The sequence below is a fragment of the Oryza glaberrima genome, chromosome 3 (assembly GCF_000147395.1).
Source record: "Oryza glaberrima chromosome 3, OglaRS2, whole genome shotgun sequence".
Taxonomy (NCBI): Eukaryota; Viridiplantae; Streptophyta; class Magnoliopsida; order Poales; family Poaceae; genus Oryza; species Oryza glaberrima.
In genome coordinates, this window is record NC_068328.1 from 29,620,751 (window position 1) to 29,673,715 (window position 52,965).

The 52,965-nt window shown below is 48.5% G+C and overlaps 9 protein-coding genes and 1 non-coding gene across 16 annotated transcripts; 5 read left to right on the forward strand and 5 right to left on the reverse strand.

Annotated features, from left to right (window-relative positions):
• Positions 1-3,052: 3,052 nt before the first annotated feature.
• On the forward strand, positions 3,053-6,024 carry LOC127766632 (beta-fructofuranosidase, insoluble isoenzyme 3-like). The gene is made up of 3 exons (XM_052291739.1): positions 3,053-3,283; positions 3,690-5,086; positions 5,555-6,024. Exons 1-3 carry the CDS (start codon positions 3,100-3,102, stop codon positions 5,741-5,743), a joined length of 1,770 nt encoding a protein of 589 aa, XP_052147699.1. The 5' UTR covers positions 3,053-3,099; the 3' UTR covers positions 5,744-6,024.
• A 229-nt stretch (positions 6,025-6,253) lies between these two features.
• Positions 6,254-8,202, reverse strand: LOC127766633 (glycerol-3-phosphate acyltransferase RAM2-like). The gene is made up of 2 exons (XM_052291741.1): positions 7,195-8,202; positions 6,254-6,781 (listed from the first exon to the last, which is right to left on the reverse strand). The coding sequence occupies exons 1-2, from the start codon at positions 8,200-8,202 to the stop codon at positions 6,254-6,256; spliced, it is 1,536 nt and encodes a 511-aa protein (XP_052147701.1).
• Positions 8,203-11,983: 3,781 nt separating this feature from the next.
• On the reverse strand, positions 11,984-28,927 carry LOC127766629 (probable NOT transcription complex subunit VIP2). Of its 5 annotated transcripts, none has more exons than XM_052291735.1 (16): positions 28,717-28,927; positions 27,805-27,878; positions 27,127-27,235; positions 26,880-27,043; positions 26,397-26,754; positions 25,088-25,294; positions 24,921-25,025; positions 23,000-23,085; positions 22,848-22,925; positions 22,285-22,710; positions 22,045-22,097; positions 21,900-21,941; positions 13,045-13,189; positions 12,879-12,964; positions 12,703-12,789; positions 11,984-12,171 (listed from the first exon to the last, which is right to left on the reverse strand). In XM_052291735.1, coding segments are annotated over exons 2-15 (1,878 nt in total). In that variant the 5' UTR covers positions 27,823-27,878; positions 28,717-28,927; the 3' UTR covers positions 11,984-12,171; positions 12,703-12,788. The 5 variants fall into 5 exon arrangements, with proteins under 5 accessions (XP_052147695.1, XP_052147693.1, XP_052147694.1 ...); XM_052291733.1 differs by having other exon boundaries at positions 11,984-12,176; XM_052291734.1 differs by having other exon boundaries at positions 11,984-12,176; positions 28,713-28,927.
• On the forward strand, positions 27,127-27,207 carry LOC127769116 (small nucleolar RNA snoR35). The gene has a single exon (XR_008016685.1). It is a non-coding gene; the product is annotated as a small nucleolar RNA snoR35 (small nucleolar RNA).
• A 2,452-nt stretch (positions 28,928-31,379) lies between the features above and the next one.
• LOC127766634 (pentatricopeptide repeat-containing protein At1g77405-like) lies at positions 31,380-35,042 on the forward strand. 2 transcript variants are annotated; one of them, XR_008016254.1, is made up of 2 exons: positions 31,380-32,882; positions 34,958-35,042. XR_008016254.1 is itself a non-coding variant. In XM_052291742.1 (1 exon), the coding sequence occupies exon 1, from the start codon at positions 31,388-31,390 to the stop codon at positions 32,606-32,608; it is 1,221 nt and encodes a 406-aa protein (XP_052147702.1). In that variant the 5' UTR covers positions 31,380-31,387; the 3' UTR covers positions 32,609-33,071. The 2 variants fall into 2 exon arrangements, 1 of the variants encoding a protein (XP_052147702.1); XM_052291742.1 differs by lacking the exon at positions 34,958-35,042 and having other exon boundaries at positions 31,380-33,071.
• LOC127766631 (endoglucanase 10-like) lies at positions 33,553-36,902 on the reverse strand. Its single transcript, XM_052291738.1, is given in 7 exon segments — positions 33,553-34,282; positions 34,373-34,545; positions 34,623-34,758; positions 34,999-35,463; positions 35,608-35,915; positions 36,336-36,408; positions 36,410-36,902. Coding segments are annotated over 7 exon segments (1,863 nt in total). The 5' UTR covers positions 36,713-36,902; the 3' UTR covers positions 33,553-33,877.
• A 3,131-nt stretch (positions 36,903-40,033) lies between these two features.
• LOC127765365 (uncharacterized) lies at positions 40,034-43,441 on the reverse strand. 2 transcript variants are annotated; one of them, XM_052290248.1, is made up of 9 exons: positions 43,156-43,441; positions 42,956-43,063; positions 42,398-42,502; positions 42,192-42,296; positions 41,638-41,776; positions 40,967-41,082; positions 40,834-40,890; positions 40,638-40,723; positions 40,034-40,542 (listed from the first exon to the last, which is right to left on the reverse strand). In XM_052290248.1, the coding sequence occupies exons 1-8, from the start codon at positions 43,381-43,383 to the stop codon at positions 40,646-40,648; spliced, it is 936 nt and encodes a 311-aa protein (XP_052146208.1). In that variant the 5' UTR covers positions 43,384-43,441; the 3' UTR covers positions 40,034-40,542; positions 40,638-40,645. The 2 variants fall into 2 exon arrangements, with proteins under 2 accessions (XP_052146208.1, XP_052146207.1); XM_052290247.1 differs by having other exon boundaries at positions 40,625-40,723.
• Positions 43,442-44,746: 1,305 nt separating this feature from the next.
• On the forward strand, positions 44,747-45,972 carry LOC127766843 (syntaxin-related protein KNOLLE). The gene has a single exon (XM_052292005.1). It carries the CDS (start codon positions 44,842-44,844, stop codon positions 45,775-45,777), a length of 936 nt encoding a protein of 311 aa, XP_052147965.1. The 5' UTR covers positions 44,747-44,841; the 3' UTR covers positions 45,778-45,972.
• Positions 45,973-49,032: 3,060 nt separating this feature from the next.
• LOC127766845 (uncharacterized) lies at positions 49,033-50,641 on the forward strand. Its single transcript, XM_052292007.1, has 2 exons — positions 49,033-49,304; positions 49,553-50,641. The coding sequence occupies exon 2, from the start codon at positions 49,557-49,559 to the stop codon at positions 50,187-50,189; it is 633 nt and encodes a 210-aa protein (XP_052147967.1). The 5' UTR covers positions 49,033-49,304; positions 49,553-49,556; the 3' UTR covers positions 50,190-50,641.
• A 124-nt stretch (positions 50,642-50,765) lies between these two features.
• Positions 50,766-52,378, reverse strand: LOC127766844 (GEM-like protein 1). Its single transcript, XM_052292006.1, has 4 exons — positions 51,833-52,378; positions 51,630-51,719; positions 51,254-51,555; positions 50,766-51,154 (listed from the first exon to the last, which is right to left on the reverse strand). Exons 1-4 carry the CDS (start codon positions 52,008-52,010, stop codon positions 50,978-50,980), a joined length of 747 nt encoding a protein of 248 aa, XP_052147966.1. The 5' UTR covers positions 52,011-52,378; the 3' UTR covers positions 50,766-50,977.
• Positions 52,379-52,965: the final 587 nt, after the last annotated feature.

A 52,965-nucleotide genomic window follows, 5' to 3' on the forward strand; every position in this document is an offset into this window, starting at 1 on the left:
GGAGGCGTCCTCGACCAGTACGCCCAGCACCCGCTCTTCGCGATCGTCGTGATCGTGGCGGTTATCATGGTCTCGGTCTTCGCTCGAACGGCCTCCTCGTTCTTCGTTATCGTGATGTCGTGAAGGGACGCGTTGTCGGGAACGGTTCTCGTTATCTCGTGCACGTCGCGCCTCTCGGCGGCCATTCAGGTGATCGTGAAGATCGCCGGTGCCACGAGGTGGAGGGGTAGCTCGATGAGGCGATTCCCGCTGTTCAAGGTTTTCGCCATTAGCACTGCCAGTTGGTGGCTGTTCCGGGTGCGCTGCAGCAGCGGCCTCTTCGAACGCGTTGCTGAGATTGGTCACTGATTCCCGTAGCCGTTCTGTCCACCGTGCGAGATCGTCGTTCAGAACGGGATCGTAGGGGGTTTCCCTCAGTATTGCGTTGACGGCCCTGATGTGCTGGGCCGGTGTAGTCACTTGATTTTCCGCTTCCGCATTGGCGCGCGCTGATGTGCTGGTACCGTCGATAGCCAATACCTCGCGTGGCGTACTTGTTGATGATGAGCCATAGTCTTCGAGCAGGTGCAGGACTGACGGTTCGTGGGGATCGATGTCGATTACCCCAATGAATCGATCTGAGATCAGCGTCGCTCCTTGTTCCTTGTCCTCATCCCTGAGGGGGATACGTGACTGCTGGACCTTAGGAGGTGACGTCTTCATGGCGCTGAGAAAGACCTTGCAGCTTGAGAGGTCGTGATTCTTTGTCTTGTGAATAGGACAATAGACATCACGAGTTGGAGAAGTACGCTGAATTCCACGCTCTTTGCAGGCACGAATTTCAGCGTTGATAGGACACCAGGAAGCTTGCAAGGTGTGTTTTCTGGTTTTGTGGATAGGACACCAGGACCTTGTCACCTCGGAAGTCATCCTCGTCGGCTCGTGATTCTTGTCGGAAAGACAAGGTTTGGCCGTACTAGGATCCTTCTCGGGCTCGGATGTCGTCGACGTTCCGTTCTCCGCTTCGGTTGGAGGATCCTTCGACATGGAGTCGTCCTGGGTTGTAGCCACTGCGTTCTCGCTTCCGGTCATTGATGGACCAGCCGAGATCGGCACCGTGGTGTAAACCGGAAAGACGATTTCGCCGACTTGAGTCCACACCAGCATTGTTGAAGCAGGGACTCCTTGGTTGAGGTTGGTGTTGACGCTGTTGTCGACGAAGCTGGATGACATAGAAGTAGAACCTTGAGCACCAAGTTCCCCTACCTGGCGCGCCACTGTCGACGGGGGATACCCGTAGACCGGATATAAAGGGTACTGGGGTACGCTGGTACGAGGATCTACGTAATACGACATCAAGCAGACAGAAAACAAAGATTATACTGGTTCAGACCCCTTGATAGGTAATAGCCCTAATCCAGTTGATATGTGATTATATGATGGAAACCACGGATTATAAAAGGAATAGCGGAACTCGATGATACCGACGAGATCGTAATCGAACAGGTTCGATTAGATCTCCCGGCGACTTGGCTCCTGTAGGCTTCAACTCCGTAGGCTGTGGTGGATGTGTTGGCTATGAGATTCGATGCCTTAGGTCCTCCCGGGGGGTCCCTTTTATATCGCAGGTCAACTGGTCTCCAGTAGGACTCGGAGACATCGGACCAGGCACGATACAATGATGACCCAGTTCTGTCCGAGTAGGACTCCTTCCATTTGTGAACTCCGTGATGAATTTCCTTAACGTATGCCGAAAACGTCCGTATACGCACAAGTGTACCATATCGATATGTGACGTATATCGAAGGGTAGAGGGTATACCTTACCCATAACCCTGACACGTTGGTACTAGGATATATGCGAGATTGTAGTAAAAAAGATGGAGACGAGTATTTTTATACAAGTTCGGGCCCCTGAATTGTCATGTAATAACCATACTTCTTTTGGCCGAAGCCGGTCGTTGCTTTTATTCACCATGATCACATCAGTACAATATTTGGGGTAGCATATCTAACTGTTGTCGACTTGGCGGTCTAAAGTGTTGACTCGTAGTCGACAACAGGCTAGCCTTCCTCCTCGAATCCGCATCCGGCGAGATAAAAAACAACGCTATGTCTCTCCTGACAGTATCCGTAGACACCGCAAGAGACTAGCCATACTTATCTCTGAAATTGATATCCGATGTCTTGTCTTGGCACATGTTGGCTCGTATGTTGATCTTATGTCTTGATCTATTGTTCTGTGTCCCCTCTCCTCCTAGGGGACCTTGTATTTATACTCATAGGTGTCCCCTTGTCCAAATAGAACTAGGAAAACCAATGTGGATACAATCCGAGTAGTCTTTGTCGTTTCCATGTAGAACTCTAGTTGTCTTTTCTTATCCGGAACTCCTCCTATATCCGAAGGTTGTTTCCGTATAAGACATAGTATGTGGTGGGTCCTGCCGAGATTTAGTCAACTACTATCAGGTATGTGGTATCCATAACCTTGACACATATGTTGTAGGATTTGGTTGTGTTTCAGCTTTTTTAAAAAATTGAAACATTTTCGATCTACTTAGTTAAACAATTCCGATCTACTTGGTGGAACATTGTACAACATTAAAAATAATTTAATAATAAGCTAAATATTTTTTTTCATCAGATTATATCCATGTGTGGTCTTGTTTTAAATATTTAATTGTAACGGATTTAATGGTGCCATCAGATCATGATTTGGATAAATAATTTAAGAGAAAAATAGTTTTAAAGTTCGCTTAGAAAGTTTTGCATGTACGTATGCATGATGACGTATGATGACGTGGGCATTCGATCCATAGGTGCCTCGTGATTAGTTGGTTGCTGAATTAATCACTTCCCTGGTAGTCTTAGTTAGTTAGCTGCTAAATTAATTACTTTGGTAGGTCTAGTACATGCAGCGTGTCCCGTGATTTGCTGCAAAAAATTGTACAACGCAAAGAGAGTTGGAGGATTTCCTCCAAGTCCAACGGCACACTCATCCGTTACTGTTCCGATCACGACCACTGTATAAAATGGATGATGGCCAGTGTGTAGCTAGTGTAGAAGCGAGATACTACTAGCTAGTGTATAAAGATTTGGAAAAAACTTCTCGTCAGTTGTCATGTGGGTTCGGACGTGCGCCTTGCTCTACTCGCTGCTGGTACTGGTTTCATCGCTGCCCGCGACGGAAGCTTCTCATCGCATCATCTTCCCCAACCTCCAGTCCGTCGAGGTTGAGCCCGAGAACGTCGACGACACGCTGCGCTCCGGATTCCACTTCCAGCCTCCCAAACACTGGATAAACGGTACAAATATAGTATGGAGATGGATTCTAATAGCTCGAGTGGATGTCCACCTGTTTATTGCATATCAATAATGGTTATGAAAAATTATCAAAAAAATTAACAAGATAGATCAATATGTAATATATCACTTCACAAACATGCAAGTTCAAATTCAACTTCTACAAGTTGTAACAAAACAACAAATTTAATTGCAAATATACATGTAATAATTTGAGTTTTATTTGTTATTTTTGTTACAATTTGTGGATTGATATATTACATATTGATTTATCTTGTTCAAATTTTTTTATTACTATTTAGATAACATGCAATAAACGGGGGGACGTCCACTCGAGCTATTAACAGTTTCACGTTTGATGGGAGGAACTGAACTGACTTTGCTGTAATTGACTTTGGGTAAATACAGATCCCAATGGCGTAATGTATTATAAGGGCGTGTATCACCTCTTCTACCAGTACAACCCCGAGGCGGCGGTGTGGGGCAACATCGTGTGGGCGCACGCCGTGTCGAGGGACCTTGTCAACTGGGTAATGCTCGATCCGGCGATCTACCCGACGGCGCCGTTCGACGAGAACGGCTGCTGGTCGGGCTCCGCCACCGTGCTGCCGGACGGCACGCCGGCGATCATGTACACGGGGATCGACGCCGACGGCCAGCAGGTGCAGAACGTGGCCTACCCCAGGGACGCCTCCGACCCTTACCTCCGGGAGTGGGTCAAGCCAAGCTACAACCCCGTCATCGCGCCCGACGCCGGCGTCAACGCCACCGCGTTCCGCGACCCGACGACGGCGTGGCGGGGGCCCGACGGCGTGTGGCGGCTGGTGGTCGGCACCAAGGACAACCACCGCGGCATCGCCGCGCTGTACCGCAGCCGCGACTTCCAGCGCTGGGCGCCCGCGCCACGCCGCGCGCTGCACTCCGGCGACACCGGCATGTGGGAGTGCCCGGACTTCTACCCCGTCGTCACCTCCCACGGCGTCGGCGGCGGCGGCGGCGTGAAGGTGAAGCACGTGCTCAAGGTCAGCCTCGACCTGAAGAGGTACGAGTACTACACGTTCGGGGAGTATGACCACGCCGCTGACGCGTACGTGCCGGACGCGGCGCTCGCCGACGGCGACGACGGGCTCCGCTACGACTACGGCAACTTCTACGCGTCCAAGACGTTCCTCGACACGGCGAGGCACCGCCGCGTGCTGTGGGGCTGGACCAACGAGTCGGACTCCGCTGCCGACGACGTCCGCAAGGGCTGGGTCGGCGTGCAGGCGATCCCGAGGAAGGTCTGGCTGGCGCCCGACGGCAAGCAGCTGATGCAGTGGCCGGTCGCCGAGATCGAGTCCCTCCGCGGCAACCACGTCAACGTCACGGACAAGCTCGTCAGGGGCGGCGGCGGCGGGAACTACTTCGAGGTGTCCGGGCTCGCCACGCCGGCGCAGGTGGACGTGGAGGCGACGTTCCAGGTGATGGACCTCGACAAGGCTGAGCCGTTCGACCCGGCGTGGCGCGGCGCCGACGCGCAGGCGGTGTGCGCGGCGCGCGGCGCGGACGCCAGGGGCGGCGTCGGCCCGTTCGGCCTGTGGGTGCTCGCCTCCGACGAGCTCAAGGAGAGGACGGCCGTGTTCTTCAGCGTGTTCAAGCGCGACGACGCCGACGTTGCCCGCGTCGGCGGCGGCAAGAAGCACGTCGTCCTCATGTGCAACGACCCGTCCAGGTCGTCGTACGCCGAGCAACTCTACAAGCCAACGTACGCCGGCTTCGTCGACGTCGACATCGCCCCCACCGGCAAGATTTCCCTACGAACTCTGGTAATTAATCTTTTTCTTTCGTTGATTCATCAATGTAATTGGAAAAGTGATTTTATCCTAAGGGGCCCTCGTTTCGTGCATACCACCTAAATAGTCATAAAATTTTTTTAAAAAAATTGGTAACATAAATTAATATAAAATATATCACTACACAAACATGCAAGTTTAAATTTAACTTCTACAAGTTGTAACAAAAATAATAAATATAGATGTGAATGTACAATAACTATTTTCGGTTTAATTTATTCTTTTTTTGCAACTTGTAGAAGTTAAATTTAGTCTTGCATGTTTGTGGAGTGATATATTTCATATTAATCTATATTGTCAATTTTTTTTAAAAAAAATTAATAACCATTTAGATGACATACAAATAACGAGGGATGTCTCATCGAGGGATGAAAATCCCCGTCCAATGTAATTTGCTTGTAATTGCTAATGATGTTTAACGCTGTTTGGTTTGATATGCAGATTGATCACTCGGTGGTGGAGAGCTTCGGAGGGCACGGGAAGACGGCGATCCTGGCAAGGGTGTACCCGACCAAGGCCGTCGGCGACAAGGCGCGCCTCTTCGTGTTCAACAACGGCGAGTCGGACGTCAAGGTCACCAACCTGAACGCGTACGACATGGGCTCGGCCAAGATCACAACAGATGCATGATCGGGTGATCCGGTTCAATCTGACACGAAATCTGCACGTAGTAAAAGAAGATATATATATTTAGGTTTAGCGTCAACTAGTCCATTGTCCATATACAAATATCAGTCAATTATAGTTAATGATTATACCAGTAACTAGATTTGTATAATTTTTTTCTCTCTTATGCATAGGCCCTGGTTCTGGTTGCTTGCTAATGTGTGCATTTAGTCCATGCAAACATCAGTTATACTTAATACTTATATTAGTAACTAGATTTGTAATTTTTTTTCTTATACATAGACCTGGTTGCTTACTTTTTTGCATCCAGACAAAATTAAGCCGTTTACCCTCCACAAAAGTAAAATTCAAGTCGTTAACAAGACCAATTCACAAGCACAACAAGTGATTACACGTGCACGCGCCAAATCAACACCCCGGAGTCAAGAACAGAGGCGCGCGCGCGTAGCCTGTATTATTGGCATTTCTTAAACAAAGATGATTAATTAATCACGTAATTAAGCTCCAGTGAGATTAACATCCCATGGCCTTCTTCTCGTCGATGTTGGGCTTGGACACGACGGTGCCGTCGTTGCCGGCGAGCGCCCTGTACTTGTCCTTCCTGGTGAAGCTGGTGCACTCGTAGGAGAGCGTGGAGGCGATGAGCCTCTGGATGTAGTTGGCCACCTCGTGGCTGCTCCGGCCGCCGCCGCCGCCGTTGCAGGTGAGCTCGCCGGGGAGCTTGCTGAGGAAGGTGACCACGTATCCGGGGCTAGGGTTCATGAAGAAGTAGAAGGGGTCCAGCGCCTTCCACCCCCTCGCCGTCGTGCCGTGGAACATGCTCATCTGGTTCTCCATCGCCACCGGCACGATCTCGTCAGTGAGCTCCGCAAACAGCGCCGAGAACCGGAGGAGGAACGGCTCCCGGCACGTCGTCCCCTCCGGGCAGATCACCAGGTCGCCCTCCGCCAGCAGCCGCCGGATCATCGCCGCGTCCGCCGCCCTGTCCCGCGTCAGCCGCACCGTCCTGATCGGCGACAATATCTCCGACAACCGCGACACCTGTTCAGACACGCACCAAGATTTTTATTTTTAAAATTTTGAACAACTTAAATTTTAAAATTTAAAAATAAACCTTTCTAAGATTTATTATCAATGTCTAAATTTTTTGACCATGTTAGCCGAGTTGGCATCATACAGGTCTGGCTAGCCTAACAGCGTTTGTCCTGCCACACCACCCTAGGTAACGTGGCAGAACAAAACTGTCACGCTTGACACGACAGTGTCATTTTGCCATGTTAGACACAGGCTGGCGTGATTAAAATGTTCAACTTTCTAAAATAAGCTATAGAATAGTTTGTTTTTAATATAAAAAAAGAAAAATTCCAAAGTTAATATAAATTCCATGCACCGGCGAGTTAGCTGGTGAGCTAGTTGCTCGCCGGAGTTGGTGGTGGTGTGATCATGTGTACTACCGAGTAGGTGACGGCGGTGATGGGGCGGCCGAGGGCGGTGGAGAGGAAGATGGGGTCGAGGAGGGTGCGGTGGGAGCAGATGAAGAGCACGCCGGACTGGCCGGTCTCGCGGCTGGCCGGTGGCGGCGGGGTGCCCTTGACGGTGACGCGCACGCCGAGGGCGCGGAAGGCGTGGTACACCACGCTCATCGGGAGGAGCGCGCCGGCGGCGATGCGGAGGCAGGCGAGCACGAAGCCGATGGGGATCCAGAGCACGGTGAGCAGCGCGAGCGCCGGCGACGGCTTCTGGACCAGGCGGCCGTCGTGGAACACCACCGGCTTCGGGAGCTCCTCCCGCGGCACGGGCCTCGGTGTCGGCGACACCGGCACCACGTACCCCTCCTTGCATAGCCTCATGAACGGGTAGTCCGTCCTCCGGTCGCCGATGCCGATCTCCGGCGAGGCGTCGCCGAACGCCTCCCGGAGCGCGGCCGCCTTGTTCTCGCCGACGAGCACGCCGGGGCTCCGGACGAGCCCCGTGGCGCGGCCACGCCAGACCACGAGCTCCGTGCCCACGACGATGTCGGCGCCGAGGTACTCCTTCAAGAACGCCTCCACCATCATCCTCGGGTTCGCGGTGAGCACGCACCGGCGCCCGCACGCCGAGAACACGCGCCACGACTCCGGGTGGATGTCGGAGCAGTAGAACTTGGGCAGCACGGCGCGCGCCACCGCCTCAACGTCGGCGACCCTCGCGCCGGCCATGGACGCGAAGATGAGCACCTGGATGCCGGCCGACTCGGACACCAGGTAGTAGAGCACGCCGGCGAGCGGCGCCAGCAGGATCAGCGCCAGCAGCCGGAGGACGCCCCCCGTCTCGAACGCCATGTGCGCGAAGTACGGGAACGAGCTCCGGCCGCACAGCAGCGTGCCGTCGAGGTCGGCGACGATCGTGTCGCCGCCGCGGTCCTTGGACGAACACTTCTCCACCGCCGGGAACGGCGACGCGATCATCGTGGCGTCCCCCATTAATTTCGAGTGTGTTTTACTATGCTTTTCTCTTGTTTTTTTTTTTTTGCATGCAAGTTTTGGACTGTACAATGGCTGCTTATATAGGCGACATTAACCCCCCCCCCCCCCCCCCCTTTTTTAACAACAACAAATAAAACAGTGAACAAAAAAAATATTTCCGACGTTTTGCATAGAAGAAACCGAGGGAAGAAGCCTACAAAGAGCACAAGTATATTACGTTGAATTTTGTTTTTCCAAGGAGGGTGTCATAGGATGCACCGGTGAAGTGTTGTTTTACATGGCGTGAGCTACTTTGTCATGGTCGTCATCGCCACAAAAGCTAGGTTGGAGACAACGAACTAGAATGATGTTGAATTATTACATGCAGTTAAGTTCTGTTATCTTGGGTTGAAGGTGATGGCCGAGTAATTATTTAAGAAGCTTGATTTGGTGCACCGTGGTTAAGAAATTATAATTGGCAACCACTCTCCCCCGGTAATAAACGATCCCACAAGCTTCAATTTATTTGAGGAGCTAAAAAAAACCTAAAAAAGAGAGAATCTGTACGGTTTTCAGTTGTTATTGGTTTTTTTGATGTACTAGCTAAATGTCAGTGTGTTGCAACCGAATATTGTTAAATGTCATGTGAAGAACTTAAGATTGCATAGAAGATACTCCCTCCGTTTTAGGTTATAAGATGTTTTTGACTTTAGTCAAAATCAAAATATTCTAAGTTTGACTAATTTTATAGAAAAAAATAGTAATATTTTTAACCTAAGACTAATATATTATGAAAATTTATTCCACTATAGATTTAATGAAACTATACTGGTGTTGTAAATATTACTTTTTTTTCTATAGAATCAGTTAAATTTAAAGTAGTTTGACTGCGTTTTCACCCCTAGTTGAGTGGACGGCCAAACTGCGTGCTGTTACGAGCATTAGTACACTCTGTTTATATGGTCTAAGCCATTTTCACCCCTAGTTGAGTGGGCGGCTAAGCTACGTGCTGTTACGAGCATTAGTACACCATGTTTATATGGTCTACATCAGTAATCGACGTACGTGCATGAAAGCCGCCCGTATAATAAGATCAAGGTGGTAGCAGCCCTTTTATACGTGGTTTGATCTTTATACCAGGTTATACAAGTGCCCACCTGCCCATCTAGCTGGGCTATTGTAGCAGCATGCATTTGATTGTTGCATCGGTCACAGTTGCTACCGAGAGGAAAAGAGTAGATTGGGAAGATAGATAAAACAAGCAGGCCGTCCCGTGGAATTAGGGAGCCCTGTGCGAAATCTAAAAGTTGTCTAGATTTAAGTGGTGAAATAAAACAATAGCAAATTATACTCCACGATATGTTTTGTAGCAACATAACATAGAACAAAAAAATATGTCTTTTATATATCTTCGCTTGAAAAGCGTCATTCTTTTAGTGTTGATTGGAAACATTAACATCAGTTGTTCGGTTATCGGATAATCCTTTCTGAGATTGAATTGGACCTTCTATTTGTTTTTCCTTTTCCGCTGTTCACAGCCGGAGTCATATTTTTAAATATGATTTGAAAGCTAATTAAAATACTACATAAACATGCACGTATTCCATAAAACATGAAAACAATAAAATAAAATTTAATTTAGTGTACATACTATAATATCTACTAGATAAACCTATACACTAAAATTGGAAAATATTTAAATATTAATTGATTCCCTCACCAGATGAGGCGTGCAGCTGTATTGTGCAGCTTGTGCTTGCTGGAATGCTGGATCGCTGCTATGTTGGTGGCCGGCTTGGTGCCGTGGTGCAGAGATGCAGCAGGTGCAGCACACCGGCAGGGCCTTTCGGGCAGCCAACAACAACGAAATGAGTCGTCGAGCGGGTAATGTTGCGCCTGGGCGAGAGCAGCGAGTGAGCAACCAGCGACGAGGCAGCCGCCGACGGCAGACGAGACGACGAGTAGACGGGCGATCGATATGAAAAAAGGGAAAACAAACCGTCGCGCGTGCGGCGGCGTCTCTTGTTGATTGAGCGAACGCTCCCACAGTCCCACCAGCCACCAGGCCTTCTGCTCCTGTGCATTGGGCCAATGAGCATGAAGGCGGGCCTAGGGTGCCCCCGAAAAATGGGGGCCCTGCGCGAGCAGACAGGTTGCACGCCCTTAAGGACGGGCCGACCTTAAGTTTCAATCTGCAGTGAGTTTTGTTATGTGTTTTCCCTTCACATTTTCTTAGCAAGTGCTATATCTTCTCTTGGAACTGAATTTCGGAATTGGAAGCTAACTGCTTCGGATGCAGACTCATCAGGAGCACTAGTGATTTTATCCATGGGAGTTACATGATGAGCCTGATCTGCTGAGATAGTGCTATTAGATTTTGGTGCATTGGACCTACGGCTAAACGAAAAGCTCGTGACTTATTAGCTCACTTGACTCGTGTCTAGCTCGGCTCGGCTCGGCTCGTTTGGATTTGTTAACGAGCTGAACCAGAGTTTTAGCTCGTTTCATATAACGAGCCAGCTCAAGCTAGCTTGCAAGCCAAATGAGCCAAACCCCATAGCCCAAAGTGGCATTGTGAAGCGGCCTAGCTGGCCCATCAAAGAAAAAAAGCCCATGAAAAAAAAAGAATGGCACTAATCCTGGATGGACAGATGAACACACGTGACTTCTCTCTTGTTTTCTCGCGGAAAAAGTGCACCGAAGGTCCCTCAACTTGTCAGCGAGATAAAAAACGTCATCGAACCGCAAAACCAGATATACGGGGTCTCTTAATTATACAAAACCGGTCACCTGAGATCCTTCGGCTGTTTTGATCCTGGTTTTGGTCTACGTGGCAGCTGAGTCAGCGTGGAACCTACGTGGGCCCCACATGTCAGTATGACACGTCATCTTCCTCTCTATTTCCCCTTTTCTCTCCCTTCTTTCTTCTCTCTCTCTCGCAAGCTCCGCCCACATGTCAATATGACATGCTGTAAGCCCCATGTCATACTGACGCCCCTCTCGTTGTCATCCATGTCCACGCCGACGCCCCTCTCTGCCCGCGCCGCTCCCCCACATGTCAGTATGACACATCATCTTCCTCTCTGTTTCCCTTTCTCTCCCTTCTTTCTTTTGTCTCTCTCTGGCGAGCTCCGCCCCTCTCGCTGTCAGCCATGTCCACGCCGACGCCCCTCTGCTCACGCCGCTCTTCCTCCCCTTCTGTCAGCGCCCCTCCCTCTCCCGCCTTCACCCTGGTGCCTCTCCCTCTCCCCTCTCCAGCGCTCTTCTCTCCGATGGACGAGGACGACGACGACGGCGCCTCTCCCTTCACCCCGTGGCAGTATTCCCCTCTTCCCTCTCCCCACCGGCATCCGGCGCAGATCTAGGAGACAGACCTCGATACCAGCGATGCTCTCCTTTCTCGAGCGGAGGGGATCGAACTAGCTGTGGCGAGGTCAAGACCCCCACAATTCGTCTGCTCCTCTCGCTACGCACGCCACTCGCCCTGGATTGGATTGAGGAACGCATGACCATGTTTGGTCACGCAGACTTCAGGAGGGCACGATGCATGCGGACATGGCACCGAATATTCGCTGGGGAGCCGAATGCCACGGAGGAGCATTGTGAGCGCCCTTAGTATTCAAAACCACTCCTACCAAAAACTAGTTGTTAGGGCAAATTGGCCTGGTAGTAGGACCGAAATCTTGGTGGTGCATCAAACCAAACTGGCGCCTAGTATTGTCTGCAAATTAACTCTTTAAAAAGAAGGAAACACTAACGTCGATATGTGCAAAGCCAACCAAGTTTCGTCACCAGAAGCTTTAACGGTAAAGAAAGCTTTTATTCCTAAAAGTTGGGAAGTTCTAAAGGAACTTTTGCACAAAGGGTATGAAACAGAAAATGAAACCTTCACCATTTTACTCTAATTACAAGGGCTAAGCAGGCATTCCCGCTTTTGTTCTGCAGCCTCCCCTCTGCAGATCGGCATGGTCTAGCTATGAGTTTTCTCTGTCCTATCAAAAGCAAAACAAAGGCAGCCATGTTATTTTCAAACTACACAATACGCCTCATTAAAGAGATTAGACAAGCAGCGATGAACCATAATATTGTATCACAGATTAAATGCAGGACGTGGAAATTCTCACTAATGAGCAAAGTTTTCCCGAGGCCTTATTTTGTTATGCTAGATATCAGCAATAATTATTCAAGTACGTCAGTAGTAAACCCTAAATTAATTTATCTAGAACAAATAAACTTAATTCAAACACAGGCAGATGTCTTCTTTCAAACAATATTAATTAGGCAGCAAAGTTCCGTAGGTGTGATTATTACTTAATACTTCCTCCGTTTCACAATGTAAGTATTTCCCACATTCATATTGATGTTAATGAATCTAAATAGATATATATGTCTAGATTCATTAACACCAATATGAATGTGGAAAATGTTAGAATGACTTACATTGTAAAACGGAGGGAGTAACATCTAGCATCTAGCATTAGCTTCCGTAGGTGTGAAAACAAGACAAAATATACTTACCCTATGAGTTAGGCAATGGTATTGTGCCCTCAGCATAAACAAAAGTTTCTTCCTCCCGATGAAAGAAGGTTCTTGAGCAGGAGGTATCTGAACAAAAATTATGGGCACATAACAATATAAAGTGATTGCCTTTGTACAGACACTGGAAGAATATCTGGGTTTCTAGATGTACTTACCAAGAAATGTTTCCCCTAACAGTTTGGGACGAAGATGGGATAGCTGGCTTCTTCTCTATTTGGTCATAATGAAGAACAAAATTGTCCTGCAGAGAGAGAAACCCAATTATAATTCACAATTTTGCACAAAAGTAAATCTCATGATATAACTTTACATTGACCAAACCTTGCGGATTGTCTCCCAGTTGTTTGGATCAAAGCAACCGTAAGACCCTCGTTCATAATGAGGAGTTTTGACCAGAGGCTCAACGTTTGGAATTCTTGTGAGCCACACTCGCACTTCTTTATGATAAAACCATCCTCGGTTGTAACTGCAGAAAAGATGGACAGAAGATTTACTCAATTTGGTATTTGGTTGTGCTGTGCTGCACTTCATGGTGGGTAAGGTTACTCATATTTGTCATATGCAGTAATATTAATAAAACTCTAAGGAAGTAAATGCATAGCAAATATCCTAAAATGGCTAACTCAAGCATTAAGGCACACAAAGCAGAGATAAATATCAACGAAATGAATAATGGGAAAGATAGCTTTTATCAATTGAAAGGTTAAATGAACAAAATAGACATAGAAAACCAAACAGCTTGAGACTGCGATACAATCAACGGCTTAAAACTCCAGAACAATTCAGGATATGAAACACTTTTTAGTGTAGTGAGGTTAGTAGTAGTATTCCATGCGGATTACAAACAAGTCAGTCCTATGTGTACCCTTTCAAGAAAATAAATAAATATATATGCAATATTACTAAAGATAATTGGTGTTGAGGGGTGTAGTATGGAGTTAATCCTAAAAACAATGGATAGTCGACTAATTTAAACCTAAACCCAGCCTGCCCACTCCAACACAAGCCCAACAAGATGCAGGTCTTGCCCATCTAATACAGGTCAGCGTTTTTTAGGGTAATCACTGTAGTGGAAGCCCACACAGTTAGAATATATTAATTAGAAAAAATATTTACAAAAGGTTTACCCAATGTGATGTTAGGGGCTATGGGTGGTAGCCCCCGATTGCGCAGCAAGAACGAATGCTCGACGGGAGGGCGAGGTCTGTAGCCTCGCCGCCCCGGAGCCGTGACGAAGAACAGAGAAAGACAGAGGAGAAGGTAGATTGGATTAGATTAATTCTTGCTTGCATTAACCATAAACAAACCGGCTCTAAATAGCCTTACAATCCAGCTAATGATGCTAAAAGAAAGGGATAGCCGTGCCACCTGGTCCTGTAGCTCGTCTGGCATCGAGTTCATCCCACCGATTGCGCCGACGGAAGGGAATTCCCCACATAACATCTCCCCCCCCCCCCCCCCCTCGACGAGCAGCTCGTCCGAGAGCTGGAACGAAGGATAGCGGCTGCGAAAATCATCCAAATCCTCCCAAGACGCCGGTAGCCCTTCCCATTGAACAAATAGCTGACAAACCCCATGCACCAACCGCACACAAACCACCTGGCGTGGAACCGGCTGCACCGCCCCATGCTTTATTGGCGGCAACGCTGGCGGCGAGGACGGCGGCACACCCACAAACGGTTTAAGCAGTCCGACGTGGATCACATCATGCAGGCGAGTCCCGGGTGGTAGAGCAAGCCGATAGGCAACCTCGTTGATGACGGCGACGACTTGATACGGCCCATAGAAGCGCGGCCGCAACTTGTCCTTGACAGTCTCCGGCAAGGAGGCAGGAACGCGGTGACGAACACGGAGCCACACCCATAGGGGTGGGCATTCAGTCTAACCGAAAAATTCGGTTCGGTTACTCGGTCTTTTGGAAAATTCGGTCTTTAGAATCACGATCGGTCTTCAAGAAAAATCAAGACAGAGCAAGTCGGTCTTCGGTTAGTTCGGTTCGGTCTGGGTCATAGACCGAACTAACCATAACACAACAGCTTGACAGCAAAAAATTAATCACAAAGAAATAAGTACTCCATAGAAGATCAATTGATCGAAGCAAACTCAGATGAAGAACTACAATATGATGCCACTAGAAAATAGAGCATATGATTCAGAAAAAGAAGAAGCAAACCAAAACAAATCGATCTTGCCATGACTTGGATCCCGTCGATCTCCACCATTCCACCTGAAGCTCCAGATCCCATCCATCTCGTCGTCCCACCGTCGCTGTTCTCGCGGCTCCCGTCGCTTTCATCCCCAACTGACCTCCTCCGCCATCGATGTCTCCGACGCACAGCCTCTTTCGCCAACGGGGTGCGGCTAGCCATCAAATGCCAGAGAGCATCGGGTTGCAGCAGGGTCACAGGAGGGAGCACAATCTCTTTCGCCACGACAGGCGAAAGGGCGGCTCCGACACAATGAAGGTCGTCGCTGTCGCTGGCGGCGCCGCACAGTGGGGAGTCGCGGATTCCCTTTTTTTTTTCGAAACTCGATTGTGGGATTGGGGAGGTCGGGAGGATAAGGTTGGTTGTGCGGCCGTGTGGAGTTTTGCTTGTACCTGGTCGTTCGTGAGGAGATATTGGGCCTAATGGGCTGACATGTCATACGTATCATTTGGGCCAGTGATATATTCGGTTTTTTCGGTCAATTCGGTTAACCGAGGCCCAAAACCAAATTGACCGAACTAAATTCGGTTAGTGTTGACGAAAAAATCGAACACACCGGCCTGGGAGATCTGCTTAGCTCCTGTGCAGGTCCAAATATTGATGAGATGCGGGCGTGCCAGTCAGTTTGATCCTGCAACTGACAAGATATGCAAATAGTAGATCTAAACAGCCGATCGGCTGACAAGCCGATGGAGTAGTTCCAGCCGGTAGCCAATAATAGCCGATGCCGATACCAGCCGATAGCGATAGGGTTTAAGCAATCGGCTATATGTCCAATGTAGATAATGATATAAAGGCAATCGGCTGATGATGATGTAATAAAATGATAATATAATCCAGTATAAACCAATCGGCTAGCAATGATATGATAAATAAGCATCGATCCGGAGGTTAAAGCACACATCGGCTGGAGGTCCGATGTCATGAAATCCACAAGATTAGATTAAACAGTGAAACCTTTGTTGTCATCGGCGAAATCCAACTTATATGTATGTGCAATCCTTATGAGCCGATGCAACGTCCAGATAACTCACCGGCTGAAACCACGATGAAACCCTTATTGGCAATCAAGAAGCAGGCTAGAGATTATGGTTCTAAGCACGACTTAGTAGATCAAACTTAACTGATGCAGCACTAAGTATGAAAAGAAACATAATATCTAGACAATCAAGCCGTTGACTGATTTTTAGGGTGGTAGATGCCTAGGCTAATCTAATCTAACAACGCGATTTAGCCGATATCGGCAGAAACCCTAAAACGAGAAGCAGCCGATAGAGCTAAATTGATATGCTAAGACTAGATTAATAGAGACATATGATAAATAGGTAGGCAAATATATCATCCAAACCAGAGCAATCCAAGAGGTCAAATGTACTGATGCAGCCTTGAACGACGCCGACGTAGACGATACAATTGCCTGGACCGACGGAACATTGGACTTACCCCTTCGCCGGAGATCGAACACCGATGCAGCCCCGCGTTAGGTGCCAAGTCCCGCCGGACGATAAAATAAAAGTAGATGTAAAAAGGGTGGCGATGCGTCGAATTGTATTGATCATGAGGATAGATTACATAGACCCCGGGTGTACATATTTATACCCATGATAAAAGGAAACTAACCTAAAGATAAAAGGAAAATATAAAGTCCTTATCGGACACTAAACACACTTTCCTAAAGATAAAAGGAAACTAACAAACTATTCCTAATTAATAGAGAAACTGCCATGCCGCATCCTCTTTAAACTCGGTCACTTAGGGATAAGCTTCCTTTAGTAGATTGATATCCTTAACTATAGCAGGAACCCGACTATTGGCGACTTGATAACTCCCATCGGCTGATTCCGAGATGCTGCAGCCGATAATGATTCTAAGCCGATGACGTCTTTGCCGATTACCAAATTTCACTGTTAACAGTTAGTTGAAAGTGCAGACCGAATTTCTCGGTCTCAGTTAGTTCGGTCTCGATCATTTCGGTTCGGTTTTTCGGTTCGGTCTTTTTCTGCCCACCCCTACACACCCACGCGTTCACGTCAAACTACACCTCCATGTGCTTGCGATCATAATAGCGCTTGGCGTGCTGCTGAGCCTGCTCCAGGCGCACGCGGACGTTGGCAAGGAACGCGTCGCGCTCCTCGATGGACTGCGCCACGGCCGCCACCCACACTTCACTGGCGTCGTACGTCCGGATGGACCCGGGTCCCGGCCGTACACCAGCTTGAATGGTGTCTCGCGTAGGGCGGCGTGGAACGAGGTGTTGTAGACGTACTCGGCCCACGGCAACCAGCGCACCCATTGACGGGGCCGGTCGCCAGTCAAGCAACGGAGATACATCGCGATCGCCTTGTTCACCGCCTCAGACGGCCCGTCGGATGAAACGCCGAGCTACGGTGGAGCTTGGTGCCGATGGTGGTGAAGAGGGCCGTCTAGAACGCCGACGTGAAGACGGGATCTCGATCGGAGACGAAGGATTCCGGCACGCCGTGGAGGCAGACAATGTCGGTGAAAAACGCACGGGCAACCGTCTCCGCCGTGTATGGGTAAGCGAGGGCGATGAAGTGGGCATACTTCGAGAAACGATCGACGACCGTGAGAATGACGGACTTGCCGCTGACACGTGGTAGGCCCTCGACGAAGTCCATCGCGACGTCGGCTCAAACCGCCGACGGTACTGGCAGCGGGAGCGAGAGGTCTGCCGGATGTAGGTGATCCGTCTTGTTGCGTTGGCACGTGAGGCAGCCTTGGATATGATCGTGGACGAGGCGCCGGTCGCGCCTCGTCGGGCGTGTGGAAGTCACGGCGGAGCCGATGGAGTGTCTTCTGGATGCCCTCGTGGCCATCGTCATGCGCTGCGGCGAGGACGATCGGCACCCACAGCGAGGCCGGCGGAATATAGATGCGGCGCTTGTAGGTGATGAAGCCGTCAGTCACCGCCCAAGGCGTCGTGCGTGCACCGGAGGCATTCTCGTCGCGGAGGGCCGTCAACGCTGGATCGATGGTGGCGGTCTTGCGGATGTCGTGGAGCAAGTCAAATGTCGGCGCGGAGAGGACAAAGGCATAGCCATCTAGCGCCACGCGTCGAGACAGAGCGTCGACCGTCGCGTTCTGTTTACCAGGCTTATACTCAACCACAAAATCAAAGCCCAATAATTTGCTTACCCAATGGTGTTGTGGGATGGTGGACAGGCGTTGATCAAGGAGGAACTTGGGACTATAGTGGTCCGTCTTGACGATGAATTGACGGCCCTAGAGATATGGGCACCAATGTCTCACAGCTTGCACCAATCCAATGAGCTCGCGCTGGTATGCCGCGAGTGCGTGATGTCGAATAGCCACCGGGCGGCTGAAGTAGGCAATGGGCCCTTCGCCCTGGTGGATTACGGCGCCGAAGCCACTGTCGGACGCGTCGCACTCAACCACAAACGGTTCGGAGAAGTCGGGAAGGCTCAGGACCGGCGCCGTGGTGAGCGCGAGCTTGAGTCGCTGGAGTGCCGCGGCGGCGGCCGGCGCCCACGCTAAGCTCTCCTTGCGGAGGAGCTGGGTGAGCTGCGCCGCCACCGAGCCGAAGTCCTGGATGAACTTGCGGTAGAAGCCCGCCAGGCCAAGGAACCCGCGAAGCTTCTTGGGCGACCGTGGACGTCGCTAGTCCACCACGGGTTGAATCTTGGTGGCGTCCATGGCAACCCCTTGCTAAGAGACGATGTGGCCGAGGTACGGGACGCTTGGGTCCCCGAACGAACACTTGGAGCGCTTGATGAAGAGCTTGGCCGCCCGTAGCACAGTGAAGACCGAACGCAGGTGCTGCAGATGGGCCGTCACGACGGGTTGTAGACGAGGATGTCATCGAAGAAGAAAAGGACGAAGCGGCGGAGGAACGGCCGGAGTACGCCGTTCATGAGCAATTGGAACGTGACTGGCGCGTTCGTCAGGCTGAATGGCATGACGAGGAACTCGTACAGACCATCGTGAGTGCGGAATGCCGTCTTGTCGATTCGTCGTGGTGCATCCCGACCTGGTGGTAGCCGGATCGTAAATCGAGCTTCGAGAAGATGGCGGCGCCGTGCAGTTCGTCCAAGAGTTCGTCGACGACGGGGATGGGATATTTGCCCTTGACCGAGCGCTCAGATAAATCGACGCAAAAGCGCCACGAGCCATCCGCCTTATTCACCAGTAGCATCGGCAATGAGAACGCCGACGTGCTGCGGCGGATCAAGCCTTGTTCCTCCATGACGCGGCATTGACGCTCGAGCTCATCCTTGTGTCGGGCAGGGTAGCAGTACAGGCGCACCGCCAACGGCGTCGTCCCGAGCAGCAACTAGATGCGGTAGGTGCGGTCCCGGACTGGCGGCATGGCAACAGGCCCATTGGTTCGGCGAAGACATCGAAGATTTCCTCCAACAGGAGTCCAGCAGCGCCGAGGGTGCGCATGCCAAAGCACGCGACCGCTGGTGGCCTAGCAAGCCATGGAGGGTGACATGGTGGTCCTGATGCCAGAACGACATCGTGAGCACCGAGAAGTCCCAGAGGATTGGGCCCAATGTCGCCAGCCACTGCGTCCCCAACACAAGGTCGTAGCCGCCCAAGGTGAGGACGTAGACATCCGTCGCGAACTCCTCGCCGACGATCATGAAGAGCATGTCGGGGAAGACGCCGGGCACGCCACCTTGTCGCCATTTGCCACCGTGACGTTGAGGCCTATGCGAGGTTGGAGGGCCCGATCGACACGCGCCGCTGCATCTTGTGAGAGGAACATGTGCGTCGAGCCGGAGTCGGTGAGGGCGTAGAGGTCCGCGTCGCCCAGGCGGACCATGATGTGCATGGCGTCAGACCCACGGACGCCTGTGGCTGCGTGTAGGGAAATCCGAAGGGTCTCGCGTGGTTCATCCTGGGAAGCAGCGGAGTCATCGTCGGATGCACCCCCGCCATCTCGACAAAGAACAAGCAACGGCAAGTACGGTTGTGGCCGCGCGAGTAGGGCTCGTCGCAGTTGAAGCAGAGGCCCTGGCGACGTCGTTCGTCCATCTCCTTGGGCAACAGCCAGCGCACGGCGCGGCAAAGTACGGGTGGTGCCACAGGTGCCTTGGCGGCGGCGCCCAGTTCCTAGGCCGGCGCAGGTTGATGTGCTACCTGTGGCAGTGGGAGGAGGCCCCGGCCGGCGGCTTGGCGCGGCAGGCAAGGGTGGCGAGCTGCCTGTTCGCGGCGTTGGTACAAATGGACCAAACTCGTCACTATCTCCCAACGTTGTCGGATTTTGCATCTGCACATCCAGACTCAAGGGTTCTTGTAAGCCAACCGTGAACAATAGTACCTGATGATCCTCAAAGAGAGCCGGCATGAGCCAAGAGGTCGAGGAAGCGCTCGGCGTAGTCGTCCATGGTGGTTGTCCGGCGGCAAGCCGCCAGCTCGCCTAATGGCGCCGAGTGAAGCGACGGACCGTAGCGCATGTTCAGCAAGTCCGAGAAGCGACACCATGACGGCAGACCATGGTCCCGCTCCAAGCGAGTGTACCACTGCTGAGTGCCATCGAGCAGGTGGTAGGAGACTAGCCAAACCATGTCGTCCTCGGGTGTACGCTGCCCTCGGAAGAATTGCTCGAAGCGGTTGAGAAATGGAAGCGGATCGCCGCGGCCGTCGAACTTGGTAAAGTCCAGCTTGTGGGCGGCCGATCGCCCGCGCCGTCGCCATTGTGGCGATAGCCACCAAAACGTCCGTGGAAGGCGCCGCGGCCGTGGTGACCCCATCATGCCCGAAGCCGTCGCCGCCGCAACCGAAACGGTCACCACGGCCTAGATAGTTGCCGCGCAGCCGAGGTGGCCACCAGCGCAACCGCCATCTTCGCTCTAGCCATCGAATCGAGAGGACGGAGCGTGAGCCCCATGTTCCAGACAATTGATGGCCAGATTCTGAGCCCGTTGCTGTTGATCGATGTCGGTGATTTGGCCACTGAGCGCGTCGAGGCGTTCCAGAACCTCCTCGAAACACTGGCACCAGACGTCGTCGTTGTTGTCGTTGGCAGCCATCGCAGGATCGGAAGCGCTGGAGAGCGAAGGATCGGTGGAAACTGATACCAAGATGTTAGGGGCTACGGGTGGTAGCCCCCGATTGTGCAGCAAGTACGAATGCTCGACGGGAGGGCGAGGTTTGTAGCCTCGCCGCCCCGGAGCCATGACGAAGAACAGAGAAAGACAGAGGAGAAGGTAGATTGGATTAGATTAATTCTTGCTTTTTTTTTTGACCGGGAAACAGTGGGGGAGACCCCCACGGTAGTTTTCATTAATTAATTCTTGCTTGCATTAACCATAAACAAACCGGCTCAAAATAGCCTTACAATCCAACTAATGATGCTAAAAGAAAGGGATAAAACATCTTAACAAACTTCAACTAATGTTGCTAAAAGAAAGGGATAAACAGCAGCACTAAACAACCGTGCCACCTGGTCCTGTACCTCGTCCGGTACCGAGCTCATCCCACCGATTGCGCCGATGGAAGGGAATTCCCCACATAACATGTGATAGGATTGCTCTCGCATGTACATTAAGTCTATAAACTAAAAGGGAGAGGTCATTATTAAAGAGTACCCTCCAAGAGGAAACAGAAGGGGGGACATTATCAACTTCAGCTTCAGTCCATGGTCTATCCAAACCCAATATCAACTTCACCTTATATTAGGAAGTGTTGGTGGACAGATGGCCATGATGTGACCAATCACTGGTAATCGTTAACTTAAAGTATGCACTCGGTTTGCACCCATCGTTAAAAGAAATATTTATCATGTGTAACTAGAGGAAACTAGCTCCAATGGCCTAGGCAGCAATTAGTTTAATGGTTTTTTAAGAATTATCTCAGGGTCATAGAAGTGCACTGGACTTTGCCACACATAAAGATGGATAAGCAGGACAATGCATGCAAATAAAAATCAACCCCTAGCAACAAGATATGTAAATGAGAAGACCAGTAAAACAGTCTACTCACAGCTCACTAGCAGCACATAGCTGAGCTTCATCCCTTGGCATGCTGCAAACCAAAGAAAAATGATAATCTTTAAAAAAACAAATGATAATCACGTTATTTGTTGCCTAACATGATTTCAGTGGAACACACTTAATGGTAGATGTACCTATAGAAGATGTAAAACAGCGTTAACGTCTGGAACTTCTGAAAATGTATAGGCTGCAAAAGACAGAAGACATTACAATATATATATGTAATAACATGAAGTAAACACTTCAAGACAAATAGATGCCGAGTGTGTTTAAGAAAAACTAGGAAATAATGATACTCAACATCCTATAAAAGATGGTAAATGTACAGCCAACTATCACATCTTAAAAAATAACCACAATGAATGGCAGCTTACTTGTAGCGGTGGAGGTTGCTCAGCATTGTAGCAAGCTGGAATATGAAACTCAGGTTCTCCTTTTGCTGGCTCATTTGACCATGGAGAGCCAAATGTCTTGTATAGATTGTCTGGTGAGTTCAAGTTTAAACCCAATGTTGTCAAATCCATTCCTAAAGCAAGAGATGCTAAGTCAGCATCATTCATCCTGATAACTCCCAGCAATCCCATCAAACCATAAGGATCAGGTGGTGTTTGCCCTCCCTGGATGGACTTTAGACTTTGATCTCTGTATGACTGTGTAGCTGAAGACACCTGCTGCAATCTGAAAGGATTTTGAGTTTGAGGCTGCTGGTATTGTTGGATAAGTTGCTCGTATGATCCCAAACTAGAAGTTTGACTTGCAGAAGATCTTAATCCGATATTTTGGGGACCAGCATTCTGAACCTGATAAATCATAATTGATCATTATTACTAGCATCAAAGGATCAAAACAGCAAAGTTGGATATATGCCTGATCAGAACCATGGTAAACGCGGTAGACATTGATTGCTAGAGTTTTAAGAATTTCCATTAGTACTTACTGAATTAGCACCTTGCTGGTGTTGCTGACGATTTGGTGGGTAGTTACTTCCTAAATTAAAGCCAACTGACCTTGACATCTGTGTAAATGTGCAAATTTGTCAGAAAAAAACACAAAGAAGAAATTGTTAAAAATTCAGAAACAGGGATGTACCGGATATTGCTGTGCTTGCATAACAGGCACATTATCATGAAGTTGTTCCTTGTGATGCAACTCCATAGCATAATCTGAAGTGCTACCTGATAATTCAAAAGGTTAATACTTTGCACAACTCAGCAAAGGGCAAAGATGGTAGCACAGTGCGCACCAAAAGAGAAAGAAGATTAAATAGCAATCTGAGGTCAAGCATGTCCTATGATCATGGAATAAATTAAAAGGCAAGTACTGAAGTAGCAGGTTATGACCATCTAAATACGTGACAAGTAATAAACTCAAAAGGCAGGAAATAGATTACAACCATCCAAAATACATGACACTGACAACAGAGATCAAGAAGCAAAGCAGTCATAAAAGCGGCAAGTAAGTTGGAAACATTTTTGGCAGACCAACGGACAAAATAAAACAAAGCTGTGATGCTTGGTGCCCATGTCCCGCCAAATTGACAGGTATGACAGTAAACTCTTAGTGCCAAAATATGGATACACCTTTTTAAGTGATTTAATCCAGAAACATACCGAAATTTAATCCATGATCTCCATGAATCCAAACTCAAACACGTACTGTAAGTATTGTTCGAATAAAATTTTTGGCAAGCCTAAAATATCTTTTAAACGTGAATAGCAATTATTGCAAATTTACAGGTATGACAGTAATAAACTCTTAGTACCAAAATATGCACCCTTGTAATAGTAATAGATTAAGGAACATCCAAAATTTTAGTCCATAATCTCCATGAATCCAAATTCAAACCATGTACTATAAGTATCATTCGAAAAAAAATTAGCAACTCTAAACTATATTTTTAAACGTTAATATTGGATATTGCAAACTTTCTGTGAGGAAAATCTGTGGGCCCTAAAGTTTTGCAAAAAAAAAAAAAGTCACAAATATTTTTTCACCGCCATCAATAGTCCCAAATAAGTTCCATAATTTTTAGAGTTGCCTCAAGGCTTCGATCACAGTTGCCTCAAAAATGTGACCGCCAGGCATGTGGCGCTAAGATAAATTTCCCAGGTTCTAAGTTTAGTTGGCACAGCTAGGTCAGAGGATCTAAGTTTCCCTTCAGTTAGTTTACTGCCATGATAGATATAATTGTACATTCGCTCGATTGAATTGGACTCGAACATCTTGTAATGGTTCAGCTGCTAAAACTCCTTACGTGTTGCCTATTGGTTCATTTTTCCGTATGACCATCAGTTTTCATAAACAAAACGATAGCCATGGGTTAGGCTATGTTGCCAAAACAAGAAACATAACAAGAGGGTACCAAAAACTATGTATGAGTTACGATAAGAAAACCATTTACTACCGTCGTCAAAAGTAAATAAAAGGTTCACCAACGTGGATGTTATCATGTCTCCATCAATATAAGATACCATTTCATGCCCAAATTGAAGGGTACTTGTTTTGGCAATGGAAACTGAGACAATGGGATTGCTAGGACCTCTATACATGTTTGCTGGTTGCACATCAACGGATCGACCCTTTTCTCCAAGCAACGTGTTAGCACATTTTCATTGTCGATCATCAATGTCTATTGTCTAATTATGATTTGTTGTAATCCCAAGTGCTCCGATATCATAATTGTAGTTTCCAGCACATACCGGTAGCCCCATCCTTAGGCCGTCTTAAATTAACCAAAAGTGGGAATGCCATTGCAAGTATATGAATGGTACTATAATTATTCAGTAATGCAAGAAAAAATATGGCAGCCTTCCATAAAAGATAAAATGTCAAAGCAAAATGGATTTTGTAACACGTAGTTCTATGACATGCTAGCGAGGGCCAGTTGAAAGTTGAGACAACAAATTGTAACAGTCATGCAGCTGATATTGCATGATACACCAAGTATAATTAATCAAAACACCCTCACTGAATGTCAACGAACGTTCTACAATAATATAGCTGTAACCACCTTTGTATCCAGGTAAAGCTGGGAAGTCTTCATTTTGAATGCTAAATTCCTGGTTTTGTTGAACAATGGTGTTAACACCAACTCCTTGCTTCCGCAGTGAGCCTGCTATTTAAGGAAATTATCAAGGTATCCTTCCAGTTAATGAAAAATATCTTTGAAATCATTACCATATTGTCCTTGCGGACCACCAGCAGAACTAGGTCGACCAGTCAATTGGGGAAAATCATTCATGTCATATGGAGCACTGTCATTGGCATCATGCAGCATCCCCATGGAACCAAGGGAATTATTTCCTCCTTGTATTTGGTTCTGAGATAATGAACCTCCAGACGTCGGATATGAACTCCCCATCATGTTCATCATTTGAGGCGATCCTGATCTCAGAGATTAAAAATAAAAGGCTGAATGCAAAGACTCACAGGCTTTCACTTCAATAGATATAAACTGATATACAATATACCACTTGTTAAACAGTAAAATATTACAGAGACATTACATCACAACCATAAACAAAATTAACAATTATCAAATTAAGCAATTAATATTCTGGTATCCGATGCATGCATGCAAAAAAAAAAGGAGGAATACCAATATTATCTCTAACTTTGACACATATCAAATGCTAGTATTGTTGGTATTTTCATTAATAATCTTAATTTTATCAAATGCAACCGATATAGGTTGGTGTTCTATTAGGACGCAGTGTCGCAGTGGAGTAGTGGACACTAAGATTGCCCAGCTGAATGTATTAGCTTTGGGTGTTATAATCACATTATAAAGGCAGTTATTGCAAGTAACTTGCCCAGGTAAGGGAACATGAAAGATAAGATAAAGCATAAGCCATACTGTGTTTGATAACAGAGTGAAAGCACCAATTACTCCAGCAGATAGGTTGTGGTCAGTGCTTCATCAAGCTTAATTTCACTTGAGGTATTGGTCATTTAGAGGAAGCTTGTTCAGGCACTAGGTTTCTTGTTTCTGATTATAATCGCACTTACCAAAACTTTTTAGTTGGCTAGTAACAGCACAGGAATCCTACTCAAGGAAGACTATTGGCAGCTACTAAGAATGTTAATTAAAAATTCATTAAATACCTATCATTTGGGTATTTCCGAGGACTTGTTTCATATGCCCAACTCTGATGTCAAGAAAAAGAGGGCTAAGTTTGCAGCTAAAAAGCAAACAATATAGTAAGTAGATATACTCAACAAAAAATCAGCATTGCGATGGAAGAGCATTTCTTAACAAACAATAGTTGACAATAAAAATAACAAGAATAGAGAAGCAAGTATGCAGCCATGAAAGCATGACCACATAAAGAGTATTAAACTCTACGGAGTACTCCCTCCATTCCAAAATGTAGCGATTTCTGGCTACAAATCTGGACCGGGTCCCGTCCAGACAGAAATAGCTACATTTTCGGATGGAGGAAGTAATAAATTCCACCTATTTATGCAGTATGTTCAATAGATTTACCTTGCTGAAGAATGCCATTCATCATCCTGCTGGATCCTTGGACATTTAGACCGCCACTGCCAATATTGCCACTCAAATTCATGCGTGATGCTATGCTTGGCACAGATAATCCACCAGAGCTTATATTCCTTCCAATGTTACTTCCACCCACAATATTTCCTACAGAACCAGTGATCCTAGGGCCCAAATTTCCCAAAGCTGGAGATACTGACATCCCAGGAACAGAATTCCGATTACCACCAGCACCCAAGTTTGAGGATAAGCCTTGAATGGTACCTCCAATATTCAAGCTACTACTAAATGCTGGACCTCCGCCAACATTCACTCTAGAACTGACTCCTGAATGCCCATGAGGAAGCTGTAACAAAAACAGAAACATGGCAAGACTATGCAATCATTTCAACCAGCAACACTGTACCTTAGTTTACATAAGCCATCAGCATAAACAATATAATCGCAATATTGACGAAGGATCATTAGAACCTGAGACATTCCAACTGGAAGGTTGTTTGAAGCAAATCTTGCAGAAATGCTCCCTCCAGGCTGTTGAACCCCAGAGGATGGAAGGCCACTCATGGCAGCATTCCTCTGAGCAAGCGATCCAGGCATATTTGGCAGATTAAAATTTGCATGGATGTTGTGCAAGCCTTGAAAAATGACAAGGAGGTTTAGCATTATGAATGTGGCATCGTGCCAACAAATTAACCAAGTTATTTTATTATATGCTTACCAGAGTGATGGAACGCCCCTGGAACTGATCCAGATTGACCAGAAAAGGATGCTGTAAATGGTCTTCCAGATGAGTCTTGAAGGTTTGATGCAGAATTGTTCAGGTTTGACTGCCAGGAAAAAAACATCAAGTTGTCAAAACAAAGAATAAAGCAGGCCATATGGAAGCACTATTATCTTCAAAACTCAAAAGCAAAACCATATTAGGTTAAGCAACAACATAAAACAATAAATAGTGCCCAATCAAACTGCATTCCCACTAGTAAAGACATAGCCCATATTGTGCAGTGCCTGCACATGCATAGCTTGATTAGGCAATAAATGCTAGTGTTTCCTACCATCATGGTTCTTATGTGAACTGTCAAGCTTCAAATTCATATGAAGCATCTGAACTCATAACCAGCATAGGGATGGGAAAGAAATACAGAAAGAGGGCAATAGTTCAGTCATAACAAATACTAATGTGGGTATAAAAATATAAATAAATCGACATTATGTTATAACAGAGGACAACTATTTCATGAATGATGAATTTATTGCCCGTTATCCACGTAAAGCACCATAAATAAACTATTTGATGAATGAACTGGTCAGAGAGAAAACAAGATAAAAAACAGAACCGGAAAATAGGGATATCAAGTGAAAGCACAATATTTCAGTTGTAAGGATAAGCACATACATTCAGTAGGCCTGACATTGTGACAACAACAAAAGCAAGTCAAAGACTCAATTGTAAGCAGCTAGCCTCCCAATCTGAAACAGAAAATGGATGCATGTGTAAGTAGTTTGTACAAAATGGATGAATGCACAGAAGGTGCTAGATACCTAAAATTGTGTAGTATATATGATTCCAAGGGTGACCAAATATTTATAGCCCTTTATAGTAATAAAACAACAAATAAGCCAATAGAGCAAGAGGGTGAAACTCAGCTCTGTATAAGATTGATTAGTCCATTATTCAAATACAAACCAAGGAGTAAATCATCACACCATAAAACATAGTAACTCTTATCGGGAAAAAAAGGATAACATAATAATTCTTATCGGAAAAAAGAAAAGGATGTTGGTGCAATATGCAGATTTCAGCAGTAAACCAGGGAAGTCACGCTGTATCATCCAACTCTTCAACAGTTTACCATCAATGGATTTTTTTTTCCCTAACAGCTTGAAGCCTCGAAGAAGCAAATAATAATAAAAAAAAGATCCATGATTAGAGCCATCAACCACAAAGGATGAACAATAGACTCTGAATGCAGGAAACGCCAATCCACTATCAATCTATCATTGATATCAGACGAGAAAGATACAGAACACCAGGTGTCTACCCGATTCAACCTCTCAGATCTTCCCCCACACGTAGGAGCAAAGCTATCTCAATACTCCGTCCTCCCACTCCACTCCACTCCACTCGTCCACGCCGAAGAGGGTAACACGTCAAAAATCCCCCACGAATCTCTAGGGTTTCTACGGCAACAACCGATCCATTTCCGGCCAAATCTAAGGCCACACGCGCCCCTGGGGCGAATCAGATGGGGCGGAATTCAACTTAACGGTCGGAATTAGGGCAAATCGGGGGGATAGGATTACCTACCGAGCGATCCGCCCGCGCCTGCGGCACGGGCAGCGGCGGAGAGCGGGGAGGAAGGGGCGGCGCGCGACGGAGGATTCGGCTGCTCGGGGGTGCGATGTGAGGAGGAGGCGATGGGTGCGCGGCGGCGGCGGCGGCGGCGGCGTCTCGGACACTCGGCGATTGTGTGGGAGGGCAAGGGTACGGAAATAGTGCGGAGGAAGAGGCGTCTGCCCGAACGGGGGATATGTACAAAAAGGGAAACGGAAGGGTGGAGTTGGGCTATATGGACCGTATGAGCAGACTGGGCCAGATATTTTTTACGGGCCTTAGCTGTATAGGGAGTAACCGATCAATAGACAGCTTGACCGGGGTGTGTAGGGTTGAGAAAAAAAACAGGTTTGTACTGACAAGTGGGTCTATAATTTATTGGATCCATATCTCAATGATAAAGTCATTATGAATTTTATTTAGAAACACGGTACAAACGCGCGTATATGTTCATATGTGAGCGTATACACATTCACCCCTATAATCACACACGCGCACGTCCTACCCATATGAGCACCCTGAAATACTCTGTGTGGGTCGGCACATTCATCCCTATGAACGCGCACACCCTATCCATATGAGCACCTCTGTAATACTCTGGGTGGGCCGGATGGCGGCTATACAAGAGATACATCGCCTACCGCTGAAAGAACAATTAGCCGTAAATACGAGCACCCGTGTCAAGTTTACCTAGGTAAACTGGTTCCATCACAAGAAACCTAACTAGTTGAGTTACACTCACTTCATAAAGTCGCTTTGATTTTGAAGGTAGAGGATGTTGTCGTGATGATATGGATAAATCTTTTCTCTTAGCATGTAAAAGTTTGGTTGATATGGATAAATCTTTTATCTTAGCATGTAAAAGTTTGGTTGATATGGAGTTTGGTGCATGATTAATTAGTATTTTCTTCATTTCAAAATATATAAATTTAGAAAGTACAACTGTATTAAGTTTTTCAAAGATTGTCTAGAATTGTGATGTTGGATAGGACACATCTCGTACTAAGTTAGTTTATTATTATTTTTAAATTAGTTAAAGAGTTTTTAAAAATAATTTAGGAGGCGTGTTGTTTCACCCTTTATAAAAACAATGTTTCAGTACTTAGCAAAAGAATGTTTCAGTCCTTAAAAAATAGTGTTGTTTCACCCTTTATACAAATAATGTTTCAGTTATTAAAAAAAAGTGAAACACGGTGAGATCGTTAAATGAAACAATTTGGTCCAACGTATGCAACAAAACGATTTAAGCCATTGAAACACTTAAATCTCGTGTACATCAAAACAAGCCATGTGTACATCAAGATAAAAAATATTAAACACTATCTAAAATCCACTGCAACATTTAATCCACACACAAAGAAACATCATGAGTACTGTTCTCGAATGGACAACTGCGTCACGTCAAAGGACGTGGTTCTCTCAACAGTAGATGGGAAATCAATTGTACTACTTTGTTTAAATTTTTTGGGATCCCCCTATTACATGGCCCTATGGGGCTATTTATAGCCCCATTACAGGTTCCCACTACTAGGGTTTAGATTATACATGGGAATTTACATGGTTACCCTTATGATAGGGACATTATGGAGGGCACACTATGTCCTTTACACATACGGGCCCCTACTGGGCCAAAATGGCTCGGCCCATCTATCTGGCGAAATCCCCCGAGGGCGTAGCGGCCCACCAAAGCCTCCCGACAACGGGGTTCGGTGCTTTGGCGAAACCCGTGCCTGTGTGCCGAGGCTTTCGCCGCATCATCTTCGTCTGTGCCGCCTTCTGGCGAGAACTCCACTCGGCGAAGGTGGTGTTACCTAAGTCATGGCTTTCGCCCGTATGGCTTCACTCTCGACCTTCGCCGCCCACCTTCGGCATGATCCTGTTGCTTGAACTTTTGGTTTCGGCAGGTTCGGCCGAAGGCCCTCCGTGGTAAGCCTCCAACAAGTACACTAGCCGAAACATTGCTTTTGAACCATTAAAACATCAACGAAACCCACATGTCGAAAATAGAGATATGGACCACTATCGAAATATCCAGTGCAACATTTGATCCAAACACTGAACATCACGAGTACGCTAGCTGTAACACACAAGAAACACACATAACTTGATATGGACTGCATCTTTCTCCTCTCCGACGAACACAGGGTTGCCCACATTGGTCTTCTCCACTGCCCCCATCACCGGATCTGGACGAGGAAAAGAGGGAGGGTGGCAGAGATGGAGAGAGGAAGCCAGCGAGCCTCCTCCACCACCGTCACCACCATAGGGACGAAGCCGCCGAGGAAGACGAAAAGTGGCGGTGGATCCGACAGGAAAGCGACGCGGGCGAGGTTGACGGGAGAGAGGAGGCGGCGCGGGCGAGGGAGCTCATAGGAGAGGAGGCGGCGCCGACGGGGGAGATAAGGCGACACGAGCGAAGGAGCGCGCGGAGAGTCCTAGCGACGTGGAATGAGACGTGCGGACGCCCAGTATTTTTCTCTCTTATCGTGAGCCCGTGTATAAGGATTATCGAATAAATTAATATATTTTTTAAAATAATTTTTCTATAGATTTTTTTGAAGGTAATGTTTAGCCGCTTTTGAAGTGGGACCGTGGAAAACTGAGAGAGCATTAAAGTTGGGAAAGGGAAGAAAGGAACTCACCAATGTCGTCGCCGTCCCGCCTCGTGCCCCAGCTCCTGGTCGCGCTCCTCCAGCGCCGCCGCTTCGACGCCACGCTCCGCCCGTCCCCGGCCTTCCGCGGCTTCTCCCCGCCCACCATCGCCGCCGCCCTCGCCGCCATCCCGCGCCTCCTCCTCCCGCGCTCCTCGCGCCGCCTCTGCCCGCAGCGCCCCTTCCCCTCCCCGTCCTCCGCCCCCACCCGCCGCCTCGCCGCCGCCCTCACCCTCGCCTTCCTCTCCTGGTCCCACTCCGACGCCAACCCGCGCCGCCCCGCGCATCTCACCGAGCCCCCGCTCCGCGCCGCCGCGCTCTCCCTCGCCCGCGCCCGCGCGCTCCCGGCGCTCTTCCGCCTCCTCCGCGACCACGCGCCGCTCGTCTCCACCGCCGCGCTCACCGACGTCATACGCGCGCTCGGCGAGGAGGGCCTCCCGCGCCACGCCCTCGCCGCCTTCCACCGCGCGCGCCAGTTCCACTGCTCCCCCGACGCGCAGTGCTACAACACTCTGCTCGCCGCGCTGTGCCGGAACGGCCGCTTCAAGGACGCCAGGTTCCTGCTCGACCAGATGGAGCGCCCCGGCGCGCGGTGCGGCCCTGATTCCTACACCTACACGGTGCTCATCTCCTCGTACTGCCGGATCGGAGTGGAGACGGGATGCCGGAAAGCGGCGAGGAGGAGGATCTACGAGGCGGGGAGGCTGTTCCGGAGGATGGGGGAGAAAGGGCTTGAGCCGGATGTCGTGACCTACAACTGTTTGATCAATGGCCTATGCAAGACATACCGTGTCGAGCGCGCGCACGAGGTGTTTGATGAAATGCTAAGGAAGGGATGCTCACCAAACAGGGTGACTTACAATTCCTTTGTGAGGTATTATAGCGTGGTGAATGAGGTGGACAAGGCTGTTAAGTGGATGAGGGAGATGGTGGCGAGGGGGCATGGGGGAGCGACATCGAGCACATATACGCCTATTATCCACTCTTTGTGTGAGAGTGGACGGATTAGTGAGGCAAGGCAGTTCATTATCGAAATGGCTGAAAGTGGGCATCTTCCAAGGGAGCACACATACAAGCTTGTGAAAGATGAAATTGAGAAGGCGCATGAGGAGGCTTTGCCGGTAGAGCTGTGTCAGTCTATTGATGCTGGCATCAAGGAGAGATTTCAACAGGTATTGCGAATGAAGCCCATAATGCGATCAGTCACAAGATAATCTAGCTGCAATATTGAGCCAATGCAGACTTGTTGTCCACTCGGATGTGAGATGCTTGTATACCAAGCAAAGAATTCTTTATTAAGATGTCTACGGAGTACATGCTGATACATGTTTGAAGTGAGGAAGACTGTCCATGGGAGTGCCCTGGCAACTTGCTTTGCTGAAAGATCATTGCCGAAGACTTGTTGCTGGTACCGTGGAAAGGCATGAGGTTGAAGCCCAACATGCCACCAATATAGTAGATCATCCGAGGCAGAATGTTGCGCGGAAGGTAAGCAATATCTGGGGTTCTTGCTCATGATTGACGTTGGAATGATTATTATGCAACGAGCTTGCCTATTGTTATCTGCTAGATCCTTCCTTTTATTTCTGTACCATGCATTGTGGGATCATGTAGTTTTCAGCGTGACACTGCTATGCCAATATGCCATAATAAATCAGATTTGGTCTTTCTTTGCCATTATCATTTGATGCAGTTTACAGCTTCACAAATTTTAAATTGCTGTTTCCTGTTATCTAACCAGAAACCATCTGTATATCATCATTGTTATTCCTTTTCTACCCCAGTTGCTTTGTTTGTAAGATCTCATCATGTGCTTCATGACAAATATGTTATGCCCCTTAGACGTGTTTTTTTTTATATTTCTCAGAGTTGATAGTCAGTGGAGTTCTTAGTTTTTATTTGTATAATTATTGGTGCACCAACGCAAGGGATTAATTTTTTAAGTGTAACTATATAAAGAGGTCAGTTTATGACAATTTTATTAGGCATAAAGATATATGCTTCTTCTGCCATGCTGTAGAGTCTGCCCAACTCATCCCCCACCGCAGACACTAAAATAAACACACACATTGGATATGATGAGAATTTAGTGAACATGCCCCTGAAGTGTGGCTGAAATGTAAGGCAAAGAGATAAAAATGGAATCAAGAAAGCTGTATAAAGGTTACACAAATCCTTTAGTATGATGATAAAGTCACTCCTATAAAACGGTTTATAAAGGTTCCATTTCTACAAAAAGAACTTCACACATGAGCTCTGAACGAATAACAACAAGGACCCCAAAAATTAGTTTCACAAGGTGCACACAACATCCCGGTCTATTGTTGACAGATGAATTTATACCGATCTGTCATACTGATACAGAAAATAGAGGCTCTGTAAGCTTATGTTGTCTGCTTTCTGTATGTGTCCTTTGCTGTACCAAACAAACATCTGTCGTTCCCTCCGTTTGATGCTCAAGAAATATTCAGCGATCTGACTCTTCATGGTTTCCAAGCTGACGGTGGAGGTGGGGGAGTTGGAAACATCGGAGGAACTGCAGAGAAGATGGTGTTCTTATCGATTCCACTTTTGACGTGAACGTTAGTTAGGGAAATCAAGGCTGCCACCAGGCCAGCATTTGCTGCAAGAGTAGGCTCGGTGTAATTGTAGTTTGTACGGACATCTTTGAAGCCATCATGCCTATCAGGGCCAGCAACCAGTGCTCCAATAAGGATATTAGGATTTGGCTTCTTAGTCTCCCTCCATTTAAAGCCTCCTTTGCATCCATATTTGACACCATTATGAGGGATTGATGCACCTCTGTGATGAGCGCGCTTGGGGTACTTGTTTCCAAAACCCACAACGTAGCTCATCTTCAGTGGGTTCTTACCTAGGACATAATCGAGCTGCAAATTGAAGGGTTTGGGGAGTCAAATTCACCGAACTGTGCTAATGTAGCTTTGAATACTTCAAGAGCATGGGCAACAAAACCTTACCTGTGACCTTGCAAATTTGCGGAGGACTTCTGTAGTGTAGAAAGTAGGTCCACAATACCACCCAGGTGTATCTGCAGCATCCAGGTAATCGCTGTATAGAGAGGCAAGGAAAGCCGCATTGACAACATACTGAAGTGGCTGAGGCCTTCCGTGGTTGAGCTGTATCATTCCTCCTGTAAAACTCCCATTGTTTAACTTCCATTTGTGGCTAGAGAGAAAAAAAGAGAGGCAAAGGGGGAACAGCACCGACCTTTGGTAAAGTTGAATGAATTGTACATCGGCAGATACGAGCACATAACATTGTCTGTTTGGTTGTGAAATGTTCTCAGTATTTCTTCGTAAGGATATCCAGGACTTAGGAAAAGCCGCAACCTGCTCAGAAGAACCTGAATAAAGTAGAAACAATGTTAGAGGTGGATCACTATCACAGTATCGCTGCAGTATTGAAGTATACCATTAACCACCCTTCTCTATGCAAATCATTTTTGGTTAATTCCTGCACCTTCTAAAACACGTGTATATTTTCTCATTCAGATTACCTTATCCTTCTTCTGTCATTTTACACTAACTGCAATGTGGTTCTAGCTAACCAGTGCACTGAGTACAGAGGTGTGAAGTATGCTAACCTGAGCTCCTGGAAGCTTGTCATCCCAGGTAAAAACTCCATAATTCGGACTATCGAGCCAGTATGCTCCAGCATGCTTTGCCATCCCCGGAGCTGTTGCAACCGATAGGTATGTATTGTTCCCTGTGGCAAAGTACATCCACGCACCACCCCACACAAACTCATCCCAGTAACTGGTGGAATTGTAGAAAATTGCTTGATCAGAGCCATTGGGGCTGTATCTCCCACGCTGCAGCCTACCGAACTTGTACAGGGCCTTTGCGCCACGCACGAGCTTGTCAGAGTAAGTCTTGCTGTCCTTGAACACTATGGAAGCTGCAGCAAGGGCAGCAGCCATTTCGGAAGCAAGATCTGAGCAAGAGTGGCACTCAGTGACAGGTCTGGGGTAATCGATATCCTCTGGCCTCATCCAGCAGTAGTGGTCATTAGGTTGGGCACCACCTTTTGAGGTGTCACCTACACCCACCTGCAATAAGAAGTTCATATGATACCAATGATTTAGAAAATCTGCTGTGAAGTTTACTCTACATATTTGAGTGGATCTGACGCCTTATTTCTTGGGACAGGAAAGTGAAAACTCAGGATTAACAGATGGTCGGCTTCTACCAACCTGTGCGACGATCCGATCGATAGTATCGGCTGATGAATTGAAGGTCTTGAGGAGGTAATCTGTGCCCCACTTGATCAGCTCCTTGACATGGTCGAGCTCACCGATCGCCTCATACTTGGCCTTGTACTCGATCACACTCCAGCTGAGCATGGTCATGGACCAGGCCATGGGGTAGTTGAACTTGATGGCGTCTCCTGCGTCGTAGAAGCCTCCGACCAAGCTCTTCCGGACGGTGCTGTCGGAGAGGCCATCCTTCATGCAAGAATTCCCCCTCCAGCTGACGCCGTTATGCTTCGGCAGCGGACCAGCTGACATTCAGAACGATACATCGTCAGAAGGTGAGCAGAATTTGCTTATATGAATTCGAATTCACAGTGACTTTTGTTCATCCTCTCTCAAGATCCAGGACCGAGGAAAAAAATGTCATTTTGACAGTAGTTTATTGCACGTGGACCGTGATCTGGTTAAACATGCGTGGAGAGAATATATGTGGGGGTAATTTAGTGCAAATGACCAGATCTTTTAGCAACAAAGACATGCTAAATGTAGAAACAGAGTGAGGCAGCAGAGGCCACTCCGAGACAGGGGAGAGACAGCTGCAAGTGCCCGTCTTTTTCGCACGACATTGCCGTGCAAAATCGGATCTGAATTCTGAAATCTTCTTCCTCCTCTTCTTCTGATGCAGACAGAGATGGAGACGGAGGGAGGAAAGGAGTGAAAAAACTCACATCGTTGCGCGTTGAAGAACATGAGGGCCTTGTGGAGGGCCTGGGTGTACTGGTCGGGGGGAGGAGGGGGGGGGGCGCTTGTGGGGGACGAGCTTGACGATCATCATGACGAAGCCGATGAAGAGGCCGACGCCGAGGATGGTGCCGACGGTCCACATGAAGATCTTGCGGTCGAGGACCATGCAGCCGAGGTCGACGTACTTCTTCTTCTTCTTGCCGGCCTGGTCGCCCGGCCCGGCCAGGAGCCAGCTCTGCTGCGTCTCGTCCAGCTGCCGCATCAGCGCCCCCCTGTCCAGGTCCCGGCTCCGGTCGTCGTCCGTCGCCGAGTCCGCATTCGAGATCTCCAGCGGCCCGCCCCACGGGTCCCGCCCGAACATCTTGCCCTCCTCCTCCTCCCTACCTCGTCGCCGGCAGCGGTGGCCGCGCTCACCCGAGAGTGAGTGAGGTAGCGGGCGAGCGAAGCTGGCTGCGCAGCGGAGTGTAGGTGGGAGGGAGGGAGGGGAAGAGGCGTCTGTTGGGAGGGTGCGTGTTTGCGGTGTTATGTTATGTTGTGGCGTGCGATGGGGTGGAGGGATCTGGGGCCTGGGCAGAGGGGGTGGTGGTTGGGGCGTTGCTCTCTCTTTCTCTTTCTCGCGCTCGCCTCGTCGCCCCCCGTCTTTTCGTTTCGGCTTCGTTTTGTTGTTGCCGCTCCGCTATCGGTTGGTGGTGCGGCCGCGCTCGGTGGGGGCTTGTGGGCGTCGGCGGGCGCCGGTGCTGGTGCCTGCCGGTACAAGCCCCTCCACGGCTCTACGCTACTGCTGCTCTCTACGGGACGTGATTGGGGAATAGCTACTCTTCCGTCTCAAAATATAAAATATTGAATTAGATGGAATGCATCATGCTCTTATAATTTAGAACTGGGAAGTATATTACTATAAGAGAAAATACGATAAATGTCATTAATAACCATCCGATTCACAATAGAGGGTGGTGCGTTGGGGTTGGGGTAGGTAGTAGTAACAGGGTTGCACTTACCCAGTGGGGTTCACTTTTGTGTCTTGGTGGAATAAGAAACAGAAAAAGAAAACGGTGTTTAGATCTTACGGAAGTTGTGATTGTTTACTGTTGTAAAGTGGGAGTAGTAGTTGTGGGACGTTTGGGCATTATCAGGTGATATAGAAGAGTAGTAGTAGGCCTTTGTTAGGAGTGTTAACTTTGGTAGATCTGGGATGCAAAGTTGTTTGTACATTATCAAACTGTACGTGACAAAGAAGATATATAGGTCCCAATAATGCAAGAAAGCGACAGCATTAACTTGTCTCCGTGCCTTTCCTTTGCAAAGCAGTTACCGTTGCTCAAGGCTTGAAGCAAACGATTATGGTGTGGTTGTTAACTGGTATTGCCTGTATTAGTGATTCAAAATGTATGTGCCACTCAGTTTTATACTTCAATCAAGTTGGACAGAGTTGGTGGGATTGCAGGATGGAGGAATAAAAGATGAAACCATCAAGTCAAGGAAATGGGAAATTCAGGGCTTAGACATAGCAGAGCTTGATGCATGATGCCCCATAATCTATGTTTGTTCATTTCCTTTTTTTATATGCAAGAATCATCAGTTTTTCTTTAATCTGAACCCCTGCATACTAGTTGGACATACATTATCTGCCGTATCATTGTATTCTAGTCAAGTTGTGATTCCTCCTATCTAGGGCGTGTCTACCACAATCGCCCAGCCAATATCAGATGGTTGTTTTAGAATCCATAACCACCACATACTTTAATGGTCAGTGAGTGAGCTCTAGCATTGTACTAGTACTATTCCCCTGCACCAAAAAGATAGCATTTTTAAGGCGCCACACTGAATAATACACTACTTTAATTATTGACGCAGTACTACATACAAGTAGCACAAATAAAAGACTTCGTACTGTGAAGAGTGATCAAGCTATACGGTTTTATGTCATGCGATGCGTGACACGGCGAGCAGCAGTGGTTGGGAAAAAAATAGCACACGATTAAATGCTTGGATGCGTGGACGCACACCTTAATTGGTGAGAGGTCACCCTCTCACACGGTGTGCTAATTACTTCTCGCCTTGGCTAGACGGGGACTAATCAGCGAGAAAGAGAGAAACAATAATACTCCTCCATACTACTAGTAGTGATAATATAAGTATGATAATTTGGTGAGTTGATGAGTGAGGTGATAAACAAATCAAGATCTGGGCGAGCTGTCGGTGGACTGCTGTCGGTGGATTCCTTGGACCCCAGGGCAAGACTCATGTCGTCAGTCAGATGATCATGTGGTGGCTTCTCTCTCTCTAAATATATATATTTTTTACATAATATAAAAAGAAATGATGAAGCCGGGTTATCGGATCTGATTCACAAAGAATCCAAATTCGCTTCTCCTTTCGTGCCAACCAACTGACCAAGCCTCTCTTTGGTCTTTGTTTTTGGAGGGGTTATAGTTAATGAAGATAATGAGGCTATCTCATAATTCTTTGATACATTGGACTTGTTTAGTCCATCGAAGAGAATAACTTTAGCCAAAGTAAAGGCCAAAATGGCATATGCTATCTAGGCAGTTAGTTCTGCTACTACATTTTGTTGTGGAGAAAAGTAAAGAATACTCGTAATGGCTAGCAGGATATTGTCCATTGGAGCGAAAAGTAGAGAATCAAAATGCTCCATTAATTTCCTTTTAAAAAAACTATTTAGATCTCCATTGGGACATAGAAAAAACATATGATTTTTAGAGGATCAGCATACTTATGAAAAATTTCAGAGTGCAAGATTCCTAAGGATTACTTTTCTATACCCTCGCTCTATAGGAGTTTTAACATGAGCTTAAACCTCTTAGTTTATTTTCCTTTGCTAAGTCCAATGCAAACTCTCTTTCCCTCTTTAATCTCTCTTCCACATGTGAGTTTTCTTAAAATGTCATGTGTTTCAATTATATAAAACATCCAACACTAGTGTTTCTGTGTTTTAAAACCATATATGATTTTAAATTATGTGACATTATATTTCTACGTTTTTTTCTGTTGCGTTTAGAAATCTTGGGAGTCTTCAACAGGTTAAGGTTCACGGCTAATCTGGGTGTTTGCTCAGTACCTCAGCTGCACGGCAGCATCCTGGTCGGACGGCAAATCCGGTGAGAAATGCAGAAATGCCCTGTGTTGCGCACTGAAACCCAAGCAGATTCGCTGGTTGGGGAAAGTGCCGCGAGACCTTGGCCCACGTCAGCAGCATGGCCCCAACCTACCCAATTTTCCCCCGTCTGGTTCTTGTTTTTTTCTCGCTTTCTGTTCTGCACCATCCGCTGATGAGCATCCACTGCTTAGGTTGCCTGGACCAAGTCCACCATAGGCGTCTATGGACCAGTGCGCACGATCGGAAGTTTGGAACACAGATATTCGAATTCTGAAGCGAAGAGCGAGTTGTGACTTGTATGAATCTCGCATGAATTTTGACAGATGGTCAAAAATTATCGATGAATTCTCGACGGTTGCGACTTGTGAGCAGAAACAGGATACTACTCATCCTTAGTGTAGTTGAAGAGGGAACATTTGCTGCTACGTGATCATCCTGGAATGCAACCAACTCTCCTTGTTTTTTTCCCCAAGACTGGAGTGCAGGGGATTGCTTCAGATCAATGCACCCCTCACATGTTGGCACGTATGTATCCTGTCAACAAGAGCATAACGCTAATTGATGTAATGAAGAAAAAAAAAAGCAGATTTTGCTTATAAGTATATTGCATCCACCGATCAATGAGCAACATAATCATGTTGTTCTATGGAGATTGAGCACACAAATGCCTGTGCAGCTAGAGCCAGTGACCTGAATGTCTGAATGCATAAATGTACGGCTCAGATCATATCACCGGCGAGGCATGACCTACAATGCTAGATAGAGTCAGGCTCGTAGCAACGTGGAGATAGGTCACTATCGCATGGTGGCTTGATGCTGATGCCTTGAAACGCAGTGAGCCAGTGATCATTTTCTTCTTCTGGGATGTGGATTGGTGAACTATAATGAAAGAGAAGTACTCTCTGTCTCTCCCTCATACAATCTTCCAGTGTACTAGACAGTAGTCCATCATCTCCACAGGATGTTCCATGAATTTCACTGTTGATAGTTTCGAGAGGAGCTGAGCCACTCGTTGCTGTTCAAGAGTGCGGTGACACTGTCGAGACAGCTTTCCTTTCCAGTAATTAGCATACCTGCAAGATGGTTGTTGAAGAGTCTGTATTAGTGTATTAGTGTGGTGAGATCCAAAATGTGCATAAAGAGGGGAGAATTTGCCTCAATGTCTCACAAATCATCTCAAGATCTCCTCTTCTTCTCAGCCCAGGCTGGCCCATAAATTAGCAAGTTTGTCCTACCAAACCTCCTGTCAGCTACCTGCAATATTTGCAAACAAATAAGCAACTGCATCAGCAATCCAGAAAGCTAAGCGCTATTGCACTACCATTATGTCAGTGCTGAGTAGGGTCAAAGTGTAAGACACTCACTTTTATAAGGCTTCCACATGATTCGGCCATGTCTGTTTTCAGTGGGTATTCAACGAGCTAAGGAAAAACAAATGATGGTAAGGAATGTGCATAAGAGCAAAATAGTTAGATTGACACAGAATGAAAAACTCACAATGAAGCAATCTTCTCCAACCAATGGTGACCTTGCAAGTTGATCGAGTAGTGTACTGTAGTTTACCTCAAGATATGGCGGTGTTACACTAATATAATCAAAAGAAGGATATTTACCTGAGAGAGATAAAAAGAGTGTATGTGTCAGAGAACAGGATAATAATGCTGTCAAAAGGACTAAAATATCTTGTTTATAAGAATTTTTGCATGATCCATGTGTTTGTGCACAACTGCACTGTGTGGCATATGATTATAAAAGAGTGTATTGAATGACACATTAATCATAGATTCATAGTACTGCATCTAAGGACATGTCCAAATGCACCGATGTTACACATCCATTATTAGCTTTCTGTTACTAATACTACCAATAAGCAATCTTTAAATCTATATCATCATAAATTTTTAACAAGAAGTCACTGTCAGCGCAGAGTTCGAAGCCTGTTTTGGCTTAATATCCTTGTAAGCAAACCAAAAATTGGTACTGCGAGCAAATTAGGCTTGGCCATGATCCAAGCAAATCTCCTTTTGCCTGCCAAATTTCGGCTTGCCATGATTCGTTGTGGCTATCAAGGGCATCAACCAAACAGGCCCATCAATAGTCTCACAATGTTTACCTACCTCACCTTCCTAACTAGAATTAGAGTCCCATATTCCCTAAAAGAGTCATACCACTAGATTTTTCAGCATTGGCCAAGAAGTTTTCGACGCGGATCATATGTATGTGCGAAACATCAAGAAATCCAGTACACTCCAGATTCGGTTTAAGGACCTCAGAAACAACCCAAGGATCCATCTCAACAAAATGTGCCTAAGACAAAAGGAAACAAACAAATGAATGAATCACAATACTTCTCATTCCTCATCATTTTGTTCTCTCAATGGAAATTTTATGCTATCAGAATTTGAAATCATTCTCACAACTGTAAAAATAGATAATAGAAAAGAACACAAAAGGCACTTCATGCTAACTTGCAAACACTTACAGTACTTCAAGCTAAATTTTAAGTGCTACCATTCACGATTACTAAACAGGAAGTGCCAATAGATATTTTTATGGAAATAAAACTCAAGATATACTTGTACGCCTATGCACACCCTCTCCTAAAAGTGGAAATCCCATTCATATATATTGTGAATACATTTGGTCCTATAGATTTATGGTAGAGCAGGTAGGTAATTAGATTAGCAAATAAATATACTTTAACTTCAGTTCTGGGGAAAACCTCTGAACATCCACGGCTCATAGCCTCAATTCCAACAGATCCAGTACCACTATACAAGTCTAACCATCGACCAGGTCTAAGCGAAGCCGGAAAACCACCAGCTGACTGCATATTAAGGCCAAGAACCAACATAGATCTGTCAGTACCATAAGGTTGAACTTTTATAACTGAGTAGCTGACATAAACAAATTAAACTAAACAGGTACCTGTAAAATGTCAAAGGCTGCCCCTCGTACAACTTCCATCATTGGACGAACATTCCTATCTTTTGGTGAAAGTAATTTTCTTCTGCGTACTTTTCCTCCTAACACCTAGCAGAAACATGGTGCACTTTAACCTCTAAAAGAACCGAAGCATTGAAATAATTAATGCAATTTTATTTCATAGAGAAGTGCATTAGTTGCCGAACACTTCCAGTATGGGGTCATTCTTACATGACAATGAATAGTTTGTTCTACAAGCCTGGCAAAGTGGGTGAATTATCAATATATGAGCGTGCAAATCTGGTTTCTCAGGACAAAAGGTCATCTGGTTATACAGAAGTGCCAAACACCTTCTGACCTACTACATCTTTCTGGCAGAAGTAATGGCAAGTAGGCAACAAACATTTATTTCCATCAGAGACTTCCCAATGATGGCAATTTTAGTCACAAGCAAGTGGTTCCTTTTATTTACCCATGTATACATAAATTAAATAAGTGCACGCCCTTTTTCAGAAGTTGCACATGAACAAACAATCATACGCGAATCAAAACCAAAGGCACCTGAAGCATTTTATGCGTCTCCCGAGGCTCAGCCGCCGCCTTCGCCGGAGCATCCTCCGCCTCCCCTCTACCCGACCGCCGGTTCCGCCTATCCCTTCTCCTCTCTTCCTGTAAGAAAAAAAAAACAAACTCAAATCACCAGAAACTACAACGGAATCAACTTCCGCGAGACCCCTGATCGATGTACCGAACAAACTAACCCTGGGTTCCGCCTCGGCATCGTCCTCGAAGTCGTCGGGGTTGAGGCCGTACCGCTCCAGGAAGCGGCGGCGCTCCCTCGCCGACGCCGCCGCGGCAGCGCCCGAGGGAGCCGCGGAGGACGCCACGGGGAGGCGGCGAGCGGGGAGGCGGAGGGAGAGGGCCCTAGGGTTTGGGGTTGAGAGGGGCGGGAGGAAGGGGGAGGAAGCGAGGGCGGAGGAGGACGCCATTGGCGAGGAGCTTGGAAGGAGTTCGTTGCGTTGCCGGGAGAAAGGGGAGAAGAGAGGGGATAAGGGGGGTTTGCTCTATCCATCGGTTTGGATATTCTGGACCGTCCGATTGGAGTTTTGGACAGCTGAGATGAAAGAAAGCTCAGTAAGTCAGGTGTCTCTTTTTTCTTTTTTTTTTTGAAATAGTAAAGACGCATTCACTCGTTTAAAGACACGCACACTCACTCTATAAGGGCCTGTTTGGCACAAATCCAGTCCTAGAGCTGGAGCTCAGCCAAACAGTTTCAGCTCCACCAAAACTGGCAGTGGAGTTGGGTGGAGCTCTCTCACAAAATAAACTAAAGTTGTGGAGCTGCCCAGCTCCACAACTCCACTCCAGACCTAACTCCTGAAGCTAAATTTAGGAGTTGGAGCTTTACTAAACATGCCCTAAATGTGAGCATCACTGTCAATTCAAGACCAAAATCCATGTCTTGCACTCACTTCATAGCTAGGTGTCCTATTTGATTGGTTTGCATTGGCACATTGAGTATGTAGTACTAGGAAAGATAGATTTGCAACCATTTCGACATTTCGTAAGAACTCAATTAGAAGCAAAATTTGAAAAAAAAACATCGCAACGACTACATTCTTGGTTCCGCTTGAATGAGTGAGAGTGCTTACAGTTGCGAAGTTGTGTGACTTGGGAGCCTGAACCAAGCGATGCTGTTATGGTTGGAATCAACTACAGTCATTTCAAATTCCTCTGCAAAATCAAGGGGAAAATGCAAAACACAAACATGCGATGATTACGGTCCTATTTATTTGGTTAATTATGTGTTGTAAAGTTGTACGCTCAGATATACATTTGTGTGGAACTGACATTCTGCTCTTCCAAAAACCATACCAAATCTAATTATTCTATTCAAGAAATACCATTCTTTGAAATAAAGTGAAATTCCTCTGGGGGAAACACAAACACAAACACAAAACAATGACTAGGATCCTATCTATTTGCTCAATCCTGAATTGCAAAGCTCTACACGCAGACCCAACAACACTTCTGCGTGGAACTGATGTTACTTCGTTTTTCCTCCAAAAAAGTTATTAAAAACCAACCAGATTTTAATTGTTCTCTGCATCAAATCCCATTATCTCATTTACCTCAAAAAAAAATCAAAATATCCCCCATTGTGAAGGAGAGTTATCCTCCATTGTAGCCGTTGCAAGCGAAAAACAAAATGGAAAAAATCTCATAGCCGTTACAGGCTCCCGACCGCCACCCTGCCCAACGGCTCTATTCCCCTTCTCCCGCTCCTCCCTCGTTGACCCGCGGCGACCTTTAAAACCTCCCCTCTCCTCTCCCCAAAGCCAATCTCTCCTCACAGATCACCAGATCCCCTTCGCCTTCGCCTTCGCCTCACCACCAAACCCTAGAGAAGCGAGAGAGAGGGAGAGATCTCCACGAGATTCGCCGCCATGAACGACCTCATGACCAAGTCGTTCATGAGCTACGTCGACCTGAAGAAGGCGGCGATGAAGGACCTGGAGGCGGGCGGGGATGGCGTGGAGCTCCCCGAGGTGGGCGTCACCGACGAGCGCCTCAAGGGGTTCTTCCAGGAGACGGAGGCGGTGGAGGAGGAGATGGCCGCCATCCGCGACGCGCTGGCGAGGCTCAACGCCGCCAACGAGGAGGGCAAGTCGCTGCACCAGCCCGACGCCCTCCGCGCGCTCCGCGGCCGCGTCAACGCCGACATCATCGCCGTGCTCCGCCGCGCGCGCGACATCCGCGCCAGGCTCGAGGCCATGGACCGCGCCAACGCGGCGCAGCGCAGGCTCTCCGCGGGCTGCCGCGAGGGCACCCCGCTCGACCGCACCCGCACCGCGCTCACCGCCGCGCTCCGGAAGAAGCTCAAGGACCTCATGCTCGACTTCCAGGCCCTGCGGCAGCGGATCATGTCCGAGTACAAGGACACCGTCGAGCGCCGCTACTACACCCTCACCGGCGAGGTCCCCGAGGAGGAGGTGATCGAGCGCATCATCTCCGAGGGACGCAGCGAGGAGCTCCTGTGCGCCGCCGTGGCGGAGCACGGCAAGGGCGCGGTGCTCGCCACGGTGCACGAGATCCAGGACCGCCACGACGCCGCCCGCGAGGTGGAGCGCAGCCTCCTGGAGCTCCACCAGGTGTTCCTCGACATGGCCGTGGTGGTGGAGTCCCAGGGGGAGCAGCTCGACGACATCGAGCGCCACGTCAACAGCGCCACCACCTACGTCCAGGGCGGCAACAAGGAGCTACGCAAGGCCCGCGAGCACCAGCGCAGCAGCCGCAAGTGGCTCTGCATCGGCATCATCATCCTGCTGCTCCTCGTCCTCCTCGTCATCGTGCCCATCGCCACCAGCTTCAAGAGATCGTGAGCGCGCGGCCGAGGAGAAGCAGCTCATGTTGTTCAGAAAGGGTTCGATCAATTGATCCAGACACTATGCAGTTGTGTCTCAATTCCGGTTTTTTTTTCGCTTTCGTGTTCTCGATTCGTTCGTTAATTTCTGGCCGAATGTTTCTGTATCAATCAGGATTTAGCTGATGATCATATAAAATACTCTACACCCGTATATTTGTTCCGTCAAATTGCAGTGCATTTTACCTAGCAGTCTGAATTTGGGATCAGACTTGCTGCATTTGGGATTTGGTTTCGCAGGGTGATACACGAATTCGTGCTGTTACCGTTGCACTCTCGAATTAATTAACCGTTGGTGAAGGCCCAAAGAGAAAAGAAAAATCTCTCCATGGGCTTTTAAATTTGGAAAAAGTATACTTTGACTCCCTCAACTATCGCCCGAGTATGATTATCTCCTCCAACCACAAAACCGGGTATATCGACTCCTCCAACTATCAAAACAATGTCTCTCGGTGGTTTTAGAGGTGGTTTTGGCTGACGTGGCGACTATGTGGCGGTCTTGACCGAGTCTTTATCCTATGTGACGCTTACGTGGTATTAGAAAAAAACAAACATAAAAAAAATATAGGACTCATATGTCATTGGTACAAATAAAATATTGTGGGACCCATATGTCATCCTCCCTCTCCTTCCCTTCTTCCTCCCCACGCTCTCTCCCTTACTCCTCTCTCTCTCTCTCCCCAGACCTTCTCAGGGGCGGCGCATCTGGTGGTAGGGGCAGCGCCGTCGGGGGCTAACCCAGAACGACCGGCCGGGGCCAGCGCCCGCGCCGTCGTCGGCCATCATCGACTCGCTTCTGAGGGTGCAGATCACCAGATCGAGCGCACCTGTCTGACGGCTCGCAGTGCCCCGTCTGCAAGGAGGACTTCGAGCTCGGGGAGGCCGCGCGGCAGATGCCGTGCAAGCACGTGTACCACTCCGACTGCATCGTCCTGTGGCTTGGGTGGTTTGGGTTTGGGCGTGAAGTGATCGACGTCGCTCCTTGTTGCTGGGCGGCGGGATGGGGAGGAACAGGAACTTCTCCTTGCCGTCGCTGTGGCTGCGGCCGACGACGAGCTGGCTGATGCGCGTGGAGCATTTTTCTTTCTGTACGGGTCGCTCGCCTGTATCGCCGGTTCGTGTGGGATGGCACGCGATGTAGTGGCGTATGGAGCGCGCATATTGCGTCTGTAATCGCGTCAATAAAAGGAGAAGAAAACCCGAAAAGCTGCGGTGGCATTTGCAGCACAAGCAGCCTCTTTTCTGTTCGTCATCCGGTTTTGCCAGACGTGAAATATTGTGCACGATGTGTGTTCGATCGAGAGTCTCAGGTTATAGTTTCGTTCCATTGAATTTCCAACAATGCGGCGCCACCGCGCCATGGAACCCATTGAATTTCCAGAGACAGCTCTCCGGCGGCGCGCCGCGGTCCAAGCCGCTCTCGTCGGACGCCACCGCGGAAGACGACGACGACGTGGACGTGGACCACCTATCAAACGAGCCACGGGACTCCTCGAGGAAGAGCCGCCCGAGCGGGGCCCCCGTCCGCGGCTGCACCGTCACAGCAGCGTCCTTGGCTAGCTGCTGCTGACGATCGCCTCCTCCCCGCAGCGTCCTGGTCCTACAGTACTTTATTTGTGTGAATGATATATGGTCCCACATATTTTTTATTTTTATTTTTATTCTAATACCACGTAAGCGCCACGTACGATAAAGACCGCCACGTAGGCGCCATGTCAGCCAAAACCACCAAGGGGTATTGTTTGCACCGGTTTTGATAGTTGGAGGAGTCGATATACCCGGTTTTGTGGTTGGAGGACATAAATCATACTCGGGCGATAGTTAAGGGAGTCAAAATATACTTTTTCCTTTAAATTTTGCCCTGAGAAAGGCCCAGACTAGTTGGGGTTCCTCACGGCCCGACCCAGCCTAACACACATCTTTGGAAGTTCGTAACGTACTTATCTGAAGAACGAACACGACAGCAGGAGGAGACACCGACGGACGAAGACGACAGAGGGGAAAAATTCGGGACAGCAGCTAGCAAAAGAGCCAACCATGTCACAGGCTCACAGCTGGTGACTGGCTAGTGGTAAAGTACTCTACCTTTTTTATCGAGATGAAACCACTGGTAACAGTAGGTGTGCGTCATGCGGGAGGAGAACGCAAAAAATGCTGCTGCTGCCGGTGCTTGGAATTCCGTAAGTAACTTATGGTTTTGATTTAGCCCCCCTCACCCAAACACCCCCTAAATCGTCGAGTAGCATAGGACATCTCATGTGCTTTTGGACAACTCTGGCTTGGTAAAACTGTCGTCGTTATCCTCTGGCTGATCTTTTGTAGGTATAGTGCTTGTTTGGCTGCAAGGTAGAGCGCTACCTTGCAGTCGAACCGTAGTTTATGCCCCAAACAGTTCACAGTTTCTCAGAATCTGTAGTTACATATTCTGAATAATGAACTAAGAAGCTAGAAGCTGGGTTTCAGAGCTTTTCTAGATTTTTAGAAGCTGGCTACCAAACAACTGTTTCTCAGAATTTAAAGCTCCCCAAACAGACCTTATGGCTGCTTTGTTTGCTGCGTGGTGGCTCACAAGCAGTGCGCATCAGCTAGGCATGGCTGATGGAGTGATGGCTCTCAGCTTCCGATGATCATCTTCAGTTCGAAGAGTGCCTTGATCCTAGCTCCCAGGAGAGATGGAAGATCATGAGCTGATGCAAAAGTTGCAAACCGTTTGCACAAGGAGAGATGGAAGATCAATAGATCATGATCCCGTTTTAGCAACGATCTTGCGCTAAAAACACATTAGCGGATTAGCCAGTCGTGATAATGCTGAGCTCAAAGCCTCAAACCTGCATCGTACACCACGTGTTACCAGTGTCTTGACCAAAGCGGCTGCAAATAGCCTACACAAAGGTCGTGGCCAATTGTTTGCCGACCACAGTATCCAACAACCACTCGTGTGCTCCACGGCGCGAGTCATGAGCATGTGGTAGACACGTGAATACATGACGCTCTCGCGTCCGTGAAAAACAATACGGCCGCGGCTGCTACAAATCGCGTCCCAGAATCGAACGAGCGATATTATTCTGGGACGGCAGAATCGACCGTGGCCGCGCGAAAACGTGACGGCTCGTCGCGCCCGTCGCGCCGGGCGGGGGCCCGGTCCAGATCGAGAGCGAGCGAGTGACCACATGGGATTGGGCGCGGCGCGGCGCGCAGATTTTTCCGGATGGGGCGTGTGCGGCTGCCACGGCCGCATCGTGTGCACGCCAAATTCTCTCCCCTCCCCTCTTCCCCCCTTCTCTACCTCCTCCTCCTACTGCTACTACCTTATCCCCGCACTGGGCCTCTCCGCGCCTCACCTAGCTAACCACGATACATACGTAGCCGTGGTACTTCGCCGCTTCACAAATCACAACATCTACACCTCACACACACTCCCCTTCTTGTTGGTTTCTCCCCCAATTCGAGCCGAGGTTGAGCTGAGCTGAGCTCTCGCAGAGACAGGTTAGAACTCGGTTTTACTGTGATTATGCTCCTGCCCTTCTCTTTTTCACCGTGTGAGGGATAGTGAGAGCAGCTGTTCATCTGTTGTATCCAATTTATTTGGCTTAGAGAGAAATCGTGCATCCAATTGTTGTTGCTTAGCTTTGATGTTCGAATTTGTGCTACTATAATTCGTATAGTTGGTTAGTTGACGTCAGTTGTAGGCAGCAATGGGTTGGTGAATGACTATATGGTGTTGGTTGATGCAGGGCGATGAACATCTTGAACCAGCCGATCAACCCTGGCGGCCACCCGGCGTTCCCGGCGGCAAGGGAGACCGGCCAGCTGATGCCGGCGTCAGTCCGCTTCGACGGCCTGTCGACGCAGCAGAGCACGGCCGCCGCCGTGGGGCGGGCGCACGCCGGGCAGTCCCCGCGGTGGCAGGCGCAGACGCTGCGCCGGCCAAGCAGCTACGTCGGCGTCGAGCACGACGAGCCGGCTGACGCCGCCGCCGCCGCCGCGCTGGCGCCGTTCCAGCCGCTGACGCTCGACTTCCTGCGGTCGCTCCTGGACAGGAACGCTGCCGTGGCGGCCGACCAGGGCGGCGGCGCGGACGTCGCGCCGCCGCCGCCGCCGCCGCTGCACGCGCTGCGGGTGGTGGTGTCGTCCGCCGTGGAGCTCGACGCGCGCCAGACCGAGCTCATCGCCCGCAAGATGCGCCGGATCACCGGGTTCGCGAGCCTCACCATCGAGAACGTCGTCGACCCGTCGCTGATCGCCGGCTTCGTCGTCTGCTACGGCCCCGGCGAGTCCCACGTCATCGACCTCAGCGTCAAGGGCAAGCTCGCCATGCTCAAGAACCGCGTCGACTCCTTCGACCAGACCATCGCCCACCCGCACCAATAGTTCCACACACACACACAGCACATTAGCGCCGTCCGCCGCCGGCGGCTCGCCGGACTATATCCAAGTATAGCTCCGCCGTAAACCCAGTAACCATATCCCATGCTGAACTCTACAGAAGAACAACACCGACGACGCGCCGTCGCCAACAACAGTTTTTCCTATCTATTGTTGTTGCCAATCGTGAGACGCTAGCTACTCGATATGGTTCAGCTGAGCCATATATTGTACTGGTAATATTCCCTTGTTCTTGCAGTATATTTTTGGCGGAAATTAAACAGCGGGTTCTCTATGCTGTTGCAAGGTTGCGGTTTGTATGCGGAATTCGGGAGTCACAGCTCTGTAAAATGTTAGAGCAGAGACTGATGTGAGGAAGCACAGGAGTTGTATAACAGACATGACTATTTTCAAATGAGAACATGTATCAGCATCTAGCCAGTAACTGCGCCATGAAATTCAGCTAGTTTTATGTGTGCTCAGATAATCAGTGTTCTACAATGATTAGCGATTAATGCTCAGTTTTATCTATGTTCAGGTAATTCAGTACATTATAAAAAGGATAGTGAGTTCAGCACAATCTACAATAACAAGTGAATTCAGCACATTCTACACTGATGAGCGAATTACAGATCATACACGCGGGCACACGGCATCAGATTTTGTTTTAGTGATGTGTCACACTTATTCCAGAGCAAGATCTGAAGCTTACAAGTTCACCAATGGAATATAAATCGGCAGATATGTATATTAGGATCAGAGTGAAGCTTAGCTGCGGTGGCCGTGGGCGACGATCACGCACGGCGCTGCAGGGCTTCGTAGAGATTCTTGAGCGCCTTGTCGTAGGAGACGAACCCCATGAACCAGAACTCGTGGTTGTCCGTCGTCATGATCTGGATGTACCTCTCGCCCCTGTTCGTCATGCTGGCGGATGGGTTCACCGATTTCACTTGGTTCAGGGGAAGCACCACCTGCAAATCATCAAAATCTTCCAGGTGATCAATTCGTCGAACAGGTGACATCCATGGATGAAAAATTGACTAAACTGAAGCTATGAAAAATGTAGTTGCCTTGTAGTAGATGGCCTCAGGAGGGTGAGCTGGGGCGGCGCCGGCGACAGCGACGGCAGGGGCGTGGTAGGATATGGGGCTGTCACTGCAGAAGGCGAGGCGGACCGTGGAGATGTAGAGCGTGCCGATGACGGGGCCGGAGGAGGTGGAGAGGTAGCACGCGTAGGCCTTGCGCAGCTGCTCCCCCGGCACGACGCCGAACGCCTGCGTGAACACCCTGTCGTGGCCGCCCTCCGCGTACACCTTCGTCCCCTGCGCCAGCCTCGCCACCGCCGCGTCCGCCATGTTCGGCGCCGTCCGAACTGCACGCACAACGCATCAGTCACCCGCGTCGCGCGCGAACGGATTGGGAGAGAGGGGATCGGTGGGTGCGCACGGTGGTGCCAGATGTTGCCGGTGGTGTCGGCGGCCTTGCGGGTGCCGTCCTCCAGCTTCCTGCCGTACCGCTCCAGCGCCTTCCTGAGTGCTGCACGGTCGCCGCCGCCGGCCGGCCACCGGAGCGAGACGAGACGTTAGCTCGCGCGTGCAAACACAGGAAAAAAAAAAGCAGAGATCAGAGAAAGGAAGCTCGACACGCACACTGGCAGGTGGAGGGGGACGCGCTGGCCGGGGTGACGATCACGTAGGGGTTCCCCACGCCGTTGCTGACCGGAGTGACGGCGACGGCCGTGGACTGCGGCGGGTGCGGCGGCTGGGCGCCGCCCTGACCCTGCGCGTACGGGTACCCCGGCGGCGGCGCAGCCCACGACGTCGCCATGTCGCCGCGAGATTAATCACAATCACAAAGCGATCAATCCGAGATCGATCGAACAATCGATCGCGTGGACCTGTAGCCCAGATGCTTCCCTTCCTTCCTTCGGTTCGTTGCCGCCTTGACCAATCCAACCCAACGTGGGGAAGGTTCTTCTCCGTCGCGTTTACTTTCGCTTGTTCGTGGAGGCGAGGGGAAAGGGATTCGACTATTGAAGGGCAAATGCAGTTGATGTTGCGGAGACTCCACAGAAGTCGAATATTTTGGGCTTTGCGTCCGCGTACATCGTCTACACCGGCCGCAGCGCCGACGCGGTGATGCCATGGGCCATGGAGATGGAGGTGGTGGCTTCCAAAGGAAGGAAAAGTGCCGGCTGGTTCACTGATCAAGGGCGAACCGTGTGATTCGCACTGGCCACTGGTCGGCCGATACACCTCGAGATGCGGGCACCGGATACGATCCTCGAATAAAGCAGAAATGGGCGAATGGGCCGCATCCTTTATGTTCCAACGATTCGGTTGAAGTCCAAAGGGCTTTATCTGTTGGGCTCTTGTAGTTCGGCCCATGTGTTGATATTGGGCCTGTCATCCGGGCCCACATGCTCGATCTTCCGGTCGGAGCCATGTTACCAAGTCGGTTGGTGGTTGCACACGCTCCACGTGATCTGTGTGCTTCCCCTTGGGTCGCCCTTCTGGTTAGGCCCACGCGCACGGGGAGGGACCAGGTATGTGGCGTAGGGGCCATGACGTGGCGTGGTGAGTTGACACTGTTTGATGCAACATAAAACGTTGTGATGCAAAGTACACGTCGTTGAGCCGGAGATGAGCACACATAGCAATTCATCCAAAATTTGTATGTGAATGATTTTTTTTTCTTGGACAGCAATTACTGTAAAATGTTTCCTACACATGCTAAGCTCCTTTTTTACTTATGCAACGTGCTTAAGGTAAAAATATAAACT

What these genes read in the sequence shown, in the direction of transcription:
- LOC127766633 (XM_052291741.1), bottom strand. Translation starts at nt 8,202, where the DNA reads ATGGGGGACGCCACGATGATCGCGTCGCCGTTCCCGGCGGTGGAGAAG. An exon ending in TCACCGCCGTCACCTACTCG is followed by an intron (nt 6,782 to 7,194) that starts GTAGTACACATG and finishes GTGTCTGAACAG; the next exon opens with GTGTCGCGGTTGTCGGAGAT.
- LOC127766629 (XM_052291735.1), bottom strand. An exon ending in ACCAGCAAGGTGCTAATTCA is followed by an intron (nt 22,711 to 22,847) that starts GTAAGTACTAAT and finishes ATGATTTATCAG; the next exon opens with GTTCAGAATGCTGGTCCCCA. An exon ending in CTATGTGCTGCTAGTGAGCT is followed by an intron (nt 13,190 to 21,899) that starts GTGAGTAGACTG and finishes TCTTTTCTGCAG; the next exon opens with TTACAACCGAGGATGGTTTT.
- LOC127766632 (XM_052291739.1), top strand. Translation starts at nt 3,100, where the DNA reads ATGTGGGTTCGGACGTGCGCCTTGCTCTACTCGCTGCTGGTACTGGTT. An exon ending in TCCCAAACACTGGATAAACG is followed by an intron (nt 3,284 to 3,689) that starts GTACAAATATAG and finishes GGGTAAATACAG; the next exon opens with ATCCCAATGGCGTAATGTAT. An exon ending in AGATTTCCCTACGAACTCTG is followed by an intron (nt 5,087 to 5,554) that starts GTAATTAATCTT and finishes TTTGATATGCAG; the next exon opens with ATTGATCACTCGGTGGTGGA.
- LOC127765365 (XM_052290248.1), bottom strand. Translation starts at nt 43,383, where the DNA reads ATGGCGTCCTCCTCCGCCCTCGCTTCCTCCCCCTTCCTCCCGCCCCTC. An exon ending in AGACGCATAAAATGCTTCAG is followed by an intron (nt 42,503 to 42,955) that starts GTGCCTTTGGTT and finishes TGTTTCTGCTAG; the next exon opens with GTGTTAGGAGGAAAAGTACG. An exon ending in CATGTGGAAGCCTTATAAAA is followed by an intron (nt 40,724 to 40,833) that starts GTGAGTGTCTTA and finishes CAAATATTGCAG; the next exon opens with GTAGCTGACAGGAGGTTTGG.
- LOC127766844 (XM_052292006.1), bottom strand. Translation starts at nt 52,010, where the DNA reads ATGGCGACGTCGTGGGCTGCGCCGCCGCCGGGGTACCCGTACGCGCAG. An exon ending in CGGCAACATCTGGCACCACC is followed by an intron (nt 51,556 to 51,629) that starts GTGCGCACCCAC and finishes TTGTGCGTGCAG; the next exon opens with TTCGGACGGCGCCGAACATG. An exon ending in CTGAGGCCATCTACTACAAG is followed by an intron (nt 51,155 to 51,253) that starts GCAACTACATTT and finishes GATGATTTGCAG; the next exon opens with GTGGTGCTTCCCCTGAACCA.
- LOC127766843 (XM_052292005.1), top strand. Translation starts at nt 44,842, where the DNA reads ATGAACGACCTCATGACCAAGTCGTTCATGAGCTACGTCGACCTGAAG.
- LOC127766845 (XM_052292007.1), top strand. Translation starts at nt 49,557, where the DNA reads ATGAACATCTTGAACCAGCCGATCAACCCTGGCGGCCACCCGGCGTTC.
- LOC127766634 (XM_052291742.1), top strand. Translation starts at nt 31,388, where the DNA reads ATGTCGTCGCCGTCCCGCCTCGTGCCCCAGCTCCTGGTCGCGCTCCTC.